We start from the raw sequence: 70,582 nt of genomic DNA, 5'->3' as shown, positions 1-70,582 counted from the left end.
GGACTTTTGAATTGATGCCTTTGTTCCATCTGGTTTCACAAGAGACTGGCATATATTCATTTCTGAACTGAAGCAGTCCGTGATTTTGTGTTCTCTCTTCACCAGAGTCTTTCTTTTCATTTGTCTGTTTTTGCCAAAGTTCGGTTTACTGTGGATCTTTTCATTGTCACCCCCTTTGATGCTTTCAAATGGTGTAGAAGGGGTTTTGAACCTTTTATTGACTCAATTGCAGGTGCATCATCAGAATCCAGTTTAAAAAGTTTCTGTTTACAAGCATACTTGTATACTAAGAACCGTTCTATTTCGTACGATTCTTTGTCAAGAATAGACTCACAAGATTGATTTGTTGGACTCGTATACATCTAGGATATGGATCTTCTTTCAAACTCAATGCACCTACCCTTTAGAACAATTCTGCTACTGGTAATGTGAATTTTAATTCTTTTTCTGTAATGTCAAACTTGGAGTGATCTTTAGAAGATGCATTAGACCACATTCCTTGTATGCTGAGAATAAATTTGTTATCTTAGATTTTTTCAAGTTCATGATATGAAATTCTGGAAGAAATGGACTACATAGACTATCTTTTTGAATAAGAGCAAATACATTTTTTTTAAATCTTATGGTCTGGTGCAAATAAAATTCTGTCTTTATATTTGTTTGTGCCGTTTCGACCAAGTTTGATGAGAATGTCATGTAAAATATCCTTCAAGTTGTTAATGTCATCATCCCTCCAACAAGCTGGTTTTGGTTTGTTTTATTTCATTTTGTTGTTTCTCACACGTTTCTGATGAAGACCGGACTTGTTCTCCAGAATTGAAATTTTGCCCAACAACTCTTCCTTCATCATGACCGTTGTTTCTTCCTTCCTTTTCAGTTGCTCAATTTTCTTGTCCATCTTACAGTTTGCCTTATCAAGTTGACAAATTTTATCATCTTGATCTATAGTACGATCTTTTAAAACGTCAATCACATTTTCAAGCTCCTGACGTTCTTTCTCTTGTTCCAGCAAAAGTTTATTCTTTTCTGCCTCGTGATATTTTCATCCAGATCAATTTTGGTTTTTCAGAACTTCTGACTCGCGGATCTCCGAAATAGTATTCATGTATTACTGAAAAATTATTACACCAGGGTTTTTGATATCACAACCTAGTCAAAACATTTACTAAAGTTTTATCATCGGTATAAGGACATCATTCGTAAATATAGCTCAACATGCAGACTTCTACGTTCAGGTATTTCACATCCAATTTTTTATGAAAATATTCTTTATAAAGCACAAAGGTGTCAGTATTCACCTCAAAAACTAACTTCAAGTTATGAAATACGACAAACAGTTGCAAGACAATGCCATTAATGGTCTTACAGCAGAAATTGAATTACAACAGGATGCGATGAACACACACTTAAACAGTATTACTAAACAATTGGAAAATCAATCCAAAGAGTTTGCGAAAATGGCTACCATGCTCGGGAATATGTCAATAGCAAACGATACAGAAAGACATGTTAATATTCAAACAGCGCAGCATGTCACTTTGTCACTCAATCAAAAAGGTTGTCGCACTGGGATGTATGCAGAGAGAAAAGCTGTCCAAGTAAAGATTTTTAATCCGCAAATACGAAGTACTAGAAACCTTTCCATTTTTCGGATAAAAAGTCGCTTTTGAATAGAAAGAATCAACAAAAAAGCTGAATGATTAAATGCAGGTGAAAACAATTAAACATTTAAAGAAGACTTAAGCAAGGCGTCTAATTGAAAAGTTGTGCCCGTTTTGTTTCCAAACAATCATCGAAAAATTAAACAATAGGACACTAAATAGGAATACTAAAATTTATGATAAAAGAGATGATTTTTCATTTCCTATCGTTAATTATCCATTTTTAGATGGTGACGTTCCCTTGTCACAATCTTACGGTGTTTATATATCTCAACTTGTACGATTCGCTCGTGTATGTAACAATGTTTTAGATTTTAACGAGAGAAATTTATGTATTACTGAAAAATTATTACACCAATGTTTTCGATATCACAAACTAGTCAAAACATTTACTAAATTTTATCATCGGTATAAGGACATCATTCGTAAATATAGCTCAACATGCAGACTTCTTATACGTTCAGGTATTTCACATCCAATTTTTTATGGAAATATTCTTTATAAAGCACAAAGGTGTCAGTATTCACCTAAAAAAATAACAAAACCTTTGAATAGACTTATTAAGAAGGGATATAGTTACGATACTGTTGTCAGGTCATTAAAGATTGCATATTTTGGCGTTAATATTGATTCACTCTTAGGGTCTATGCATCAAAACCAGTTGTTGGCATGACACGGGTTATTATCTTTTCATATATGTTATGATTTTATGATACTAAACCCCTAACGGGAAGGATGTTCATATGATGAAATCATAATCTTTCAGTCAGTTTAATTGAAGTCTGGAGCTGGCATGTCAGTTAACTGCTAGTAGTCTGTTGTTATTTATGTATTATTGTCATTTTGTTTATTTTCTTTGGCTACATCTTCTGACATCAGACTCGGACTTCTCTTGGACTGAATTTTAATGTGCGTATTGTTATACGTTTACTTTTCTACATTGGCTAGAGGCATAGGGGGAGGGTTGAGATCTCACAAACATGTGTAACTCCGCCGCATTTTTGCGCCTGTCCCAAGTAAGGAGCCTCTGGCCTTTGTTAGTCTTGTATTATTTTAATTTTAGTTTTTCGTGTACAATTTGGAAATTAGTATGGCGTTCATTATCACTGAACTAGTATATATTTGTTTAGGGGCCAGTTGAAGGACACCTCCGGGTGCGGGAATTTCTCGCTACATTGAAGACCTGTTGGTGACCTTCTGCTGTTGTTTTTTTTCTATGGTCGGGTTGTTGTCTCTTTGGCATATTCCCCCTTTCCATTCTCAATTTTATATTCCTTTTCGAGCAAATCTAAAGAAATTCAAAAGTAATATTAGAATTTTCGGCTATATGAATCGTGAGACCTACCAGAAACAAAACAATGCAAATTAAAAAAGAAAATCAATCAACACAAAATCCGAGTGACGAGGAGACAACTCTCCACAGGAGACCAAATGACACAAAAATTTACAACTATAGGTCAACGCAAGTCTGTATTCTCAAAACAAATAATTTCTCAAAATAAATAAAATAAACACAGTGTTAGCGACCTATTGATATGAAATTCAATTTCCGCGTACACGTTGTTCTAACAAGGGAAGAGGGAAAATATGGGTTTTGTATTAATTTAGATTGATGCAGGACATGTTAAACGTATACTCTGTCATTCTATGATGGGGAAACACTGACGAGTTCTATTTAGGAGGGGTAATATTTGTTTGCAACAGAACAATTCAAACTTTTAACATTCGAAAAAATGGAGAACACTAGTTCAACATTAAGACAATAATATTTATCAGTTGTTATGACATCAGGATACATTTATTGTTTAAATGCATATGAAATAGGATAGTAACTGAAAAAGATTGGTTAATCTGCATTTTGTCTATTCATTTAAAAAATTCACAAATCCAATGGAATATTATATTAGACTTCGTGTTTATTTAAACAAATTTGTAATCGACAAATGATGCATGCATTTAAAATTCAGTTATTAATAAGTTGATTCGTATTGTATCCAATCAATAGGCATTCGGTTATACATAAAAGATTTTAAAATATCAAAATGAAAAGTTTATTGAAGGTAAAAACAAATGACATCATCATATATATAAAGGAAATAGGAGGTATAGACGTAACAGCTAACCAAACAAAACATATATTCATACAAGATATTATTTTTTTTTGTGTACATTTTTCTATTCATTATAATTCTGATTTGCTATTATTTTACTTTTTTATATGTTATATGGAAGAAAGCTTTATTTCCTAGTTATAGTGTGTAGTCATTTTGTTGACTGTTGCACTGTTAATATTTTTTAATATATTTTTTACGATGTATGGTCTAAACAGAAATATGACAGTTGTTTTCTATCCGTTTCTTTGGCCGATATAGTTATACGTTTAATTTTGTAATTTTTTATGGGCTCGCATTTTGAATTTACCTTGGCAATCGGTATATATATGTTAATAAATCCACTAGTAGCCATTATAGTTTAAGGTCTTTTGATACTTCAACACCAATGAAAAAAGAAAATTCATAAAAATATTGAGCTCCAAAGAAAATTCAAAACGGAAAGTCACTATTCTATATATTCAAGTGTCAAAAAAAGCTCAAACACATCAAATGAATGCATTACATCTGTCATACCTGACATGGTAGATGCATTTTCTTATGTAGAAAATGGCAGATTAAACCTGGTTTTATAGCTAGCTAAAATTCTCACTTGTATGACAGTCGCGTCAAATACGTGAAATAAGTAAGAAAAATATTACCTTGCAGTACGTTGGACGCTCAATGATGTTGTTTCAATAGTTTGGCAATTTATCTGACTGCAAGTTAAATAATTCAAAACTGGTTTCGATTTTCTTGTGCAGTATTTAATGATATTGAAATGACGTATACCTATTTTAAATGTTCTATTGAACGTACAAATTACAAACTACATTTGTAGACACAAATTATAAAAATTCAAATAATATTTTTAAGATTAATAAAGTCGTTTGATATAATCAGATATATTGTAATTGAATTAGTTTATTAATTAACTTAATTAAATGCTACTAACAATTGCCACTTCTGATCTATTTTTACTTTTGTTCGTTCAAGGTAAAGAAACATACAAATTATTTTTTCTATATTTATCCAATACTTTAAATATTTTGTGGAAAATATGTTCTTATATCTACATTTGCATATAAAGTACTTTTAAAAATAGTCTTAACTGTTAACAAAATCTTCATTCCCGAAAAATGTAAAAAATAAAAAAAAAACAAAAAAAACAAAAAAAACCAAACAGTTTATCTGATTTATGAATAGTGTTTTCCGATTATCATTTCAATAAAAATGAATAACATGTTAGATTCCTATGAACAATCTTGAAACGAAAATTTTGTATAAAAGAATATCTTGTTATAATAAAAGGCAAATAGTTTTGTCCACTTTAGCAAGCTGAAAACATATCCTTAATAGTATTAAACATTTTACACAAGTATTCCACATTCCAAACTAAAAGACAAATTGAAAGAGTTGGTATTGCTTTGTTTCATAAAAAGAATAACCAATGTGGATACAAGTCTCTTCTCTTGGGGAGGGATAAACTCAACCTGATAAAGCATGTCTCTGATTCAAACAGAAAAATCTCTGAAACTGATATTGTCAAGATGCTTGATTTCTTGATATTTGTTCAGTTCGGAGGACGTGTTTTTCAACAGACTGTCAGCATTCAAAATGGGAACCAATTGTGCCCTTCTTCTTGCCGATTTGTTTCTTTATTATTATGAGGCTGACTTAATACAGGAACTTCTTAGGAAGAAAGATAACAAGTTAGCAATATCCTTTAACTTTACGTTCCGCTATATAGATGATGTTTTCTCACTAAATAATTCAACATTTGGTGACTATGTTGACATCAACTATTCCATCGAACTAGAGATGAGGGATACAACAGATACAGATAAGTCGGCCTCATATCTTGACTAACATCTAGAATTTGACAATGAGAGACGGTTGAAAACTAAACTTTAAGACAAAAGAGATGATTTCAGCTTTCCAATTGTGAACTTTCCATTTCTAAGTAGGAACATTCCAGCAGCACCTGCATATATCTCATAATTGATAAGATATTCACGTGCTTGTATTTCCTGTCATGACTTTCTTGATAGAGATTTGCTGCTAACAAGAAAACTATTAAACCAAGAGTTCCAAATGGAGAAGTTGAAATTATCCCTTCGTAAATTTTACGGACGCCATCACAAGTTGGTTGACCTTTATAGAATATCCGTTTCACAGATGATATCGGATATGTTCCTTACGTCGTAGCTACAATCCCTTTCCCTTTCATGAATGTGACCTACCGAATTAGATTATTTACCGGATTTGTTATATATAAGCAACACGACGGTTGCCACATGTGGAGCAGGATCTGCTTACCCTTCTGGAGCACCTGAGATCACCCCTATTTTTTGGTGGGGTTAGTGTTACTTATTCTTTAGTTTTCTATGGTGTTTCATGTGTGCTGTTGTTGGTTTGTTTTTTTTATCATTTTTAGCCATGACGTTGTCAGTAAATTTTCGATTTATGAGTTTGACTGTTCCTCTGGTATCTTTCGTCCCTCTTTGAGAAAGGTTCCAAACAAGATTTTTGTCTGCCAACGTTTTTCATATACCTTTTTTTTCAACAAATCCATATAGTTGTAGTTTTGTCAACATAACACTTCAGACCAGCACATTCTGTATACATTAATTTGAAGAACATTTTGTTCACCGTCCAGGAATAAGAACAAATAATCGGCATAGTGACTGAATAAAGATTTTGGTTAATTTATTGTTACATCAGCAACATCAGGGTGATTTATAATAGCTGCACTGATTAATTTCAAGCACTAAAATAAATAAATAATAATGTATATCGATATACATACACATTCAACTACTAAATGCTGCTTATCAATGTATGATCAAAGCCATCAAGCTGAAAATGCCACTAACATAAAAGACTATTTGACAGTGTCGCAAGCTTTTATAAAATCGACCAAAAGTACACGCGCGTCCAGTTCGAGTTCTGGGAAATATATTAATAGAATCCAATGAGAAACGTATGAATTGTTAATGGTAAGAACATCAACATACCTAAATGATCTGGCCACTTTGATCTCAAATGACTGAAGAAATGCCGACTCATATAAAAATGAAAAGAGGTAGGAAATTTTCCGTTTTGTATTTTCCTTAGAGCTCGGTAATTTTTTTAATTTACTAGTATACATTTTTTGATAGAATTGCTTTTGTTCATTTCTTATGTTACTTCTGTATATTATCTCAGACTCGTTCTCAAGAATTGGAATTGTTTTATGCGTTATTTTTCTTTTCAAAACCTTACTGTATTTCTTTGATTATTATTATTCTTTTCGCCAAACTTTAGCGAAATTTCCCCGAAAAAGTACGCGACATGTTGAAATATTTTGGGTATCTAGTATCAGTTGACCAAACGTTATCTTGTGGTGAGGGCACGATCGGTAACATTTCTTTTATAGCGGTTATCTCCCCTAACACCGAAAACCTTGTTATCATTCTAACTCCTTAACCATAATAGGTAGAAAAAAGGCAAATGGTGGAATTTGTTCAGAAACAGACCCTGGTTCTTCGTTGCATTTGGATCGAAAAGATTCAACGACTCATTGGTAGGGTTATGCCCTTTGAAAATTAATCAATGTCGGTTGGCCACTAAAACTCAGAAACCGTAAGTTGTAGTAACCTAAGATCATCACCAATGATCATTAATTCACGTGACCATGAAAATTGACCTAAGGTCAAAGGTCAAGGTCATGACCTAGATTTTGACCTTAGATTGTTATCGGATTTACGCAATAACCGCAAAAGATGGCTGATAAAATGTAACAGAGAAAATGTGTGTCTTGTCGAGATCTACATTTGTTATGTGGGTTTAAAATTCTTGGGTCAACTGTTATGAAACTAGGGCATCAAAACTGTTTTGGGATCCGAAATGATGATTGTTTGCTTATAACTCAAAAGTGGTTAGAGATATAAAGAAACTTTGAATTGCAAAAATGTTCAGCATAAAAAGATCTACAGTTAGGTCAAGGTCAGAGGTCAAGTGGCTAGCAACGACATGAAACACCTTAGAAACCATATATTTCTGAACTAAGAAGGCTATGAAAATATAAATATGAAATTGTTAATACTGGAAATGACATTTTTGTCCCTAGCAACGACATATAAGTCCTTAGCAATCACTCATTTTTTTAACTTTAAAAACTATGAATAGTACATATGACATTTTTGTCGAGCCTGCAACTTTTGTTGCAGAAAGCTCGACATAGGGATAGTGATCCGGTGGCGGCGGCGGCTACGGCGGCTACGGCGGCGGCGTTAGCTAACTTCTTAAAAGCTTTATATTTTAGAAGTTAGAAGACTTCATACTTTGTATATAGATGCCTCATGTTACGAACTTTCCGTCAGTCACATATCTAATGTCCTTGACCTCATTTTCATGGTTCAGTGACTACTTGAAAAAAAAGTTCAGATTTTTTGTAATGTTAATTTCTCTCTTATTATAAGTAATTGGATAACTATATTTGGTATATGCGTACCTTGCAAGGTCCTCATGCCCGTCAGACAGTTTTCACTTGACCTCGACCTCATTTCATGGATGATTAGTGAACAAGGTTAAGTTTTGGTGGTCAAGTCCATATCTCAGATACTATAAGCAATAGGGCTAGTATATTCGGTGTATGGAAAGACTGTAAGGTGTACATGTCCAAATGGCAGGTGTCATTTGACCTTGACCTCATTTTCATGGTTCATTGGTTATAGTTAAGTTTTTGTGTTTTGGTCTGTTTTTCTTATACTTTATGCAAAAGGTCTTCTATATTTGGTGTATGAAATGATTGTAAGGTGTACATTTCTTACTGACAGGTATCATCTGACCTTGACCTCATTTTCATGGTTCAGTGGTCAAAGTTAAGTTTTTGAGTTTTGGTCTATTTTTCAAATACTTTATGCATTAGGTCAACTATATTTGGTGTATGGAAATATTTTATGATCTATATTTCTGTTACGCAGGTTTTATTTGACCTTGATTTCATTTTCACGGTCCATTGCTAAGTGTTAAGTGTTTGTGTTTTGGTCTGTTTTTCTTAATTTATAAGCAATAAGTCAACTATATTTGTTGTATTGAAGAATTGTTAGCTGTACATGTCTGCCTGGCATGGTTCATCTGACCTTGACCTCATTTTCATGGTTCATTGATCAATGTTTTGTTTTCTTGGTTAATGTTGAGTTTATGTGACAGTTGTAATAAAGCTTTATATTTAGGTCTATCAACATACTATCAATGATTAGTAAAGAAGGCGAGACATTTCAGCGTGTGCACTCTTGTTAATACTGGTAGTAATATGTTTATCCTTAGGAATGATTTTTGTCCTTAGCAACCACTTGTTATGAACATAAAAGTCCTTAGAAACCATATATTTTAAACTAAGAAGACAATTAATAAAAGAAAAAAGGAAAGACCTTTCAATTGTTCATGAACAATTGAATTTTTAATTTCTCTTCTTTTTTTATGAATGACGCAAATTAGCTTGCAGCGGACTTTCATCTTTATTATCAAATTCCATAAATCTTACCTTACAGACTTTAGGGTGTTTATAGCACTCCGTTTAAAATGTCTAAAACTTACATCAGAAAATATTTGGATTTTCGCCTTAATATTTCTTTTAAAATTTTCTGAACCTGCACGTATATATTAATTTATTATAATTATTTTTAATTCTTTCTACATACAAAAACCTCGTTTAATTCTTCACGACTTGTACATTTTCTTATATGAATTAACAAATGAATTGACAACTTATCAACGCAATAGAAAACAGCTGTCATATTTCTGACTTGGTACATGTATTTTCTTATGTTTAAAAAATATTGCTATGATCATGGATCTAATCAATTTGGATAGAGGTCTGTCAACTCGCCCAATTTATGAAAAGAGTTAAAACTCGTTGAATATAGGACTTCCAAGTCAGCCCACACTGATGAAAAATGATGCAATCCCGTTGAATATAGGTCTGAGTAAACTTTCTCTAATTAATTGATTTCAAATCATAAACAAAACTTACTTATCAACTTTTCAAAAACAACAAACGTGACTTGCTTTTACTACTTTTACTGGAAAAAAACAAGACACACACTTAACCATGACGTTAACTGGTAATTATATTTTAAGTCCAATTTTTAACGGGATTGTTCTCGCATACTCCATTTTGTTTTGTAAACAAGCAGACGATGAAACGTGTTTTTCAGAGGGAGGGGTTTTCAAGTTGGAACAGCCAACATGGACGTTGCGGAATCTAGGTCAAATAGTTCAATTTCGAATTGTAACACATTGTTGTCATTGTGAAAGTATTAGTAACACAATGTGTATCATTTTAGAGTTTGATAAAATTCATTTTTCTGCCGTAGTCAATATACGCATGTGCAAACTAATATTATTGGATAATAAAGTATGGTTTCTTTACAAAGCTAAAGAAGCACGTCATATTAGAATTGATAATATTTATTTGAATTCAATAACAACTTCATATATATTAAATTTTCGACATTTAGGAATTCTGTATAGAGTATAAGTTTTCAATTTGAGTGGGGCGAAGTGTTAGACCTTTATAATAGTTGGACTATCTGTATTTTTACCTTTTTTTTTATAAGTGGGCGAGTTGATAAACCAGTGTTGAGCGGGGTGGGTCTTTTCACCACCGAACACCACCGAACACCCCAAAAAATGCTAACCACTATGAAAAACTGTGAAATTGTACAATAATACGATGAAATAGATTAAATAACGCATAATGTCATCATTTTTTTTTTTTTTTTTTTGAGGATCTATCAATGTGAAAGTCGATAATCTATATAAAGAAAAACGTTTCCGGATTCATCACTACTTTCCGGATTACATTCTATTGATTCTACATATTCTTTAAGAACCAAATAGTTCTTATTTATATTTAATCTTTTTTTTTTTGTCATTGTGTGTACTGTATTGTGAAAATAATTGATGTTGTAATGTTTATGCCCTTTAGAGTCCATAATTGGAAATAAAATTTATTCTTTTTCTACATTCTGTGTGTATATATTACTTTTATTTTGTGTATATCTTACTATCCTTTTTTGTTTGGTATCGATTTCTTTTTTCTGTTAAAATTCTTACTAACAAATACAAGTGACAAATATTTTCATATAATTATTTATTATATCAATGACTATATATACATGATTTACATAATTTACAACATAAAGCAGGGTGGTTATCGTTTTTGGGTTCGTTCGTTTACTGGCCGTTTTCTTTGGCAAGGTTTCTTGGCAATGTTTTTGGCCTTGTTTACAACAGAATATTTCCCATCGGAGGAACTGATCATGGTTATTTTTCTTTTTCTTTTCTTGTCTAGGAGAAAATTTTCAAAAATTGTCAATTTTTCTAGCTTTTACATCTCCAAATTTGGTCACTGATCTTGTAATGGGCTTCAGTGAATATTAATGCATAGTCTCCGTGGTCATGAAGACATCCTCTGAGGTGTACAAACTGTACCAGCACACAGTCATAAAGTTTTTTTTATTAACTCTGGAGTAGACTGGGGTTTCCACTTAATTGCAACCTTAAAAACATGGTTAATACTTTCGCATTATTGTTTGTCCACAGTTTCTCTGATTTGTCTTTATTCTTTCTCCTTGGTTCATTTACAAATGTTTTGATGCGTGGTTTCAAATTTTCTGTGAAGTATTTGGTTAGCTTTGGATATTGTTCTATTTGGTCCTTGAAGTCAGTTGATTTGTCTTCAAATTCTATTGTATTATTAGCATTAACTACGCCGTCTTTGCCAAAAATGCTGTCCATGATATGATTCCTTTCTTTTACCTCAACACCAATCTTATTTTGGAGATAATGCTTTAAATTGTCTTTCAAATGTTTTGTGCACAAAAGTCTAGTTGCTGCTGGAAATGCATCTCTGATTGCATTGGTCATTGCCTTTTCGTCATCAGAGCCGAAGACTAGTTCCTCGGGAATTCTTAGCTCCAGGCTGTTTATTTTGAACTCTGATGCCAGATGGGAGAAAAATGTAAAGTAGGTCTTGTAGGATGCATCTTTGTGAAGGAGCATTGGACCAATGAATATTGGGTGGTCTTTTGTATCTTTTTTTTATCACTCTATGGTGTTTGTACACTAGGGCTGTAACAAAAAAGTTTCCCAAATTAAAAGTTCTGTCAACACCAACAGCACCGTCAGACCTGGCGAGAAACATCTTGAAGTCGGTCATCTGTTGTTCTGTATAACACAGAATGGATGGCACTTGTCCTTTTTTATGGATTACCTGCTGTACAAAGGGATGGTCGTTCAACATACTGAGGACTTCAAGAATCTCGTCGGCTATGTTGTTTGAACTTGATGACTTGTTTGTTTTCTTTTGCCGGTATTTCGCATTTTTTATTTGTTTAGTATCGTGCGGAGCGGTCATAGAATTGTCTTGATTTAACTGAAGAAAGATCTCTTTTGGCTTTTTGTCTGTGAATTCTGTTTGCACTTGGCGAATAATATTAGGATGTGTACGGACCTTATTGTTAGAGTTAATAGTGTAGGTACCCTGATACTCGTAAAGAGCAATATCTGGCAATGTTGAGTCTGATGATGACGAAAACCAGGAAACATGTTTCTTGAATGCATCATTTGATTTTAAAACTGTCTCGTAACGATGCATAGTAGCTACATCGGATTGTGGAGGCTGGGGTTCTAGAGGGGTCCATACCACCTGACCTTTAATGCGTTGCTTTAAACAGTACTGATCGTTTTTTTTTTTAAATTGTCCGAAAATTGTCACTTATACAGTAGTCCTGAAGATGGGTGCGGCTTTTGTTGGTATTCCATGTTCCACAATCGTCAAAGTAATTTCTTTTCTTGTCGCTGGTAAGGGTGTTTCCGTTGTTATTTACTAGAAACCATGAATTGGATTTATTACCAGAGGGACAGTCATCAAAAACCTGTTCTTTTTTATTAATGTATGAGAAACATTCTCTTGCAGACATGAATTTTCCGAGTGGAAGACAATTAACGCCATCAGGAGCTGGATATTCGTCATCATCACTATCAACAACTGGTTCTTCAATGCTATCGTCTTCTTCAATGTTAACGTTAACGTCATCTACATCTTGGTTAATACTTATATTTGGAGAAAGGAGTATGGTTTTATCTGTCGAGTCTTCCACAGTATCGTTTAAAGGAATGGAGGTATTTACGCGTGGAGAGCTATGAGATTGTGGTACAAATGTTATGTTATTAGAATTGTCTTCTAAAATTGGGACGAAATGATTTGGTGTCCAGGTACCGCACGGGTTTGAGGCTAACGATGTATGTGTCCACATTATGGTGATTGTAGAGTTTGGCTGTAACGTTGTACTAGCTCCGAAAACAGTGTTTAACACCTGGACAGCAAGGTCCTGCTGACCATTAATTGCTGGGTAAATGGAAGAAATGGCAATACCAAGGGCATCAGATGCTGCAATCATTGTCCAAATTGAAGAGTACGCTGCTGGTCTAGAACAGTCTAATACGGATTCTTCATATGATGGAGACAGTATAAATATGTCGTTGACATCCGGACGGTTTTTGTAGAGTTCTGGATGTAAACACATTTGTAGACATGTACGTAGACGAAACTCCAATGAACGCTGCTCAGTTCCATATAACGCAACGGATATGGAATGAAAAAAACAATTTCCATCAGGTGTTGTAAAATGTACAAAATGTACTTCGGTCAACGCTTTTACACCCAAAAGAAGCATTCAATTCTTAAATAATTTTTTTTTTTAAACTTGAGCACTTCACCACACTGTAAATATCTGTGTAAATATTTTAAAACCATATATCCCCAAGTGGGAGTGCTCAGATATATATAACGGAGGAAATTACATGAACAGAACAGAACATAGTCCGACTTGTCTTTGGTCCGAGTTGTTATGTATTCCATTAAGTGATCACATGACCACAAAATGGTGGGTGGTTTTTAGACGGAAGTCGATAAAGTTTATGTTAATTTTGTTTTTAATTTTGGAGCACATCTGATAAATGAAAATGGTAATTTAACTACAGGAGAAACCACTACTTAAGATTGCATGCTTTTTTGCATTATTATACATTTTTTTACTTAAAATTTGACAATATTTCAAGTTTGATTTTCACTATTAGATCCAACATCACAGACACTTGTTTCTATCCATTGGAAGTTCAACTATACATTTATATATAGCTGCTATTGATATGAGTAGTCGACCTTCCAAAGAATAGAAACAAGTGCCTGTGTCCAACATCATTTCAGGGCTGTGCGCCATCTTCACCATGCCAAACTGTGTCTGCTGATAGCACTCACAGAAAAGACAAGATACAATGCAGATGTCTCGTTAGCCAAAATAGAAGGGCGCTGCGCCCTGAGTGCCCTAAGCTGCGCCCTGTGTGCCCTCAGCCGTGCCCTTTTGCCCTGATGCCGTTTTCTGAAAAACCCTTGTGCCGTTTTGGTAAAATTGCCTTTTGTTTCATCGATTTCTTATCAGAAGTTAAATTACATATATGACACCTGGTGTTCTAGCCAGGATTTGAAAAGGGCAGGGTGCTAGTTAGAAAAACGGCAGTTATTTAAGCATTATAATTAATTACCATATAACTAAGGCACTATGGTTTTATCAATATTCATTAAAAATTGAGTAATAAATTTCAATTAATGGCATCTTCTATGTTTAACTTAATAATCTCAGGGTATTATCATGATTATCTAAATACACTCTTTCACAACATATATTTGGTTACATGGACCTATCTTTGCTTTAAACAATATACAGTGTTTTAAAAGTGCAACTGTTGTAGGTATTTCCTATTTAAATTATTACTTGAATGCACTTGATAAATCAATCAATGGAAGTAAAGATGTGAAAACTGGATTTAAAAATATTTATTATTTTGATGTTTTTAGGTGAATTTAATTGAAAGTAATATTTTTAAATGCATTTGCATTCAATTTGTTATATATCAAATCTTAGCTTGAGAAAGAACATAATACAATACAATACAATATTTTTATGTCAATCAAGGACGCCCTAAGAGAACAGTATAATTACAAACAATTTATTACAATGATTATATAATTATTATTAATTCTTAATGATATACCATGGCAAAATATAGAATAAAGAAAATAAACACAAAAGCAAAATTAAAACCGCAGATATTCATATGCATATATATTTAACATGTAAAAATGTTATTCAACTGTTTATGGATACCATTAATATTACAAATGTAGTGCCATAAAATTTAAATTTGGTCTATGAATGATTCACTGGGTCAGCAAATTGGCATCATTTACATTTTTTATCAAATTTTCCCTCTCAGTCCAGAGACTGATTATTAAATTACATAGGTGTTTTAGAACTTCTAGATTCTCACAACCCAAATTAGCCATATAAACATATTTTCATCGTTACATTTCTTTAGATTACGATAAGAAATACAAAGGTCTTTAATTAATGTTATTCTGTATGTTTCTAATTTTTTGCATCGTAAGAGAAAGTGGATCTCATCTTCCACCTCCTCCTCACAAAGTCTACAGATACGCTCATGAGCTGGGATGTTTTTGTGCCTCCCTGTTTCAATTGAAAGTTGATGGTCCCCAATTCTTAGTTTTGTAAAAACCTGCCTTTGTTTAGAGTTTAGCAGGTTTAAATAGGGTTCAAAATTGAAATTTGTTTTGAATAAACGAAATGTACGAAGCTTATTTTTTTGGTAATTAATACTTCTTACATCAATAAAAATGTTAATTTTGTATTCTTTTGTATATAATCCTTCAAGCGCCCTGCTCAAACTTTCTAGCTAGAACACTGTTTAATTTGTAGAGCTTTTAACATTATTAACCAAGATGAGGATAAGATTGAAACATTCATTCATTTATACATACTGTACAGTCCGGTATATCAATTCACCTACATGTATGACTTTATTAAACAAGTTAAACCAATAATCAGATAGTATTGTGTGAACAAATTCATTATTCATACTTTTCATATATAATCTATTGTATGTCATGTATGTATGGTTAAAATTCACCCTTAAGATTTTGAGTGCGTCAAAAATTTTGGAAACCCCTGTTTTGAGAGTTCTTCAAATGTCGGTGATTTTTTGCATGCCTTCTAAAAACAAATTTCGTAGTACAAATATAGTAGAACATGTTGAATTTGAACCAAACATACATGACATATTGCCATGGTTGCAGAGCAAGGGTTCGAAACATTCATATATGCCAGTTATGTCCTAAACTGGAACATTATGAAAGTATTTGTCCTAAATGAGTAATTGGGATTTAGGACAAATTTTATTTCTTAACAAAAATAATTTCGGTCATTTCATTGACTCAATGTTTACAATCAAATTTCTTCCTCGCCATTTTGCAATTGACTGTGAACAATTGGTTTTTGTTTATAATCCTTTTCCTGTAACAAAACTGCCACTCCACTATAGTAAATCCTGAGGGCTCTCCTAATTACTATAACAATGCCTCCAAGAAACATTGGCTAAGAATCACTTACTTTTTACCTGTGTTTTAATTCACACCGAACATTGATCACAAGCTTAGAATAATATATTAAAGAAATCAAAATTGCCTGACAAGTGTATTCATTATTTAATTATTTTTCAGCAAGGACAATCATCAATTCTGATTTAAAAATTAAACATTAATTTAATCTATGTAGAAAAAAGTATTTTTTTCACGAGTAACACATGTGCTTTATTTACTATGTAATACAAATGTGTGAAGTTGTCTTCAGCAAATTAAATATTTAATTGTATAACATGTAAAATGCAAATTGATTTCATGCTTAAACATGTTAAATAAAAGTGCAACTATTATCTGTTATATTCAAACACTTTTAAATAAAATTAAAAAGCTGGTGATTTCCTTTCAACTTGATAAACAAAACGAATCCCCGAAATGAACCTTGGAATTTTCCGTACTTTAATATTATTTTTTAGAAAAATGATAGGAAATTTACTTGTATCAAATGCGATGAAACAGCAGTTCAAGCTCGTTGATGCTTTGAATCTAGTTTTACATCTACATGTACATTGATGACGACAATTTGGAAAGGGCACCAACTTTTGAATTATCTCAAAATTAAGGAAATTGTGCGAAAAAATTTCCAGATCCTTGATGCAGAGCAAATTTTTTCAACCTAAATCATGTAAATAGAATTTGACTTCAATAAAACAGATTTTATCTGATGGTGTAAATTTTTAACAGAAATTGGCTAAATATGGCTAATTATCGGATTGTAGTTTAAGAATTTACTCTTGAACTTATCAATTTTAATCTTTTCTCTCCTTTCGAAATACTAACATCATGAACATGACTAAAACAATAACAAAAACAATTCTATTTGTGTTACATTGATGATATGACAAAATTAGGTAATGCGCGATATCACTGGCGGCACTGACACCCAGTACTCCAATGTACATTATGTTTATAAAAAACACATACAGAGGTACTTTGAAACAAATCCTTGAAAAACCCTGTAGCAATCAAACATTCCAAACAGATTTGTTTAAGTGTAAAAGTCTTAAATTAATTCATACTGGTACTATTTTTTGTCCTACAACAATGTTTAATCGTTTTTGTCTTCGGTCAGCGTTGGGTGGTTAATAAGTTATTGGTTATATAATTAAGACAATATATTCTTTTGTAGCCAACTTTCATTTTGGTTTTTTGTGGATAGTTGTCTCATTGGCAATCATACCACATCTTCTTTTTTATACCAACTGTAATATAACTTAACATTAAGACAGTATATTCTTTTGGAGCCAACCCAACTGTTATATAAATTAACATTAAGACAGTATATTCTTTTGTAGCCAACCCAACTGTTATATAACTTAACATAAAAACAATATATTCTTTTGGAGCCAACCAAACAGTTATAATATAACTTAACATTAAGACAGTATATTCTTTTGTAGCCAACCCAACTGTTATATAACTTTACATTAAGACAGTATATTCTTTTGTAGCCAACCCAACTGTTATATAACTTAACATTAAGACAGTATATTCTTTTGTAGCCAACCCAACTGTTATATAACTTAACATTAAGACAGTATATTCTTTTGTAGCCAACCCAACTGTTATATAACTTAACATAAAAACAATATATTCTTTTGGAGCCAACCAAACAGTTATAATATAACTTAACATTAAGACAGTATATTCTTTTGTAGCCAACTCAACTGTTATATAACTTTACATTAAGACAGTATATTCTTTTGTAGCCAACCCAACTGTTATATAACTTAACATTAAGACATTATATTCTTTTGGAGCCAACCAAACAGTTATAATATAACTTAACATTAAGACAGTAACTGTTATATAACAGTTGGGTTGGCTACAAAAGAATATACTGTCTTTTGTAGCCAACCCAACTGTTATATAACTTAACATTAAGACAGTTTATTCTTTTGTAGCCAACCCAACTGTTATATAACTTAACATTAAGACAGTATATTCTTTTGTAGCCAACCCAACTGTTATATAACTTAACATAAAAACAATATATTCTTTTGGAGCCAACCAAACAGTTATAATATAACTTAACATTAAGACAGTATATTCTTTTGTAGCCAACCCAACTGTTACATGTATATAACTTTACATTAAGACAGTATATTCTTTTGTAGCCAACCCAACTGTTATATAACTTAACATAAAAACAATATATTCTTTTGGAGCCAACCAAACAGTTATAATATAACTTAACATTAAGACAGTATATTCTCTTGGAGCCAACCAAACAGTTATAATATAACTTAACATTAAGACAGTATATTCTTTTGTAGCCAACCCAACTGTTATATAACTTTACATTAAGACAGTATATTCTTTTGTAGCCAACCCAACTGTTATATAACTTAACATTAAGACAGTATATTCTTTTGGAGCCAACCAAACAGTAATAATATAACTTAACATTAAGACAGTATATTCTTTTGTAGCCAACCCAACTGTTATATAACTTAACATTAAGACAGTATATTCTTTTGGAGCCAACCAAACAGTTATAATATAACTTAACATTAAGACAGTATATTCTTTTGTAGCCAACCCAACAGTTATCACCCCAGGAGGAACAAGAGAAGTTGTTAGAAGAAGCTGTAAACATTGTTAAGAATCAGTCATTTCAGATGAAAAGATGTCTGGTGTGTATATGTGTTGTATATGTATTTTTTTTTATGCCAATTCAATATGATATTAAAGGATTTGTTATCAATTCCACTACAATGACTACAGCTGTGCGGAATCATAGCTCTAATGGTCCTAACTATATTTTTTGACAATTTGGGGAAATGTGGATCCCAGTCATATTATTATTCATTTCTGTATTCTTTAATAGTTTAGTCCATTTTTCTCCATTCTTTATACTTTTTGTCCATCTTCACTATTCTGTAAACCCCCCTACTCCTATAGATTCTACCACTGCATCGAATTGTGATAGGATATTTATCCTCTCGAGACAGTTAAATTTTCAAATTTAAAAGGCGAGGCTAAAATTCAACTGTCAAGAATGGATAAATATCGTATTACACCAGATTTGGTGGTGGAATCTGTTTCTCGTATGATTTCAAATAATCATGATAATAAGCAGGCAAAATTTGTCCTTCTGTTCCATTGGTCTGCCAAAAGATGTGTTCTTTCTACGTGACGTCATCAGGCATGGTTGCCTTTTTAGCTCACCTGGCCTAAAAGGCCAAGTGAGCTTTTCTCATCACTTGGCGTCCGTCGTCGTCGTTAACTTTTACAAAAATCTTCTCCTCTAAAACTACTAGGCCAAATTAAACCAAACTTGGCCACAATCAAAACATGACTGAAATGGTCAGTTGACCCCTTTAGGAGTTATTGCCCTTTATAGTCAATTTTTAACCATTTTTCGTAAATCTTAGTAATCTTTTACAAAAATCTTTTCCTCTGAAACTACTGGGCCAAATTAATCCAAACTTGGCCACAATCATCTTTTGGGTTAGTTGTTTGAAAAATGTGTCCGGTGACCCGGCCATCCAACCAAGATGGCCGCCATGGCTAAAAATAGAACATGGGGTAAAATGCAGTTTTTGGCTTATAACTCAAAACCCAAAGCATTTAGAGCAAATCTGACATGGGGTAAAATTGATTATCAGGTCAACAATTATCTGCTCAGAAATTTTTAGATGAATCGGACAACTCGTTGTTGGGTTGCTGACCCTGAATTGTTAGTTTTAAGGTAATTTTGCTGTTTTTGGTCATTATCTTGAATATTATTATTGATAGAGATAAACTGTAAACAACAATAATGTTCAGCAAAGTAAGATTTACAAATAAGTCAACATGACCGAAATGGTCAATTGACCCCCTTAGGAGTTATTGTTCTTTATAGTCAATTTTTTACAATTTTCATAAAATTTGTAAATTTTTACTAACATTTTCCACTGAAACTAATGGGCCAAGTTCATTATAGATAGAGATAATTTTAAGCAGCAAGAATGTTCAGTAAAGTAAGATGTACAAACACATCACCATCACCAAAACACAATTTTGTCATGAATCCATCTGCTTCCTTTAATATTCACATAGACCAAGGTGAGCGACACAGGCTCTTTAGAGCCTCTAGTTTCATGTTGTCACAATCTGACAATAGGTAAATTAAGAGGAAAGAAAGAAAATTTGAGGTCATAATCGGATTTTAACCAATGAAGAACTGAGATCAAACGAACCACACATTGATTAAAAAAAAATTATACAATTGATGCAGATAGGGATAAATTGATGAAGAATTAGAGAAAAGAATTTTACTTTATTAATTTACCATTTCAGTGCTATCTGCCAAACAGAACCTAAAATTGAGAAAAAAATTTACGTTAAATTCTTGAATTGTTTTTTAAATGAAAAGAAAAAGTGATGGTACATTTTCTAATTCAAGCTCCTCACCAATTATAACAAAAAAAATCAATGTACTATAGAAACTTGATATTTTACATTAAATTTAAAAATGGGCATTCTAACATGTCTAATGAGTTTGTAAGGGTTATTGCAGTATGCTATGGAATCATTTATTTTTTGTGGATTGAGAAAAAACTATGTTCAACAGATTTGCCAATTTATGTTTTACAAGCCTTTAGAAAATGTGTTTATTGAACGTTTTAATTCTTGGTTTACCTATCCATACTATTCCCACAAATTCCAACGAAATTCTTTTCCCTAAAAATTATGATGTCATGATGAAACCACAGTATATTAATAATGTTCCTTATTATCATGAATTACAGTTATGTGTTTTTATTGATTTAATTTACAATGTTGTTCTTGTTTCAGGACAAAGGAAAATTAATGGATGGTCTAAAACATGCATCAACTATGTTAGGAGAGCTCAGAACTTCTATGCTGACACCAAAAAACTATTATGAATTGTGTATCCTTTAGTTCTAACATACACTTTGAATAAATATGTGGGGTGATGGGTAAATGGCCAATGATCAATACTTTTGAAACAACAAAGTTCACATTTATTACTGTAAATTCAGAAAATTTTGGATGCATTTATTATTGCCATTTTGTCATTTCAGACTAAAATGTGATTTTAATTTTTGAAAAAAATCCTGTTAAATTCATATTAAAATTTTAAAATGTGAGTTTAGATAATTGGGATTATAAACCTATCCCATTTTTTGCAATGATAAAAACATCTCAATAATTTCTAAATTTACAGTAATAAATGTGAACTATGTTGTTTCAAAAGTGTTCTTCAAAAGCTGCAGAGTGAAAGTTAATTAAAAACTTACCCCTCTGGAGCATTAATAAGATTTAAAAATAATTCTTAAAGAATTTATGCATAGCATTTTATTTACATTGAAAGATATAATTATAATGGCTAGAATATCTGTAATTAAGAAATTGATAGAGAAAAAGAACTAAAGATTTCCAATATCAATTATTTTTCATGAATTATCCTTCCCTAACACACCATAGATATGGCCATTTCTGATGAACTGAGACACTTAGAACTATATCTAGTGGATGAATTTCAAAAGGGAAGAAAAGTGGCAGATTTATATGAATTGGTGCAGTATGCTGGAAATATTGTTCCTAGATTGTAAGTGAAATTCCTACATTTTTTGAATTGGCAATCTAGATTTTTTCATCCTTTTGTTACAAAACAAAGTACAAATGTACTACATATGTACTAATGAAATCAATCTTATTGCAATCTTTTTTAACTTCAGTATTTTTTTTTAATTAGCCTTTGCAGTTTTTGTCCTTACAAATTTTTTGAAGGATGTGGAATTGACTGAATGTGGTCATGAATTTTGAATGATGGGGGTAAATAAATCAATTGGGATATTACTGTGCTGTAATATAGGGTTATTGCATGAATATTGGGGAATATTGTCCCGAGTAGAATTTTATATTGCACGAGCTTGCGAGTGCAATATATGTTCTACGAGGGACAATATTCCGCAATATTCATGCAATAACCCTTTTATTGTATAGCAATATAATATTTGAAAGTAAAAATTGGTTTAAACTAAGATTTTGACATTGATGACGTCATTAATTTTGAAGATTTATTGCACTAGTGCAATATTGGAATTTATTGCACGCTAACTTTTGGTTACTTTCTGTGGGAAATATTATATTGCTATACAATAATATATATTCTAGGGAATCACTGCATGTAGAGATTGGAAATTATCTGTTTGTAATTTGGCATACAGAGTATGAAGGACTATGGGTATCTAAAACTCGAAATAACATTGATGATACATTTGTACAATATCCAGCTAACAAATCACAAAGTGTTAGCTGTACTCATTTGATTTGATACCCAGAAAGCTTCAAAATCTGACATGGTATTTTTTAAAGACCTCTAAATGCCTATAAAAATGAAAAGAAATAAACACTGATGGATTAGAAATATAGGTAGCAAAAAAACCTGTCTGATGACTTTTTTGTTTCATTTTCAGATATTTGTTAATAACTGTTGGAGTTGTATACATTAAATCCAATGAATTATCAAGAAAAGACATTTTAAAAGATCTGGTTGAAATGTGTCGAGGTGTGCAACACCCCCTTAGGGGCCTCTTTCTCAGAAATTATTTATTACAGTGCACAAAAAATGTCTTACCAGATGTTGAGGAAGAATCAGCAGGGTAAGTTAGAAGTATTCTTCTTGTTTCATTGGTTCTTTACATACTTTAAATTCAGAAATAATTGCAATGTTTTTATTATTGTGAAAAATGTGGTTATTAAATCCCAATAATTTAAACTTGTATTTTGAAATTTTGTATTTATATTACACAGGATTTTTCTCAATATCGCAAAAATCAAAATTGCATTTTAGTCTGAAATGACATAATTGCAATAATAAATGCACGCAATAATTTCTAAATTTACAGAACATTGTTATGGCTAAATATTGTAAATGATGTTGTATTGTCTTATACATTCAAAGGGTATGGTCAAACATTATCATATATATACATGTATAGACATGATAGAAATAAGAAGATGTGGTATGATTGTTAACTAGACAACACTCCACTAGAGAGCAAATGACATAGATCTAAGCAACTATAGGTCACTGTAGGGCCTTCAACAATTAGAAAACTATTATAGCATAATTTATATATATATGGTAAGCTAGTAAAGGCCCAGACAGAACAAAATGTTTTAAAAACACTTCAATTTACAAAACAACATTCTGATTTATGTGCAAAACAATGAACAAATAAATATATGATAGAGAGCAGCCAATGACAAATATTGAATAACAGGCTTTTGACTTATGTGTCGGAACAGACACAAACTATAATGGGGTTAAATATGTTATATGTCAGTTAATGGTAGAAAGTGTAGCAACTGTTAGACAGTAATTTATCTTTGCACTACCATCACATATTGAATAGTTTGTGATGAATATGACATGTTTGGCCCACTAGGTGTTCTTTTAAAATGCTAACTTCTTTGTTGTCTCTTTAGCAATAAAAAATGAATGTGCATTCAGCAAATGTTCAGTTAACATTATAATTTTGTATTTTTAATTTTTTCTTGTCACATTTTGTCTAATTTAAAAAAAAAATCTCCTTTTAACAGAAAAGATAATGAAACAGGAACAGTTATGGATTCTATAGACTTCATTTTGCTGAATTTCTCTGAAATGAACAAACTTTGGGTCCGTATGCAACATCAAGGTCATTCGAGGGACAAGGTCAAAAGAGAACAAGAAAGACGAGAGCTTAGAATCTTAGTAGGAACAAATTTGGTCAGACTGAGTCAACTTGAGTGTATTGATATGGATAAATACAAAAAGGTTGGTATATTTTATAACAGATAAGAATATTTACACTGTCTATTTTTATGCCCCACCTACGATAGTAGAGGGGCATTATGTTTTCTGGTCTGTGCCTCCGTGCATCCGTCTGTCCGTCCGTCCGTCCAAATTATAGTTTTGACCCCAATTTCATGGTCCACTGAACATAGAAAATGATAGTGCGAAGTTCAGGTTAAAGTTTTTGGTCAAGGTAGTTTTTGATGAAGTTAAAGTTACATCAACTTGAAACTTAGTACACATGTTCCCTATGATATGATCTTTCTAATCTTAATTCCAAATTAAAGTTTTGACCCCAATTTCACGGTCCACTGAACATAGAAAATGATAGTGTGAGTGGGTCATTCGTGAACTATGGACACATTCTTGTTTTACTTTACTTAAAATTTCACCTATTAGGTAAATTATACATACTGTAAACCAACTTATTTTCGCAGATACTTTATTTCACGTTCTACCCTTTCTTGACCACTTCGCGGGTATTTAATTTCGCGATTTTCTGATTTACTTGATGAAGTTTAATAAAGAATAATTGAAGTTTTAAATATTCGCGACGATTTAAATTCGCGTTTTTTTTCTACTTGCAAAAGTCGCGAAAATAAATCGCTCGCGAAAATAAGTTGGTTTACAGTAATTAAGTATTGTCATGCTAAAACTGAAGAAGAGACTGCATTATTGATATATATGAAACAGTGACAGAAAAAAATGTTTTATTATTGTACTTGTATTATGAAAAAATCAAAACGATTAGTTTTAATTATGATTAAAGAAACTTGCAGTCATATTATGATGTTGTTGTCTTGTCCATGTTTTAAATTGATTGCTTTTTATTTTAAGGTTGTATTACCTGGTGTATTAGAACAAGCTGTAAGTTGTAGAGATCCAATAGCCCAGGAATATCTCATGGAATGTATTATACAGGTAATCTTAACCACTTACAATTCTAATGATTGGTATTTCTAGGTTTATGGTAATGTCGCAATGAAATGGCATACAGTACTAAAGATCAGCTTTTATAAGTTCATCAGTTTATCAAAAATGAATTCATAGAAGATGAAATGACTTAAATGACAGTGAAAGAAAAAACATGTTCTTTAGTTAATTCAACAATAGGTTTCTGTTTTTAATAAGGCAGGGAAGTTGTTAGTATCTTTTGTTTAATTTAACAACCAACTTTTGATTCACATTATTCTTAATAATACTGGACAGTTGGAATAAAATTTTCTTTTATATTTCTTTATTAGGTATTTCCCGATGACTTCCACCTACAGACTTTAAATTCATTCTTACGAGCATGTGCAGAATTACATGAAAGTGTCAACGTGAAAAATATCATTATTTCTCTTATTGACAGGTAATTATAATACATTATAAGTGTGAAGTAGACTGAAATAAAAAGATGCATTATCTTTGTCTTTCTGTAATCATATTTTCTGGTTTATTATAATATGTCAATAATCATTATTCATCTGAAGGTTGTTATTACTTGACTCAGAACAAATAAAGAAAATACTGGAGGGACAAATAAAAGATCATCAGTAGATTAAGAAGGATAGACATTCACCTTGACTAAAAGAGAAAAAAGCACTAAGTAAAGGTGTAGAAATTAAGACAGAAAATTAAGAATGAACATCACAAACACCATCCAGAGCTGATGCTTAATCAAGTGTGGTGTAAAGGCTCAATCTTAATAGAACCTCTTAAATGAATACTAAGTTGCTAATTGACAGACTTTTATTTTGTTAAATCAATGATATGTTATTTCTATGAAGCAGTTTTGAGTGAATGTTTATAATGATATTTATATTTTATTAAGTTTTCATATATATGTATTTTATATTTATTTATACCAGTAGTAATATTTTCATATCTTGAAATGTCATGACAACAATGATAGTTTTGTGTGTATTACAGATTAGCACAGTTTGCACAGAATGAAGAAGGAACTGGTATTCCCCCAGAAATACAATTGTTTGATATATTTTCTCAACAGATTGCACAAGTTATACAGGTTAGTTTGGTCATTTAATACAGTAGTAAGTTGAAAAATCTACCACATGGCTGGTCATTTCTTATATTCATTTTGACACATATTTTAAAAAGAACGGTGAAAGATACCAGAAGGACATTCAAACTCACATATCGAAACAAACTGACCACATCATGGCAAAAAAAGAAAAAGACAAACAGACAAACAATAGTACACAACACACATCATACCAATTACAAAGTCTTGTGCATATTAACACTTTAAATTAACAAAAAAGTATGAGTAAAAGGAAATAGGGGAGTTTACTTCATTTAGGCAGCAAGTCACCAACACAAAATCATCACAACATAACTGCTGTCTTCTATAATAAACAAATGTCTGTATAATATATCACGATGTCAATTGCTAAAACTATAAACAAACTTAATGGGATAGCAAATAGTAAACACCAAAACATGTATCCTTGAACAGAAATATCAATGAAAATAAGTAGGTTAACACTAGATTTAAAATAATCCAAATCTTAGGTTGACTTATATTCAATTGCATTTAGTATTAAAGAAATACATACAAGAGCAAAAGTAAATGAAATGAATAAATTGACCTTGACAACAACAACTGGAAAGAGGTTCTGCAACTGTGATCATAAATGTGAGTAGTGGTCAGAAAATAGTGATAATAAATACAGGTACATGATGTATGAAATTGTTTTACTCATTATTTACTATACATAAAGTTATCTGACCTAATCTACATTTTGTTTACAAAAAATGAAGAATTTCTTTTTTATCTCTTTTTAAGAATAGACCAGATATGCCACCAGAAGATATTGTATCTTTACAAGTAGCTCTGATCAACTTAGCTCTGAAGTGTTACCCTGATAAAGTGGAATATGTAGATAAAGTCTTAGAAACTACAGAGGAAATATTTAACAGACTAAATCTTGATCAGTATGTGTATTATTGATAACCAGGCAGAAATGTCTTTTGTTAACCTAAGAACAAAAAAAATTATATCCATTGAAAATTAGAGATGAATATGAATATACATGTAGGCAGGGTTTCTGCTGGCGGTCGCCATTTTCGCAATTTGCGAAAAAATAATAATTGTGACGATAAAAATTCGTCATTTGCAAAAGAATTTGGCGAAAGAAATATATAACGATTTATCTTGTTTATTTACTTTTTTCGAGTTTCTCGAATTTTACCCGATCAGACAATACTCGGAATTCACCTTGACTTCATTAAGATTTGGACAGAAAATCAATAATCAGCTGATTGTATTTATAGCTATAGACAACAAAGGACTAATTAATAAAGGTGTTGATTGAATTTTTTGAGAAAAAATGATATGGTTAAATGGCTTCCGCTAAATGTCACATACAGAATTTTTTTACCACTTTGCGATGCACGTGTTTTGAGCAAACTTTTGACGTCTCCTCTCCCTTTAAAGATAGTTTAAAAAAGAAAGCTGTTGCTGTGACGAAAAATGTTCAAAATCAGAAATAATCTCCGATTTAACACTATAATTATCCTTTGACTTTAATATAGGTAATTGAGTAGGGAGACTACTTTAAAGTCGTTTTAGTGACACACGTGTTTCAAGCATAGTTTTACGTCTCTGGTCTCAACCTTTTCTTCAACAACAGTCGTTCAACCCCTCGAATGAGAGTAACCTTTCAATGTAATGACTACACATAAAATGAGGGATCAGTGTCATGTGATAAAAGCTTTTGTCTTGTTGTACAAACCACTTCTAAGTACAAAAGGGCACATCAGTATTTTGCTTTTAAAGAAACTTTCCCTACAAACTATACTGGTATTATATAATCAAAACATATCCATTAATTTTGTTATATTCCAGGACTTATATCTTCTTTATTATTAAAAATATAGTGGCCTCCTCATTTAGAAAAGTTTTAAGTTAAAAAAAAAATCTGTTGTTTTAAAGTAAATGTTTAGTGTTTATTCATTAAAATGTTCACTCTAAAATAAGTTTGAGAGAATAATCATAGACACAATGGGACATAATTATCTTATTTAAGGGAGGTGAGGGGGGGGGGGGGGGTGAAAAAAGTTAAATTTTAAACGAAAAATATAGTTTTGTTACTTAGTGAAAAAAATAATAAAGTGGCGAAAAATATATTATTTTGGTGAAAGAGGTGGGGAAAAAATTAATTGACCTAGGGGAAACCCATGTAGGTATCATTATGATTGCTCCAGTAACAATAATTTAAAACTAGATTTAGTCACCTTTTTTTGTATTTACACAAGCACATTTTTAATCCTTCTTTTGATAGACACATAATGAATATTGATGAACATTGAATGTGTGACATATTTAATTCATGGACACAATATTTCATTGATGTGATTACTTAGTGTAAAATTCAATATAAAAATGATTTCTGAACTTCGAAAAATGGCCAAAGGTTTTTGAACTTTGATTTGCAAACATACAAAGCGAATATAAGTTGTCATTTTGATATTATTTTTGCATAAAATAACTTTTTTGAAGTTGTTTACAGTTACATTAACAAACAGTAAAATATGATGCAATTATGTACCAAGGGAAACAAAGCTATGCTTTTCTGTTTGATTACTAAGAATTTATCTTCTAAGAGGAAGACCATCATACATCAATAATGGAAGTTACAATCAAGTTTTCTAGAAAGGAACAAACTTAGATATTTATTTTTATAGATTTTATACTTTAACGAAAGAATCCTTAGTAATCAGAAAAAAATGTGAAAAAGTGAAATAAGGAAATTTAATAAGTTTATTTACAAATTACCAAAATGGCAAAGTTAATGATAAGGTGACTGCAATTTTTTTATTGAATCTACTAGGTGAATTTTTCTTCTATTATGGTGTTCAGTATTTAGTCTCCTGAATCCCACTTTTCAGATCTAAGGGATTGATATACTGTAATTTCAGAAATTACTGCTATGTTTTTATTATTGCGAAAAATGCTTCAGTGTTATAATATGATAATTGCAATAATTTAAATTTGCATTTTGAATTTTTGATGAGTTGAACAGGGTTTTTCCCAATATCACGAAAATTAAATCACATTTTAGTCTTAATATGACAAGATTCAATAATAAATGACTTGTTGTCAGATTCCTGTCAGTTTTAACTAATTGTTTATTGTTTTTATTTAGTTTAGAGCATGGTAGTCCAGTATCTAAGGAGTTAATCAGACTAATGAAGATTCCTGTGGATACCTATAACAATATACTAACAGTTTTACAGTTACAACACTTTGGACCAATGTTTGAGTACTTTGACTACCAGAGCAGAAAGATAATGAGTTGTTATATTATAAATAATGCTTTGGAAAATGAAACTCTCATACCAAGCCAAGAACAGGTATATATTTTAATATATTTTAACACCCTATATTGTATATGTTTTTCTGTTTTTATCCCTACTCTTGCAAACTTTGTTGAAATAGCTTATTTTTTTTGGAATTGTTCAATAAAAGTGTAATCATACAATTATGACTTGGAGATGTAATCTGAAAAAGATGCAGAGATAGTTAGAAAACATTGTTGAAGAAAGCTATATATAAGAAATTTAAAAGTTTGATCAGTATTTTGTACAATAAAGGTAAAATATATTATTACATCTTTATATATGCGTATTTTGTTAATGCAACTTTGACATTGAAATTGTGTTTCCAAGTATTAATTTGAAAACCAAGAAGAAAATTGGGTTTGAATTGGCCTGAACAGCATACAGTTTTTCTCTTTTAGATAGGTTAAACAGCCATGACATAAGAGTAACTTCAGCAAAATGGTAAAATTACCTCAAATCTCAACTGTCATGACTGTTTTGTTTTGTGTGCATGTTCTCTTGCAAAAAAATGCAGGACCAAAAAACTCCAAAATGTACTGACTCCCTTCATTGAAAAAATCTGTAGTCAGATTTATGTGTCCAGAAAGAATGTGGACAGCTACCTTGTGAACTAGCATTTTAAAAATCGGGCTCATCATGTCCGCTTAGTTTAAAGCATTTTCTTGTCAGGAATATGCACTGGTCATTATACTGCCATCTATTATGAAAAAAAATATATACAAAAGGGATTATCACTTTTCAATTAGCATCTTATATTTGTTATATTTGATAGGTTGATTCCATCTTAGGAATTGTAAGTGTTCTCGTGCAGGACCAATCAGATCAACCAGAGGAAGCAGATGACCCAGAAGATTTTGCAGAAGAACAGGGAATTATGGGAAGATTTATTCACTTGTTAGAAGCAGAAGATCTGAATCAGCAATATCTAGTAAGAAATGTTTGTAGTTGAAATTTCAGAGTGGAGAAACGTTTCAGCTCAGTATATATATAGACTATATTTAAAAACTCATTTTATTTCTATCTGAAAAAAAGCTGTTGAGAGTTATCTGCCCTTCACATAGAATTAACATTAATTTTCTTCCATAAGTCCTAAAATTCTAATGTGTTTTGTGATTACTTTTTGTTATCAATTGAAAAAAATACATGAATTCCAAAAGAAACTTTGCCAAGACAAACTATTTTACAATTGGGACGCATCACTTTGATGACAGAATTTACCTGATATAGCTTCCTTTATTTATTTCTTTGCAGATTTTAAATACAGCACGAAAACATTTTGGTAATGGTGGAGACAAGAGAATAAAGTTTACATTACCTCCCATAGTATTTTCTGCATACAGACTTTCTACAAAGTACAGAGAGATTCAAGAAGAGGTATTTTATTACAGTCAACATTCACTACTTACAAATTGAGCATGATAAAGTTAATTGCTAACCAAAAATTCAAATACTTGAACCAAACGACAATATTTATGTTATTTTTAATAAAGTAAAATAAAAACCATGTTTCAAACAAACTGTTCAGATAAAATGTTTAAAAATGTTTCATGTTTTTTAATTATATTTAAAGCTGACGATGAAAGTACATTTTGCACTATATTCTAACACAAGAAATTTTAATATATAACTTTATTTAGTAAATTAATTTGTCTTTTCCATATGATTTATAGTAGAAACTTTGAATTTTTCTCTTTAATATGATTTCAGGATGAAAACTGGGAAAAGAAATGTCAGAAAATATTTTCCTTTTGTCACCAAACAATAGGAGCTCTGATAAAAGCAGAAATGGCAGAGATTCCATTACGACTTTATTTACAAGGTGCCATGGCAGCCGGACAAGTAGCTTTTGAAAACCATGAAACTGTCGCTTATGAATTTATGTCACAGGTAAATAAATTATTCATAGAAAAATATGTAGTTGTTCGTTTGTTGTTGATTTTGAATTAAGGTCAAAGCTGGTTATCAACGAAGCCACAAACAACATTATGAGTGTTGCTTATTTATCTTTTGTTATGAGACGATAAACGGGTAATAATGTTTTTAAAGGTTTAGTTCAGGACTATGATTGATTGATTGATTATTGATTACTGCTTAATGTCACAAAAGTGTAAAATTAGTCAAAACTCCAGCATGTTCAGATCAATCTTCTTGAATCATTATTAAGAACTAGTATGATAATACAAATTATATTGTTTACAATTACAACTGGGCTGGTTAAGTTAAAGTTTTAATTATAAAGTATTAACAAATATATTTGCTGTTTACAAAATAAACTGTTTCTCAACATGCTCAAGTAAAATTCATAACCTTAACGAAATCATGTAGGTCATCTTTATCTGCTTATGAGTTTCACATGAAATTTAATTTAACATTTCTGATTGTTTCAGGCTTTCTCCTTATATGAAGATGAAATAAGTGACAGTAAAGCACAGTTAGCAGCTATTTCATTAATAATAGGAACTTTAGAACAAATGTCATGTTTTGGTGAGGAGAACCATGAACCACTGCGGACCCAGTGTGCTCTAGCTGCCTCAAAACTTCTAAAGAAACCAGACCAATGTAGGGGTGTGTCAACATGTTCACATTTGTTCTGGTCAGGAGAATCTGCAGCATCAGAAGGGGAGGTAAGCATTATCAAGTTAAGGTGGCAGAAACCAGTTATTTTACAATAAATCTTTAGAATTTCATGGATTTATGATTTTATTTTCTTGAAAATTCATTCAAGCTTGTATACAAATAAAATGTATGGTTTCAAGGAACTAAGATGTGTGCGTGCTTATGCAAATATATAGAAAACCTTCAAATGTGGGTGTCTGGCCAGCATGGAAATTTAAAAATTTATAAATGCATTGCAAATATGGCAAAAAATGTGATGCTCTGATACCAATCTAACGCTCACCTGCAGAATCCTGCTAAAAGCCGACAAGAATTTTAGGCAAAATTCAAGAGATAAAGGATATTTAGTGAATTAGAGCCTTGTCCGAACCTATCCTTACCATCAAAATCTCAAGATATTTTTGTTTACAAAAAAATGAATATTTTCCCCACTTTGATTGGATGCCGTCAAGTGAGGAGACCACAATTTTGACATCTGATTGGACCCATATGTGAAGGAAATCCCCAACCTGTGTATGCAACTACTTACTTGTGTAGTACACTAGCCTAGAATTTACATTCATTTATTTTTTTAGTCCACATGATGCAATTATATACCTCAATGCTTAACTATAACAAAATTTCTGCGTGGGACACATGTTCTGGTAAACCAAAACTGGTACCTGCCACCTAAATACAGAGAGTCCAATTAGAAAAAAAAAAGGTGTAGTTTCAGTCAAATTCAAAATTGCATTCAAAATGGTATCTTGTTTGTACTGAATTATTGAAACAAGCAGGACAATGCATATTTTTAATGATTTAATCTGGGTAAACTGAACATTTGTAAATTTTGAACTAAATATTTTAAAGTTCAAAAGTGGATTTATTCATACATGTTTTACTATGCTTAACATTTGCTTAATTTCAAAGATACTCTTTTTTGTGAATCTAGGATATAATCTATTTTAAAAAACTGGTCTTACAGAGATTTTTTTTAGAAAGATTGCAAAACAAAGAAAACAATTAAGACATTTTAGAATACAATGAATGTCAGATGATATGATAATGTTTGGATGCTACTTAATCAGCATCAGAGTCATATTTAGAGAATCAAAACTCCTAATTCAAAAGGAGAATCCGAAAGCTTTTTTAGAATGAGAAATCTTACCCTTTGTTTCATTTGGATAAAAAAGAATGAGATATTGTGGAAGTGCGGCTTCTTATTTGTCAGAACTAGATTTGGTGTTTGATAAAAAATAAACAGAAGATAAAAGATATGAATGTCTCTGACCTGAAATGGGATGACATGTGATTACTGAAAAAAAAATAGGTTATTTCACCAATAATTTATATTCATAGCCTGAAATATAGTTATTGTGGTAAAGATAATTTAACATTATTATGTAATAAATTATTCACATAACATTTTCTATGTTTAAGATGAAGGATGGCAAACGTGTAACAGATTGTTTAAAGAAAGGTGTTAAGATAGCTAACCAGTGTATGGATAGCTCTGTACAAGTTCAACTCTTTGTGGAATTACTCAATCATTATATTTACTACTACGAGAAAGGCTGTGATCAGGTAAGGGTACAGCAATTAAAACTTTAGAAAAATGTTTTATTGTTTGGTCCTTCATCCTTGCATGCAATGGTAGTTAACACACATTCATAGATTATGTATTACAGAATTATATCATCTTACATTCTGTGAAATTAAACAGTTAAGAAGGATATAGAAATAAAAAAATGAGATATGATTGCCAATAAGACAACTATTTACCAGAGTCCATGACGTTTGCATCTATAGGTCATGGTACGCCCATCAACAATGAGCAAAATCCATATACCTTTAAGTTGGCTAAAGTAGGCGTGACATGGAAAATGTGAATTAAGATAAAAGATAAAACTAACAGCCTAATTTACAAGACAGTTTAAAATATTTATATTCTACTTTGTACCTGCATATTTGTAAGAAATAAACTAAAAGCTAGTTAACTTGGGAATGTACAAACTTTAAATAGAAACTCTTTCTTGAAACCAATTGGCAACTTTGGAATAGAATTTGACCAAATTCATTCTTAGATAGAGCATGTAAATTTGGTGTTTTTTTTTTTTTTATAAAAACACCTGCTGTTCCAGTTAACCTTCCTACACTCCTACAATTTGCAGTCAGAGTCATTACTCAAACAAGTTTATGTTTTTATTATCTATTTAAGATTTTTGAAGTTTTTTTGTCTCCCCTTGACAGAGTCAAAAAGTGAGACAAAGGTATGCTGTTTCCGGCGTCGACGGCGTCAACAATGTATTAGTTTGTGATTAGATCTAGTTTATGGTGAACCACAAGTGGTCAGTCAATCATATTTGGTATGCAGTTGTATAAGCATTGGTACATCTCATTTCCACGGAGATTATTTTGCCCTGCCCCCTCAGTCATGGTCTATTGACTTCAAATCTTTTGCTTATTTAACATGTATTAGTTTGTGACTAGGTCAGTTTATAGGGAACCACAAGTGGTAGATCAATGATATTAGGTATGCAGTTGTATAAGCATTGGCATATCTCATTTCCATGGAGATAATTTGACTCCGCCCCCTTAGTCATGGTCTATTGACTTTGAAATTTTTTCTAAGTTATCATGTATTAGTTTGTGATTAGGTCAGTTCAAGGGGAACTTTTAGTGGTAGGCCAATGTTAATTGGTATTCAGTTGTATAAGCATTGGCACATCTCATTTCCACGGAGATTATTTTGCCCTGCCCCCTCAGTCATGGTCTATTGACTTCAAAACTTTTGCTTATTTAACATGTATTAGTTTGTGACTAGGTCAGTTTATAGGGAACCACAAGTGGTAGATCAATGATATTAGGTATGCAGTTGTATAAACATTGGCATATCTCATTTCCATGGAGATAATTTGACTCCGCCCCCTTAGTCATGGTCTATTGACTTTGAAATTTTTTCTAAGTTATCATGTATTAGTTTGTGATTAGGTCAGTTCAAGGGGAACTTTTAGTGGTAGGCCAATGTTAATTGGTATTCAGTTGTATAAGCATTGGCACGTCTCATTTCCATGGAGATTATTTGGCCCTGCCCCCTCAGTCATGGTCTAATGACTTCAAAACTTTTGCTATTTTACATGTATTAGTTTGTGATTAGGTCAGTTTATAGGGAACCACAAGTGTTAGGTCAATGATATGCAGTTGTATAAGCATTGGCATGTCTCATTTCCATGGAGATAATTTGACTCAGCCCCCTTAGTCATGGTCTTTTGACTTTGAATTTTTTTGTCATGTTATTAGTTTGTGATTAGGTCAGTTCAAGGGAAACTTTTAATGGTAGGCCAATGTTAATTGGTATTCAGTTGTATAAGCATTGGCACATCTCATTTCCATGGAGAGTATTTGGCCTTGCCCTTCAGTCACACTTTAATGACTTTCAAACTTATCTAAGTTTACATGTATTAGTTTGTGATTAGATCAGTTTAAGAAGAACATGCTATTTTTAAGTCAATGATATTTGGTATGCAAATTTATTGGCATTTGCAAGTATTGTTTCCATAGAGATTTTTTTTGATATAGCCCAACCCCTCTTCATGGTACATTGAATTTGAAACTTTTACATAGTTTACAAGTTAATGTTTGTATTTAGGTTTGGGAACGACTTATAAAAAGTTAATGGTATTTGGTATGCAGTTGTATTAGCATTGGCACATCTCATTTACATGGAGATTGTTTAGCCATGTAACTCATTTACATGGAGATTGTTTAGCCATGTAACTCATTTACAGGGATATTGTTTAGCCATGTAACTCAGTCATGGTTCATTGACTTTGAATATTTGCATAACTTGTGTAAGATGTGAAAGTATTGCTATTTTGATTTCAACATTTGCATAATCAAAACTACAAAAAGGTGAGACATATCTCTGTGATAACAGTTTATATGAATTTTTACATTATACATAAAATTAAGAACCTAAACAATTGAGGGTAATCTAGATAAACAATTCACTTGATTCAAAGCAAATATTACTTCTGTAAGCTTTTTCATACAACTGGAGATATTGGGCTGATTTCTGGAATGTGAGTTACTCATGATAAGTTACAGATCAAGTTTAAGTTTTGTTCCGCTCCGTTAATTTTTGCCAAAATTAAGGCTTTACAACTTTGAAAATCACAGTTATACAGACTTTTTCTATACGCCTCCCTATTTTGAGCTGATTTTTGATTTGTCAGACTGCTATCAGATTTGTGTCCACATGTGTTATTGAAATTGCAGATTTTTCAACTTTTTGAGACAGGCCATTCGTGTCGCTTTGACACATCTAGTTTATAGTTATATTTATATACCCAAATAAAATGAGAGTTTATAAAATTTTCTTTGTAAAATGAGACAAAATATAATACTAGGCATAAAGATGAAGAAATGTTACAGCTGCAAATGAGAAACTCACCTATCAATGTAAAAACTAATCTATTCTGAATAGAAGGTGACACATGCTAAACTCCAAAACTATAAAATCCACATGTTTCTTTTTTGTTTTTTTCAGGTGACAGTTCAAGTATTAAACCAGTTGATAACTAAGATAAAAGAGACACTTCCTAGTTTAGAAGCCAACGAAGAAACGGAACAAATAAATAAACATTTTCAAAATACTTGCGACCATTTACGTCTCAAAAAAGATAATCCAGAAAGTGAAGGAGTGTCATATGAATCATTATCAGTTTAACAGACATTTTTTTTTATGGGAAATCATACTCAGCTGTTTATCTGGCTAAGGTTTATTAATGGAACATGCATACACACTTTGACATGCATACACACTTTGACACAAGGAAAAACGGAAGAACTTTAATGAAGTCATCATGATTGTACCTCTCAAGAAGGCATATATCATGCTTTATGAGGGGCTTAATAAACTTTAGTTTTTAACAGAAAATAACCAGTGAACCAGCACATCGTGTCAGGACTTTGATTCCTCGGTTACAAAAATCTTACCAATTCTTTCTGTTAGACATCACTTTCTGTAAAAGTCATATAAACACTCACTTTTAATTTTTTTTGCACAATATGAATTATCTTTTTAATATTAACTATAGAGCATGTTACAATAAGCAATCAGGAAACTTTTTGAATCATGAAAAACAAACATGAGGAAAATGTTCATTTTTTTTTTAAGTGATGGTTCTATTTATTCCTAAGTTATATTTAACTTTACATTTGTGGAAACCTGTCTTTATGTTTTTGATAAACTGCGTTGAATTAATTTAACATTAGCTGTCAACAACTTTCAATTGTGTTATTATGTGACATATTTTGCACTGTTTATGCTGCAGTGAATTTATTTATCATTGTGAGTACCAATTTATGTATTGCTGAACACTTGCAAAATTGTTCGTTTCTGATTTAGTGGTTTGCAAAAGCCTTCACACATTAATAGAATATTTATAATTCATTAAACATTTAGATTTGTGGCTCTTTATCAATGAAATCAATAAAAGTTGGTATCCTATGAATAAATAGACAATAAATGTTTAGTGTCTTTGAATATCACCTGTATTTGTACGAGGCTAGGAAACTAGGTGTATGCGAGCTTTTAGCGAGCTACTACACCTGTTTCGAGCCGAGTACAAATACAGCTGATATTTAAAGACACTAAACAGTTATTGTCTTTATCCTGCAATTATTTCTGTATATTCTTTGTATTTTGAAAGGCACAAAAACGCATGTTTTGTATTTATTTTCGATTTGAAATCCCTTGAGACCCGTGTAGTAATACAATACAGTAATCACACATTTAGCTGAAGACAGGTTTGCAAAAAACGAATCTCAAATGGTCAACAATAATACATCGCTCAAGGTGAATAATTATCTATTTCAACATAACTAATTTCAACAGTAAAAACAAATAACAAAACATTGTCCAATTTGAAACAGGAGTGTATGAGTTCTCCTACGCTTCAGACTCGACATTCTCTAAACATGCATGCTGAAATTGACATGGTTGTTTTTGTTACTCAATCATACACATTCAAGTTTTGAAATCGGTAGTTGTCATCGTAGAATAGACTGTTGTTAATGTGTGTATGCTATCATAAAATTGTGTGATTATTATTGCTCTAAAGAAATGTTTCAAACAAACAGAACATATAAAAGATGTAATCGTTCATTCGCAACTAATAGGTCATTGGAATGCGAGTACACATTCTGAGGTCACGCAGGTTCATACAATACTCAGTCCGGCAGTGGGCGGATCTTTAAAACGATATCTGTATAGTATACAGATACAGCATAGCGATATCTGTAGGGCTGTATCTGCATAGTAGAGCACCCAATTGCAGGATAAATATGAATCCACAGTATTTATACTTTGATGAAGGTGAAGAATTACAGCAAATATTTGTGTATATTGCATTGTTAATTGTATTTCTTGACATTGATGAAAACTAAATTAATGTGTTTCAGTTTCCTACAATACATATTCATAAAAATATAGACACTTATTATATACATGTTTAACATACATAACTTTCTTTAGTTACAAAACTCGAGTATGTTTTCCTTTATCTGTTTTAGCTGTTATTGTTGTCTGTGTATACAGAATAAAACATTTAGAAATATTTCTTATATTATTTATTACTATTCATTATTTGCCATTGCTTAATTTGAGTTCTTTTGAGTTCTTTTGACCTTTTTTATTTGATAGTTCACATATAAAGGCAGTGATACAAATGGTAAAAATTTCAAAAAGACTAAAGTTGGAACTACATGAAGCTCGGTTAAGATGTTTTTGTTTTTAGATTCTTCAGGAATTTTTGTCTTGTTTTGTTTGTTAAGATATGATTTAGATTTTCAGATAAGAAAGTAAATGGGGTTAAAAGGGAAATTTAGAATAAAGGTTGATTTTGAGATACATTTTTGATATGGAATTCTACAAAAAAGAAATGGTGATATGTTAATGAAAGAAAAAAATTAGCCATTTATATTGTACAATTATTTCTCTATCTTACTGTGCATTAATTCTTGTAGAAGCTAATCCAAGACATTATATTCGGTCAACAGACAAAATATTTCTGTAAGTAAACAAGGAAAACAAAATTGATCACTTAAATGCCTAGCTACAAAATTTTAATGTTCTAAAGGTATTACCCATATTTTAAAGATGGTGTAGAATTCTAAATTGAAATCATGTTTGTCCAAACCTTTAGGAATTTTTAGATCTCCTTGCTCTTTAACTTAGTTTTAACTTTTTTTTAAGTTTAGGGAACCATTCTAATCATCTACTACCACCAATTTTTGACAAAGTTTGATTTTCAAAAAAGAACAGCTACTAAAATTAAATAAACACTTTCATATAGTAGTTCCTCTGAAAATGAAAATTTATAAAATATTGCTATCTATGGCATTATTTTGAAAGGTAACATGTCAATAAATTATCTTGGCTGTATTTGGAATAACTTATAGGAATTTTTGGTCCTGGATGCACTCCAACTTTGTACTTAGTTTGGCCTGTTTAACATTTTTTTTTTATTTAAGCTTCACTGTTGAGTCTTTTGTAAGCGAAACGCTCTTGTGGAACAAAATGCAAAATTTTAATCCTGGTATCTATGATTAGTTTATAATCAATATAAAGCAGTAAATAAGAATTATGAAAGTATCATATTAGTATCAGATGCTTGAGTTAGTAATTGAATACAATTTAATAAAAGATATTTAGTGATGTTGAAAGAGATTTCTTACACTTTTTAGCTCACTTTGCTTTAAGACCATGTGAGCTATTTTAGCATGACTTGATGTCCGTTGTTGTACAAGTTTAGAAAATCTGAAATTACTAGGAAATTAGGTAGACATATTTATAAAAAAAACTAGTATTTTACTTTGTACTTAGTACACTTACATGTTAATTGTAGAGGATTTTGGTCAAGTATGAACAATGAATGTCATTAGTTTTGTGTGTTTGCTAGCTAGTCATTTTACTTGTTAACAGTACCTATACATTACCAGTTCCATTGACAACTGTCATTATTTTTTTCAACAATTGCATTCAAAGGTGGAAATCTGAAATGGAGTGACATGACCATTTGATACCACATGTACTTTATTGAACAACTAGTTTTACTTTTCAATACATATTTCCTGACCTCATTGGTTTGTTAGATGGCTGATATATAGATGCTTAATATGATGGATGTCTGCTCAACGCTCAGCTTTAAATTAAATGCTTTTTTGAGAACTTGTTAATGGCATATGATTTTTACCTTGTTTTATACTATTCTGACAAGCTTAGCTTGCATTTTAATATGTTATGTCTCATGGGAGACCAGCCACTTTACCATACAAGACTTCCACTCTTCAGTTGAGACTATATCACTGAGGTTGTGTAATTTGTTAAAAATGATGTTTTTTTTTTTTCACTCGTTTAGTTGATTTTGTCAACTTTTTTATATGAACTTCCACTCTATAAATTACTTTTCGGTTTGTTTTTTTTTTTTTTTGTTTTACTTTTTCAAAACCTCTTTCTGGAAATTATTTTAAAGTAAATAAAACCCAACAATGTTACTTCAATCGTTTATTAAAGATCCTTGAACTGAAAGAAAAAGTTTATAAAAAATATGTGCAAAATTACCATCTAAAATTAAGATATAATGTATCTATAATAATAAAAAATTATCGACGAAAATTACCCTATGTTACTCTACAATCATTCATCAGTGTAATACAACTTTTATCAAAAATTAATAAACAATTCTGAGAGGAGATAAAAACAAAGTATATTAATGTCTAAACATAGAAATAGAAACACCCCCTAAAGTAACCCATTTACAAGGAATCTTTTTATTTCAAAATTTAATTTTGATTAGACTTGCTTAGGGGACGACCATTTGATATTCTGAAGGGGGGATTTTGAAAATAACTCAGCCTTGATAATCACAAAAATAAATGGTTTGTTCTGTGGTAGTTTGAAAATAGATTACCTGACTTGCAATGTATAGAAAATAAATAACTCAGCAGGTCTAATCGAAAGTATGAGATGGCACCAGATTCTTCTTTTTTCCCCAAAAAAATCGGGAAACACTTCCCAAATTTTTTGATAACTAAAGTCTCAATATTATTTAAATATACTTAAAATGTCTGAAAATTGGTTTCATTTAACTTGAGGTATATTGTCTCAGGAAACCTTACCTCACTTTTATTTTAACAGGGCCGTTACTACATGTAGGAAATTTCAAAACCAAACGCTTGTCTCCATATCAAATTGTGTTAACGGCCTTGCAAGAAGAAAGTTCTGTTTTCCCTCAGACTTATAGCCCTGCTTTTTCGGGATCAATGTTTCTTATGTATTTGTCTTTTGTTCATTGATTGCCCTTCTATATTCTGTTAGTGTTGCATTCCTTTTGTAATCTAGTAATTTTGTTATGAACTTGATCATGAGTTTAAAAAAAAACCAGCAGCCACAGGCTTAACTATGTGAATGCCATTTTTGCTTTATCATGCACATTGGTCTTTTGATGTTATCCCTAGAAACTTCAGTCTTACAGTGAATTTATACATTTTACTTTGAGACCAAAATATTGTCAAAAAATTATTAAAACAAAACTTCATTTTCAGATTATGAAAGGGTCTTCGGAACAACCAGAAAGCATGATTTTGCATCATTTGTTCTATAGCTTCTTGGGCCTTCAGTGGCTCCAAAACCCTTCAAAAAACATTTTGCCTCGCTCCGCTCGGCGTAGTATCTTTGCCAATACATTTAAAAGTGCCTAGTTATAACTAAACTTTAATACTATGTATGTATGTAATACATGTATATGCAGTTGGGAATTTAAAAGATTCATTTCTGCAGAGAGGATGGTTAATCTAATTAAATGGTACATAATGACTTGACTATACTATTTGCATTATTTATAATAAACAAATCGTTTAAAAAATTGTATGTTTTCGAATATCAAAAATATAGTTGTGAATATGAATAATCAGTCCCTTGCTTTAATGAAAATGAAAAATCTTGCTTCAATAGTGCAGAAAATGAATAATCTGTCCTCTTAGTTTACAAAAATAAATAACCAATCTAAAACAAATCCTCCTGCCCCCCCCCCCCCCCCCCCAGAATATCAAATGGTCGTCCCCTTATGTGCTCCTTACACATAAACTGCTTTAATGGAGAATGAGAAAGAACGACTGAATCAATATGACATAAATTTTATGGTCACATAACGAATTTTGTTGGTTTCGCAACTCATTAGTGACATGTTTTCGCGGTCTTATATCTTTAGATGTTATTAAAGACGTCTGGTTTGTAATATCATCAATTGTTTCCTTTCTCCACTTATGTCACTTTGTCTGATTGTGAATTTACATGGCTGTTGATACATGCATGGAAGGAGACACGCTCTCTTCAAATGTCAAGCATAGTCGCATTTCTGACACGACAAATGCAAAATTAAAGGAACACATGACATGTGGAATACACAATTGAATTTTGACCATGCTTGACAACTGATGATCATTGAAATACAGATAAACTTTGTCAAAATATTAGAAAAATTATTTGATAAACATATTTCACCAGCTATGATAATGTCATGCAATACGATATATCCTAATTCTCGACAGCTTAGTTATAAAGATTTTCAATGTTTGGGAATTCTCTCGTTTTCAATTTGAAAATAAAAGTTAAGAGAAACACATATGTAATAAAAAAAAAAAAAACCATAGAGCATCTTGATAATGTTTTTCAGTTTTTATAGAATGTTTTGTTTGAAACAGTGTGCCTACTTATAAAGTACGATATACCCCCTCCCTAAGGCAATATAATTTCATTTACTTTATAAAACAAAACAGAAACAACTCTGGGATGGGGAAATCCATGTGTAAAAAGAAGAAAAGGCATATTTTAAAATACTATTGTAAGATTAAAGAGTCTTAGATTGTATGTACTTTAACAGATCTTTGGACTTTTTCTTAATATCCACATCTGAATTTGTAGTTTCAAAATAAAATTTAAAGACAGCTTTGATTTCTGATTAAAATTTATGTTAATAATATAGAAAAAGGTTTTGTGAAAACAGCATTATAACTTTGTTTGTTAAGACGCTAACGTAATTTAGGTATACAATATAGTGAAGGGAGATCCAGTTCTTCATCTTGTTGAAATTTCAAAGGAACACCTCTATGATTATCCAGGATTTGCCATTCGGGAAGTGTAGTTGGAATATATGTTGCGTTTCAAATAATTGTCAATACCTAATTGCATTTTCAGTCATGGGATTTACACAACAGAATAACAATGTTTTGGCTTTTACCTGCGGAGACAACATAATATTTGTCATGGTGGTAGTGCGGATGCATTGTGCGAATTTCATACAAGTGAGAGGTTTAGCTAGCTTTAAAACCAGGTTTAATCCACCATTTTCTACATAAAATAATGCCTGTACCTAGTCAAAAAATGACAGTTGTTATCCATTCGTTTGATGTGTTTGTGCTTTTGATTTTGCCATTTGATTAGTAGAAGTCAATATTTTTGTGGTTTTACTTTTTGTATAGGAAATTATAAGTAAATACTGATTTTAAGATAGGTAGGTATTTTTGAGTGTACTGATTTATGATGAACAATATTTCCAAAGTTGTGTGCATCGAGACAGAAAGTTTAAGAAAGGATCTTTCACCTTTTCATCTCTTCAATGCGAGTTGGTTTGAAAAGTCTAAATTGCAATACCAAAAATAATAGCTGTCAGTTTTTATTGGTTCGAATAGGGACTAATAGCGTAGTTCTTTTCAAACAAAAGCTGAAATAGGATTACGTTTTGAAACGGTTAGTGAAAAACTTCGTGCGAATGTGATGAATACATTAAGGTTTGTATATGAATGGCAGAATGTCATTAAAAGAGACATCATGTAGGTGATGTATTAGAACGATGACCAGAATTGCCAAATCCAGCAGTATAGCTGCAAATGTTCATCATATTCACCGAGTTTCGAGAAGGACATGATCGAATACCTATATCAATACATTTGTCGTTGCAACCATATGAAGCCGCAGTTCCGAAGTATTTTTTCAACTGTTGAACAAAATTTCCTTTTAAATTATTAAAACAATAACATGATTAATGAATATATATCTCCCTGAAGCACATATCTGATTCTTTGTCCAGATTTTGATGAAAATTTAGGTCCGATTTGGTTTGATCCGGTCCACAACATTAGTAGTAGATTTTGCATATTCGACATTTTGTGTTTGGCCTCAAGTATCACTTAAGATAAATGTGCATCTGGTACAAAACAAGTGGTAACGTTTATGTTATACTGAACTAGCTTTTGATTATCAGCATTTAATAAATATATGTGTGTTTGTAAACCAGGTGAATGAACTACTTGTGAATGTTAATTATATCAGTAAACTTAAAGTGAACGAATATTTGATATCCAAATAGCAATGCTGTGTTCATTGATTTACAAACTAATGAGCAGTTACTAGTATTTGTGGGACTGGAACTATAATGTTTTCATTCTAATATGAAACTAAGCACTATAATTGTACGAAACAGTAGTTCCAACAATTTTGTGACCGGTATAATTAAGATTAACTTTTGATGTTTATCCTCAAACATAACGCTTGGACTTGAATTATAATCAACTGTCATTCAAGTGGGATAATTAACTAGATGCTGGGAAAATAGTTTCATTCCATCATGTAAAGCAAAACTCTAAAGATACATTAAAGTAGTCAGGAATACAACAGTTGTTTTCCAGTCGTTTCGTTGCTTGATATAGCCGAGCTTTCGGTTTCGAAAGATTTTTAGGCTTCAATTTGCTTTAGATTGCTGTATCTACGTATTCTGTGGATCCAATTATTTTCCTGGGTTACAATTTACAAGGCATGAGGAGATATGGTATTTCATTGTACTGCCAATTTCTGCATACAATCTTATAGAATACTTGGAATTGATGGAAATTAAACAGTACCCGTATCCGAACCCGTGAAATCCTTAACAAGAGGCTGTCACAACGACAGCAAACCGGATTTATTAACATTTATTTTTGTCTTGGTAATATCACAAAAACCAAAACTGATGAACGGTGAAAGTGAAAATCGTCAATATCAAATTTGACCTCCACTTTGTCATCAGTACCAACATATTAAAATTTGAAAAGCTTAGGTTGACTGGTTCATGAGTAAATGCAACAACATGAATGGAAACACCATTTTTCGATCTTTCAAGAACCATAACTCCTGAACGGTGGGTGTCAAAATCAATATTATTGAACTTGACCTCCATTTTGTCATCAGGAACAACATATTAAAATTTGAAAAGCTATGGTGGAACAGGTCACGAGTAAATGCACGGACACTAATGGAAACACCATTTTTCGATCTTTCAAGAACCATAACTCCTGAACGGTAATAGTCAAAATCGTCATTATTGAACTTGACCTCTATTTTGTCATCAGTAACAACATATTAAAATTTGAAAAGCTTTGATTCATGAGTAAATGCACGGACACGACTGGAAACACCATTTTTCAATCTTTCAAGAACCATAACTTCTGAACGGTAAAAGTCAAAATTATTATTGAACTTGACCTTCATTTTGTTGTCAGTAACAACATATTAAAATTTAAAAGCTTTGGTTGAGGTGTAATACCACCAAATCATGGTACGTCACATCCGGTAGTATACGAAAGTAGGTCGAAAAAAATATTCCCTTGAATTTGACAGTTGTAGATAATTAATCCTACATTTTATTGCAGTTAAACCATTTCTGTGTCATAACCATATGTCTTGGGTATTTCAAAACACACTTATTTTTTATTTGGGATTTCTATAGAAAATTTTGTAATCTTGAGGTTACATGGTGACTAAACCTTGTACACAGATAAAATAAGGGGAGAAATGTGATTGGTTAACTTCCAATGATGGTTATTTTCTTATATGCAATGAAATGTTATATGAATTTTTTTCTATAGAACTGGACAGGATAAAACTTTACTCATGCCAAGTATTTCTTTATTTGAAACAAAGATAAATTCTGCACATTTTTTTGAAAAGTGCAAATTTAACAAAGACTAATAGGGGAAAATCAATGGTGATATTACACCTTGAACGGTTCATGAGTATATGCACGGACAACATTTGGTTGCCGCCCGCCCGACCGCCCGACCGCCGTACATCCCCAAATCAATAACTGACATTTTTGTCACAAAAATCAGGTTAAAAATGACATACAAAGAATTATAATAAATCCACAGTGTTACATTTCGTATTATACAATTATGAGATTCAATATCAATTATTGAAGGTCATCACTGCTTTATCAATTTTCTAGATTAAGACGACAATTACATGTTGTGTTTTGTATACTATTTTTTTTCGATATTTCTCAATTTTGTGTTCGACTGATGAGTTCGAATATCATTTAATCATATTTTGCCTCTCATTTGAGATACATATGAGATATGCGATCTGAATGTTAATGCAACATGGGTGTATTAAAAATGTAATGAGCTTAGTATTTCAACTTAAGTAGTGCTAGACAATTTATATTTGTTCTAACATTTCTTAATCTTTTTTATTCTAACGTCACTGATTAGTCCACTTTTAAATATGTTATATTTTTTTAAGATTATTTCCATCTGACATAGGCAGTTGTTCAACCTAAGCTGTATTTGGCACCACTTTTAGGAAATTTTGGTCCTCAATGCTCTTCAACTTCGTTCATTATTTAGCCTTTTTAACAATTTTTGATTGAAGCGTCACTGATGAGTCTTTTGTAGTTTGATGATGAGTTTATATATTTACAACCACTTCGTCGATGCAACTGCTGGTGGAGTTTTAATTCCCCGAGGGTTTCATTAGCCCAGTAGTCAGCACTTCTGTGTTGACTTGAGTGATCATTGATATGTTCATAATCGTAAATTAACTGTTAACAAAACATTCAATTTTTGAAATACTAAGGCTTTTCAGCCTCAGGAATAGATTACTTTAGCTGTAATTGGAAAAACGTTTAGGAATTTTTGGACCTCAATGCTCTTTAACTTCGTACATTATTTTGCCCTTTTAACATTTTTTGATTCGAGCGTCACTGATTATTCGTTTGTAGACGAAACAGGCGTCTGGCGTAAATATAAAATTTTAATCGTAGTATCTATGAGGATTTTATTTTCATAGTTCAATAGTATACTGGTACTTGAATTTGAGATAAGAGCAGTTTTGTAGTTACTTTAATTAATGAGTATGTTAAATGATATTTTTAAAAAGTGTTCATGTCCATCGGATTGTAGCCATCTGACCTCCTTTCATATCTCCTTAAATAATACATTTGTTTTGCTCTGTCTTGGTGTTCCGTTTAAATATGACTAAATATCGTTTCATCGTATTGTACTTTTTCTCGCGGCGTAGAACTTTGGTCCGTTATATCTATATTGGACATGCCTTTGTCATGCTTTGTAGTTTTATGTTGTGCTTTTTTATTTCGGCAACATTTTGTAAGCGATCCGTTCTGAACACAACGACAGAATGTCTTTTTAAAAACATCACGAAACTGTGTATTCAGAAAACAGAGAATTGTGAAATTAATCGGACAAGTAATTTGCAGGATTATGTAACAAATCCCGACATGTTCTAAATGAGTCGTTGAAAATCTTATCTGGTAAAGTCTGCTAATTATAACACTTGTCTGCACAATAATCTCTGTAAATACTATGGATATCATCATTAAAATAACAGCTTGGTCCATTCGTTGCAGTCTTCTAGCCTGCGATTTCAAACAGTGTGCCAATCGCCATTTCTGAATTTTCTTTGAACTTCGGAGAAGTAGCACGGTGAAAATTATAAGTAGTAAACATGGAATAAATACTAAAAATGCAATTCGCAATGTATATTCCAAATGTGATCTAACTTTCTGCGATCTTAAACAGCCATTTATTGTTTTGTTGTTCCGTTTCAGATGTAAAGAAATCTGATCGAATTTAACTAGGGTAAAAAGGTCAAGTTGACAACAAATGCTAACCACAAAAATAATCATGCTGAATATTAATCCATATTTGAATTTACATTTCCTATGGGCTTTGAGTGGAAAAGCAACAACAATAAAACGTTCAATTGCAAGACCCACCGTCAAGTGTAGAGACGAAACGTGTAGGATTTCCGGTAAAAACTTTTGCATGTATTCGTAGATATAACACCATGAACTGGTTAAATAATCTGTTTTCTCTTCCAGACCAAAGATGTACATATTGAATGGCCATGATACAAATCCAGTCATACTATCTGCTGTTGCTATGGCTATCATAATGGCATGAGTAGATTTTCGGAACTTTCCTTTGATTAATGTTATAATAAGCAGAACGTTTATCAATATTACGAATGTGCTTATTACAGGTAAAATTTTCCCGTAGTAGATGGACAGGTTGCTGGCGAGATATTTCTCTAAAGTTAGTACAGCTTTTAATGTTTTCTCACGTTTTCTTGAAGAACCGTTGATATAGGGTGGGTCACGTGTTGGCATTATGAAATTTTGTCTATGTTTGACTTCTTTCTGTCACTTTTTCTAATTCACTGAAATAAAACAAACATTGATTTTAATTACATTGACTTCACAGCTTTTGTTTATGTTCCGGACAAAAATGAGTATTTCGACCATACGTGTCATGACCATATAGGTACACACTCATATGGTCCGGCAATTGATACGATGAAAAGTAACATTTACTATAAACTGCTTAAGTATGATTATTCAAGGTTTGATAAAGTAAGAGTTTTAACACTGTAATGTTGACACCTTTATTCATATGTTGATTTAGTTTTACGTATATCTGACTAATGAAATAATTTAAAAATTGTATTCACACAAGTAAAAATATGGCAAAAGCAGTTTTACCAGATCAACATCAATTATCTCTTGGAAAATAATTATCATATATCGACTTTTAAATAATCATAACTTTAAGAAACATCTAAATGCTGCGTTGGTCAATAGGTAAACTGTATAACCCAAAGACACTACAGACATTGAATCTTCTATTTTAATTATCATAAACTTAAAGTGTTTTAATTTGTTTTTAGTGAATTCAAATTTTAATATTTCAAACATTTAACATGTTTAATGTGTTTTTGATCCTATTCATACTATTTTACAATAACCGAAGACGAACATGTTGTCCCTCTATTCTTTTTAGGAAAATACTATTAGAAGCGCAGCACGTCTTTTTAACTGTAATTTACTGTTTGTTCCTCCAAAGGAAGTTCGAAAAGTACCAATATAGGTTCTAAATACTCATAATTTGAAAAATGCCGGTAATAATCTTATTATCTGCCTCTTAACAATTATTATACGTGAATGATAGGGTAATATTTTCCACCATTGAAAAAACCCATTTTATCTCAAACGATGAAACGTCATCTTGATTTATTTTATCAATAATATTTACCTTTGATAGCTAATTACTATATATTAAGTCGAATATACCTTTTGCTAATGTAGCTACACATTTTTTTTTTGTATTTATGCATGTTTTAGAATGAGTGTTCTTCAGTCAAAACAATATTATGTAGCAAAAAAAAAAGTTACATTAGATAAATATTAGCTAAAACAATTTGAAAATGAATTAAAAGGAAAAGCAATAGTCTTCAGCTCTTTGCGGATTGTTGTACGAGACTGAATCTTTACAAATTGAGGAGACTTTCGATCCTTTGAAAATTGTTTATTGAAGAGACCTCCGCGTTTGCCGAATGGTCTGAGTTATTCGCCCACAGCAATCATAAACCTGTCATCACTTAGGATGTGGGTTTGAACCCCGAATTAAGCAGGTAAGCGATCTTAATTTACTAAGATTGCTTGTTTTGTTCGATGGTCACTCACCTGGTTCTCCTCAGTCACTTCGGATTTCTCCACCAATAATGCTAAAAGTTGAGTTAAAGCGCAAACAATCAATCATATTGGTAAATTATTAAAATGAAATAAACAGTCAATAAAAATGGCACTGTAACATACACATCATGAATAATAAATTAAAAACATGAAAAAGAGGATATTCAAAAAACATTTTTACAATGAGCATATAAATGTTAGTTACACAAGAAACCTTCTTTGGTTTCTTATAACGAATAAAACTTACATAAAAATGAATTTAGAGATCCTGACCTGTTTCTGTTTGATTGCTTTTCATGATATTATGTTTTTTCAGTTTGTCCTAGTATTATAAACAAGTAGTTTACGTCAAAACATTATGTTAGAATAAATAATTAAAAAACATTCAACTGATACATAAAGGCATAAGGGAAAAAAATCAAAACTGTAATCAATTCTCGAAATGTTAATGATTTCTAGTCAAATATTTGTATTTTCCTTCAATAATGAACGTGTAAACAGAATCTTTTCATCCAGGGAAAACGTATATTTAGATTGAGAGGTGTAGGGTGTTTAATATTTATATTTGTATAATTGAAAAGTTCAAACGAACAAGAAAAACAAACGGTGTGTTCGATCCATCTCTGAGTTAACTCAAAAACGTTAAAACTTGTATGTGCTACGTCTCCACTAAGCCAAAAGACTAATTGAAAAGACAGAACAAATCGGAGTACGAATTGTGGGACCGGCTTTATAAAGAATAACAACTTTTTCCTTGATCCAACATGGGAATTTTTGTTTATGTTCCGGACAAAAATGAGTATTTCGACCATACGTGTCATGACCATATAGGTACACACTCATATGGTCCGGCAATTGATACGATGAAAAGTAACATTTACTATAAACTGCTTAAGTATGATTATTCAAGGTTTGATAAAGTAAGAGTTTTAACACTGTAATGTTGACACCTTTATTCATATGTTGATTTAGTTTTACGTATATCTGACTAATGAAATAATTTAAAAATTGTATTCACACAAGTAAAAATATGGCAAAAGCAGTTTTACCAGATCAACATCAATTATCTCTTGGAAAATAATTATCATATATCGACTTTTAAATAATCATAACTTTAAGAAACATCTAAATGCTGCGTTGGTCAATAGGTAAACTGTATAACCCAAAGACACTACAGACATTGAATCTTCTATTTTAATTATCATAAACTTAAAGTGTTTTAATTTGTTTTTAGTGAATTCAAATTTTAATATTTCAAACATTTAACATGTTTAATGTGTTTTTGATCCTATTCATACTATTTTACAATAACCGAAGACGAACATGTTGTCCCTCTATTCTTTTTAGGAAAATACTATTAGAAGCGCAGCACGTCTTTTTAACTGTAATTTACTGTTTGTTCCTCCAAAGGAAGTTCGAAAAGTACCAATATAGGTTCTAAATACTCATAATTTGAAAAATGCCGGTAATAATCTTATTATCTGCCTCTTAACAATTATTATACGTGAATGATAGGGTAATATTTTCCACCATTGAAAAAACCCATTTTATCTCAAACGATGAAACGTCATCTTGATTTATTTTATCAATAATATTTACCTTTGATAGCTAATTACTATATATTAAGTCGAATATACCTTTTGCTAATGTAGCTACACATTTTTTTTTGTATTTATGCATGTTTTAGAATGAGTGTTCTTCAGTCAAAACAATATTATGTAGCAAAAAAAAAAGTTACATTAGATAAATATTAGCTAAAACAATTTGAAAATGAATTAAAAGGAAAAGCAATAGTCTTCAGCTCTTTGCGGATTGTTGTACGAGACTGAATCTTTACAAATTGAGGAGACTTTCGATCCTTTGAAAATTGTTTATTGAAGAGACCTCCGCGTTTGCCGAATGGTCTGAGTTATTCGCCCACAGCAATCATAAACCTGTCATCACTTAGGATGTGGGTTTGAACCCCGAATTAAGCAGGTAAGCGATCTTAATTTACTAAGATTGCTTGTTTTGTTCGATGGTCACTCACCTGGTTCTCCTCAGTCACTTCGGATTTCTCCACCAATAATGCTAAAAGTTGAGTTAAAGCGCAAACAATCAATCATATTGGTAAATTATTAAAATGAAATAAACAGTCAATAAAAATGGCACTGTAACATACACATCATGAATAATAAATTAAAAACATGAAAAAGAGGATATTCAAAAAACATTTTTACAATGAGCATATAAATGTTAGTTACACAAGAAACCTTCTTTGGTTTCTTATAACGAATAAAACTTACATAAAAATGAATTTAGAGATCCTGACCTGTTTCTGTTTGATTGCTTTTCATGATATTATGTTTTTTCAGTTTGTCCTAGTATTATAAACAAGTAGTTTACGTCAAAACATTATGTTAGAATAAATAATTAAAAAACATTCAACTGATACATAAAGGCATAAGGGAAAAAAATCAAAACTGTAATCAATTCTCGAAATGTTAATGATTTCTAGTCAAATATTTGTATTTTCCTTCAATAATGAACGTGTAAACAGAATCTTTTCATCCAGGGAAAACGTATATTTAGATTGAGAGGTGTAGGGTGTTTAATATTTATATTTGTATAATTGAAAAGTTCAAACGAACAAGAAAAACAAACGGTGGGTTCGATCCATCTCTGAGTTAACTCAAAAACGTTAAAACTTGTATGTGCTACGTCTCCAATAAGCCAAAAGACTAATTGAAAAGACAGAACAAATCGGAGTACGAATTGTGGGACCGGCTTTATAAAGAATAACAACTTTTTCCTTGATCCAACATGGGAATTTTTATTACAAGAAAAATATATTGTTGTTAAATCAAAGATAACAAGCTAGATTGCTTTACAATTTTGTTTAGAAAATATAGGAATTTATGAATATTTGTATAAAACATATTTTTTCAAGTTCAAATTATAAACATCAACATTGATCCAGATAATTTAGCTACCTATAGATTTTTGTATAACTTTATATTTCTTTGATTTGTTAGCTTGTATATATATCACTCTATACATGTCTTATCGATATCAATGTATATATGGTATTTCTTATTTAGTGTTTGGTTTGTGCTCATGCCACTTTGAAAGATTATAGGGGAATATGATAAATCAAAGTTGTTTATAATTATTTCGCATATATTTTCAACAGAGCATCAGACGTATTCTCTGTCACACTATAATTATTTTGTTTTCAAAATATCAACCTTCATAATTATTGAGTGTTTTTGTGTTAGGTTTCAACTTAGACATACGAATTATGAATCTTTTAAGTAAAAATATCAGAATTTAGTCGATGACGATGTTTTGTGTTTCACTAAGATTATACATTTGCCAACCCATGGATGCTCTAAATATGCTCATATGTTATTTTTGGTTCATATTTAATGTTTCTCCAAAATAGAAAGAAATATTGGTTTTCAAGAAATGTTTTCTTGTCTTATTATTAAATCGTGATATATACTGACAGAATAGATTATGTCCTTGGTTGTTTACCTCCCCAATAACTGTGTATGAGTTAGTTTTATTAATCATTTAACTATTTTGGGTTATTTTCCTTTTCACAATAATACAATTGGTTTTTAAATTGAAGGTGATAAAATGTTACTATCGAAATCAAATAAAGCAAATATGACCTGTAGTGATTGATCTACAGCACTCTTAGAGAACTTTTCGGAATTATTCAATACAACTGATTTAAGAAAACGAAATATGTAGAGAGTTAATATTGGAGATGTGTAATAGTTGGCAATTATTTCTAAAAACATTTGCTCTCTAGCTAGGTTATATTTAGATGGACGATCTTTGTTTTCTTAACCTTGAAAAAAATGAAAGGAAGTGTAATATGTATACTAATCTGGTTTTAAAAGCAAATCAAACATCGGGTTTACTAATTGTACATGTATATTGTTTTAAAATCAACAGTTACTTACTTTTCAATGCTAGTCTGTACTTTTTACAAGATATTTTAATGCATAACCTATTATATCCTCATTGTCTATATATCATTCCATCCTGTATCACGATTCTAAATAAAAACAAATAAAGATTTAGTCATCTGAATGAATAGGGAATAATTAATGCTGAAATGTTATCATCAAATCTAAAAATTTAATCAAAACTAGTCAAATATTTATATCATTTTGTATTCACGAACATTTCACAGTTTCAAGGGACACATTTTAATTTTATTTGTATGTTATATTATTGCATACGTTAACAATATAGCACTAAACTTAAACCATTGTGGTGACGTCAGCCTATTCATTTACCGTCGATTCTTTTTCTAGAATCAACGCTTCCTAAATTTGTCACTGAAATGGGCTCACCATATTAGATTCTTGTGTTTTCTTTGTATGCCTAATTTCATTAAGTTTGAATTGACTAATTAACTGATTTCTGTTCACTAATGGAATTGTTTTAAAAACTTACCTTTAATTTTTGTGATTTCTATATGCCTTCACTGGAATTCGAGCACGTCCATGAATTCTGATACGTGTTACTGACATCAACATATCGACGAAACCTCTGGGCTAACAATCGGTTACGATTTAAGTGTCTATTTTATATATATAAATGAATATATGATATATATACATCGGTACAACAGACACACAGGCCTTCTACCTTTATATATACATACATAAGAGGCAAACGAATAGTATGAATTGGTAGCCACGAGGTTTCATGATTTAGATAAATGAGTTTAAGGTACGGACTTGTATTTTTAGGTTCGAATCCCTGAATTCTCTTTGTTGTCCCTATTCTCTACTTTTCCAGTTTTGTTCTTGTTATGTATGTTATTGTGGATAATTTGTGTAATAAAAGCGAGTTTGGTCGTTTATTTTTGGATTATTGTTGGCTATTCCACATGTTTGAAGCAAAAATAATTACATTTTCATGATTTGTCCATTTTTGTTTTATAAATCAATATAATAGGATTTCATCTGTTTTACTACATAATTTTACAATTGTTAATTCGTAAATTCCTATGCTAGAAAATCGTAATGTGCCTAGAATTAGTCTATTTGTTAGAAATTTCGGAAACATATTTATCATATGCAATATATATAATATGTTCTTTGTTTGGTTGTATTCCCTTTGACACATTCTCCATTTCCATTTTCAATTTTAATATATTTGTATTTTTGTTTTAATCATTTAATTGTGATACTCAATTTATTGTAATGAATCGTTTGACACGATTACATGGTTATTTAAACTCATTTACAATACCTTCTAATTAAGAATAGGCGTTAATTGTTTAAAGACATTAATACAATAGTTTAAGTTATAGATACAATGGATAAGCGTTGATTCACGAAAAACAAACCATTCGCCCTCCAGGCTCATGTTTCCTTTTTTCAAGAATCAACGGTTATCCATTGTATCTATATCACTTAATCATTTTAAACGGTTCAAAATCACACTTCGTATGTGATAATAACATTAAAAAAACACTGTGTCAGCAAAACAAAATCATAAGAGGTAAAACTGTTAAACATTGGCAATAGTGTCATAGCCTGTCCAAAACGACCTGATTTTAGCTATTTTTATTAAACGAGAGAAAAAAAAACAGTGTGTCCAGTAGCTATTAACTACAACCACTAGACAACAGGTTTCTGTCTTGGGGCAGACTTTTAATTAAAAAAAAGGGTTGAATAAACTCATCATAGATACCAGGAATAAAATTTATATCTACGCCAGACTTTTATTCCTAAACCCATTCCAAAAACATGTGATGATTCCAGGTACGCTGAATTGGTAGTTAATCGTGATGTTGTCCATGGCAAGAACATGAGGATCATAACTGGATAGAATATATATGCTTCGAAATGTATTAAAATATTAATTGTAAAATTGACAATAGTAATAAATATTCAAAGTTCTTGCGTGTGTTAAATTTGTGACTTAATATATTCAGTTATCAGGATTATATTTTAATACGCCAAATACGCGTTTCGTCTACATAAGACTTATTAGTGACGCTCAGATCAAAATAGTCATAAAGACAAAAAAGTACAAAGTTGAAGAGCATTGAGGACTAAAAAATTCCCAAATATTGTGCCAAATATGGCTAAGGTAATCTATGCTTGGGATAAGGAAATCCTTAGTTTTAAAAAAATCAAACTTTTGCAAATAGTAAATTTATACAAATGACCATATAACTTATATTCATGTCAACACCGAAGTGCCGACTACTGGGGTGGTGATACCCCCGAGAACGAAACGTCCACTAGCAGTGGCATCGACACAGTCGTGTAAATAGTTATCAAAGGTACCAGGATTTTTATTTAATACGCCAGTTGAGCGTTTCTTCTACATAAGACTCATCAGTAACGCTCAGATCAAAATAGTTATAAAGCCAAAAAAGTACAAAGTTGAAGAGCATTGAGGACCCAAAATTCGAAACAATTGTGCCGAATACGGCTAAGGTAATATATGCCTGGAATCAGTTTTTCAAAGTTCAAAGTTTTGTCATCAGGAAATTTATGAAGATGACCATATAATTGATAAGACTATATTTATCCAAACTGACAAACTACTGTATACCTGTATTGTATTTTAAGTTCCGACGGTATCATTTAGTAATTTATGGATGTACTCAGGTGAGGTTTTGGAACTTGTGTCAAATGTTCGGACTCTTTGGTGTTTTCCATACAATACAATGTAAAACATTTTGCCCCATAACACCCATTTATTTTTTCATATAAGACTTAATAGCTCATGAAAGGTCATTTACCAAAATTTTAGAAGAGTCTTGATTTTCCTTCTTTTCGTTTGTGACCGAAATAATACCAATGCAAATATAAGGTAAAAATCAGAGTCAGTCTTTTCCCGCCACATTTTAAATCCCAAATATCTCGAAAAGGACGTCCATGACCTATCAATATGTTAGCTTATTTTTATCCTTAATGGATGATCTACCAGTTTATAGTATCAATTTTGAATTCTTAATTTATTAATTTTTATCTAACCTCACCCAAGTACATCCTTAATGGTCGCAAATTAGGTTTACTGTCGACGCGTAAAAGGAGCCAGTTAAGGGGTAAATACAACCATCAAATCGTCAATTAGTGCCGATGGAGCTTAAAAATACAATATTGTTATCTCTCTTCTAATGAAACTGACAGAAACAAGGTCTTATCATGTATTTGAAATTTATCGTACCTTGTCTGGGCTTGCGCGTAAGTTTTTATAGCATCAACGGTGAATTGATGCCATTTGAATTGGTGACGTTCTGCAACCAAAATGGACGTAACATACGATGTTGCAATAGAATATAAGCTCTACTAGAATTGTATCTGAACTTACAAGCTCCATTATAAAAATTATAGAAGTTTCCCTGGACTTAAACAAAAACATCAAAATACTAAAGGGTCTAGCAGCATTGACCTGCAGAAAACTAGGTATTTTAGTCGCCCCGATTTCATTGATCTGCTAAAAATCCATTGCCGAAAATGTCCAATGAAGAATGTACCAGCTGTTAATAATAAAATACAAATTGAATTAGTAAAAACTTAAATTATTGAATTTGAAACGGACGACGTAAACATGCCGCGCACGTGTATTCATTTATAACGTCATGAAATAACTATGCGAAAATTCACTTTCAACTTCATAAACAAGGCAATACACGGCCAGTGACTGTACATAACAACTTGATATATGGTCAATGCAATTATACTGCGCAAATAGCACAATTGAAGGATACATAAAGATAGAATGTTCTGGGTTTGCTTTTATATTTTAGTTTGAAAACAATACTGTTGAAGTCTTCTTTAGCATGATATAACGTTACTGTTTTACCAACCCCTTTAATCTATTTATTTTTTAAATTCTTCTTTGCATTTTATGTTTTATTGTCGCATGTACAAAGTATATTTCTTCAGTAGATAATCGGGTTACCTAAATGTAACAGTTTCGTTTTGTGTTTTGTTCCTCTATTTCCCGTGGCGTATCCTATTCTGACTTTTGTTAAGTTATACTTTGAGATGGAGCGTGTATCTAATAATAACTATAATAGCTTCAAATCGTGATGCGAAACAAGATTCATTTTAATTTTCCCCTCAAATATAATATATAATTGTCCAAACGTTGAATCGATCTCAGAAAGCAGGTCGTCAAGTTTCATGTAAATCACGCGTCAGCCAACCCACGAAATCTTCAATAATGCTTATAAACAGGATGATTTGTTTCATTTTCATACAAAATTGGAATGATGTCAAATCTTTTACTTCGTATTATCCTATTGGCAGCAATTATATTTGTAGCATCTTCAATGTCAACCATGGAAAAGAAAGATTGGAAAAACGCTCCTCTGGAAATGTTTGCTTGCCAAGTTAATGGAAAGTGGTATCGACTTCCGGAAAGGTTTGTGTCCATGGTTCTCCAAATTCCAAACTGTCGGCGAGTGTACGCACCAATTGATTACGAATTCTAAAATGCATCTAGAACTGTATCGTATTGTTAACAGCAAATCAAGAATTAAAATACATGAACTGTTTTGTGACTTTTTTATAAAGTGACTGTCATGAGTTGAATCAAAGTGTACTACTGACAATACATTTTTTAAATCATTAACTCTAACAAGCCATGTATGCTTTTCTGAGGGGCTGCGTAGTTGTTTCATTCGCAGAAAATAAAATAAATGCGAAAAATTGTTGTTTTATTGTAAAATGGACTCATTACATGTCATTTAATTAAAGGTAAGAAAGGAAACCAGTTTACATATTCATCTAATTAAACTCTATACATAGTCATCTTTTAACTATAGATCAACTATCCTACCAAAAATAGACTAGAATTTGTAAACGTGATTTACTCTTAGTATATCCGTTCCAAAAGCATTCGAGCATCAATAAAATTTGTTCCAACCTTTTGACAATTAATATTATTAAATTAATTCATTTTTTTTTGTTCACCGAATAAACGATTTTCTATAATTCTCTTACTGCTGAAACCCAAAAATAGAGGACAATATTATCACGCAAAAAATAGTGTAATTAAATATTGTGGTAAATAGCCTAGGCAAACAATTTGACAAGAAGAGATTCAAGTTAACGATACACTATGTGCTCACCGTATTATGGGTTTCTTGTATGCGTAACTAGCATTGATTCAGTTTTTGTTGTTGAGGGGACTTCAGAAATGTAAAGGTTATGTCATAAAAATAAATTTACCATCTGGACTCTAAGCATATACTCACTCGTCCCACTAACCTAATGTAAAAATTATTGAGGTTACGTTTATCATATCTTACAATTCATAACTGATATAGCAGACATATTTACTTTTATTTAGTTTTCAAAATAATGTCTTTAAAAAGTATGGGGTGTTCTATGGATATTGTTAAATTGGAATTTGTTATTATACATTACTGAAAGTAATTTTTTAACTAACGAATATATATCTCCCTGATTCTTTGAAAAGAATTGGTTATTCTTTATCATGTTTATGTCTTTTGATTTGATCAGCTTCTCAAAACAATTGTATTATGTTTTATATTGTCACAAATTTTGGCTGCGAACATCTATGTAGACATTAGTTGTGTGAATGTGCTCTGATGCAGAAATTAAATAGTACTTTGAATATTAATACCATTATACATTTACTACCCCATGAATCTTATAATTGAGTTATAAAAACTTTGCACTATTCCAATAGTGTCGATTATATTAGTAGCTTGTTCATATAAGTTTACAATGAAAAGGCTACGTTTGATGTATATATAAAAAAGAAGATGCATGATTACCAATGAGACAACTCTCCACAAGAGACCAACATGATAGAGAAATTAACAACTATAGGTCACAGTACGGTCTTCAGCAATGAAAGCTCACACCGCATAGTCAGCTATAAAAGGCCCCGAAATGACAATGTAAAACAATTCAAACCAGAAAACTAACGGCCTTATTTAGGCTCAGTTTTGTGATCAGAGGTGTACATGTGATTCTGATGCTCTAACCTAAGTCGGTGATTATATATGTTTCTCTAATACTTCGTCAATTTATCCCTTTCGGCACCCATTGTATAAAACAGATTAATCAACGTGTGATTCGTTTGATCTCAGTTCTTCATTGGTTAAAATCCGAATATGACCTTAAATTTTCTTGTTTTTTTCTGAATTTCCTATTGTGACGGCATGACAAAAGGCGACCATGCCTGATGACGTCACATAGAAAGAACACATCTTTTTGCAGATCATTCGAAAAGAAGGAATACGTTTGCCTGCATATTATTTCAAAATCATTAGAGAAACAGATTATACCACCAAATCTCGTGTAATACGATAATTATCCACTCTCGACAGTTAAATTTTAAATATTTAAAACGCTCGGCGACGCTCGTATCACACTCGATGCAGTGGTAGAAATATATTATATATATATATATATATGTCGTGTACATGTACAAAGTAAAATAACAAAAAATACCGAACTCCCCGGAAAATCCGATAACAATGGTGGATTAACCGTGATTTTACAGCTAGCTAAATCTTTCACTTGTATGACGAATGTAAGACAAAAGGTCACAGGATTTGAAGCCTCGGACGAAAAGTCACAGAACAAAAAGCAAAATAACAAAAATACCAAAGTTCAAAACGGAAATTTGCGATGAAACGGCAAAACCAAAAGTTCAATCACTTCAAAAAAAAAATTGCCACATTTTTGACCCGGCAAGGCATCTTCTTATGTAGAAAATGTGGGACCAAGAATTATTTGTACAATTTCATACAGAAAAAGAAAATAACCGATACAACTTATTATTGTGCATGCCTATTTGATGTTCACAACAAATCTTTTCCGTTTAAACTAATAATCTTTTAATTTGTAGATGAAACGCGCGTCAGGCACCAATACAAAATTGCAATCTGGTATCTATGATAAGTTTATTGCCTAATCCTAAAGGTGTCGACTTTTAGAACTATTTTCCGTATGGTTGTAGTTTAAAGATTTGGTTGGCTTCCTTGCTTTGCTCATAAAAACAAGCAAAAACAAACATGTCAACCAAACTGTTATACATTTTTTTATTAGGGGCCAGCTGAAGTACGCCTCCGGGTGCGGGATTTTCTCGCTGCATTGAAGACTAATTGGTGGCCTTCGGTTGTTATCTTCTTTTTGGTCGGGTTGTTGTCTCTTTGACACGTTCCGCATTTTAATTCTATAATCAGTAGCAACTGTAGCGGTTGGGGTGGCTGAAAGACAGCCAATGGTAAATACAAAAGATTGAATTTATTGTGTAATTTCAGATGTCACGCTTCCTTGTCTTGTGCAAACAAATAGTCTATTTGATCTATCATACTTGAGTTTGCAATATATGATGTTGTCTAATGCTTAGTCCGTTGCTGTGTGTGTTACATTTTAATGTTGTGTCGTTGTTCTCCTCTAATATTTAATGCGTTTCCCTCAGTTTTAGTTTGTTACCCCGATTTTGTTTTTTGTCCATAGATTTATGAGTTTTGAATAGCGGTATACTACTGTTGCCTTTATTTATATACAACTTTTTGTCAGGGTTCATATTTGAAAATAAATTGTAGAAGGGTTTGGTTTTTGTTTTTCCTTATAACGACTTTTGTAACTTTGTACCAGATGACTATAAGCTCATTTTGCTCAATATGTCATATTAGCTTTACTCATTACTTTGCGTCCGTTAATCGTCTGTAATCTTCAAAAATGACAAAATCATTGCAAAGGAACACTTGATAAAAAGAAAGAACAAAAAAAAAAAATACATACGCTGAATGATGTCAATTAGGCAAACATAAACAAACAAATAAATCAGAAAATATTATAAAGGGAAATATAACCTGCCAATTGAAAAAAAAAGAAGTTTTTGCATAAAATATTTAAAAAAAAAGAAAAAAAAGGAAGAAACAAAACAATTAAAGTTATACTTCTAGTGATTATCTCTTTCTCTACAAAAAGCATACCATTTTTTACTTGTACAATTATATGTGTGCAAGTAATATCTTGTATGATAAAATCGTACAAATAACTACTTGCACAATTTTTTCCAACTGGTAAACATGTCCATCAAATTCAACAATAAAGTTTATTTAATGTCAACCATGTACAACAACTTTCTTTTTCATTCTCTTTTGGCAACAATCTTCAAAATTTTGTTACAAATAATCCCGCTTTTACTTCGTACTGCAATCTGCAGTTTTATTTTATTTTGTTTCGAGTTTCTCTGATGAGTCTTTTAAGATTCTTAGATTTATTGACAATTTGTACATGTTTCCTAATTGCCTAATAATTGTTAATATTATAGACAGGACTTGATACTAAAAAAAATATGTCTTCACTTATCATTGCAACAACTACGCCTTCGTGTATTCCGTGTCAATTTATCAATGAAATGCACGAGACATTACAAATCTTTTATTGCATATTACCGACCAAAAAATATTTTGTTAAGACAAATTGCCGATAAAAAGACTACATTTTATTTGTTAAAACTAACTCTAATAGATCCCACTTTAGTCTAGCACGAATATCAGCTTGTCCTAGTTTGTGCGTTTGATATTCTAGCTGATAAAGTCAGTATCAAAACGAAATGTAATTTTTTTTTATTCTATACATGTTATTCGTCACAAATTCCTCAATCTAATTTAACAGAATTAAACCAGTTGGTATGTCATTATCCCGAGCTTATAGTATTATACTAGACAGTTCAAATGATACATTTCTAAAATGTCACATGTCAAATGAAGATATATTTAATATAGCAAATTCTCTCATTACTATCATTACAAATAACTGGGTTGCGTAATACTTATCTATATTACTAATCTAGCCTATCAAATTTACGTCATTAATAATAACATATTTCATGCCTGTTATATTATTTAGCTAGCACAAATAATTTCGTCTAAGTGTCTAGATCTATTAGTGGATTTACTGACTAAAGGTTCAGTTGTCAAAACCTATGTAGTTGTACGTAGCGGCTTCTCTATTTAATAAAGGTGTTGTGCGGTTAATGCTGAAAGAAATGGATATTCAAAGACATCTAGTTATCAAGGCTCTGTAACACAGAGTCATCACAAATCTACAGGATATCAAGCTCTAAATATTCCTTAATTTGTACTTATTGAATAGAAATGAAACATCAAATATCTACCATCAACACCCAATTATCTAAATAAATAAGATATGATAAAAGACAACCAATGACGACGTTCTTCTATTTGAACCAATTCATGTACATGTGGCGGAGATAAATAAGTTTATAAGACTGTAAATAAAAAATGATTCTAGTTAATGATATTGACTTGTAATGCAAAGAAAAGCGGTTTTTTTTGTCCCTGAAATTTTGAAGGCTTCTTAGTATTATTATTACTAGTAATTAAATGAATTTGCTACCATGATCTGGACATATCACTGTGATATCGCAAATATGCCATAATCTTACCTAATTTTTTGTACCAATATATATTTGCCTTTTTTAAAATAAAACGATTTTATGCGAATGCTTTGCTATAAATCCAGGTTCAGTTCACCATTTCTAGATAAGGTAATGCCTTCGAAGTTCGAAGTATGCCAGTTGTTTTCTGCTCGTTTGACGTGTTTGAGTTTTTGATTTTGCCATTTGATAATGTACTTTCCGTTTTGAATTTTTGTCATTTGATGTTTTACACCATGAAGCCAAACATCTATTATGTCATTTCTGCTGTTCACCAAAAAAATGCAGAACGTTAGAAACCATACTACAATATGCAAAACCTTTTTAATTACTGTAGCAGGAGTAGATACACGTCTAACAAGAACATATCAGCAACCATTTCCATTTCAAGTTTTGTTAATATACATTATAACGGGCGAAGATAATAACGCACTTTCAGTTAACGCATCAATCGCAAAAGTATACGTGAATCTGTATTCAGTACGAACAAGGACATGCCATTCAAATTAATTATAGGAATGTTCAAACTAAAAACAAGTAAAGTAACAAAACAAACAGAACTTCGAGGCAAATTCAAAACGAAAATTCCTTTTTAAAATGGCAAAATATAATCTAAAGCCCAAACAGATACAACGAACGAAAAACTCCTGTCATATTTCTGATTTCCTTATTTAGAAAATGGTCCATTTAACATGGTAACCTCTTTATTGTAGATAGAGTGATTCTTTAAAGATCAAATATAATAAAATTATTAGTTTAAATAACGTAAACATCAACAATTCCAGAAAAATTAACATGAATAAAAAACAACCGAAGTCGTTGTGTTAAATGTAAAATTTAAGGTGCAAACCCATGAAGAATATAAGTTGTACCATACTAAGTTGATCTAACGATTATGCGTGATTTTCACTTTCTATGAACGGCAAGGACATATTTCTTTGATAGAACTTAATGCAAAATGTTATAAATATCAATTACCAGCCTATTCCACATACTGCAGAAACACTCAATCATTTAAAAAAAAAAAAAACAATCGGAAGCAAATAAAGTATATTGGTATAACAAAATAACTATATTTTAAATGTTTTAAATAAACTCATCATAGGTACCAGGATTAAAAATTAGTATTTACGTCAGACGCGCGTTTCGTCTACAGACGACTCATTTGTAACGCTTGAATCAAAAACGGTTTAACAGGCCAAATATATCTGAGGTAATCTTTTCTTGAGGTATAAAAGCCTTAGTATTTCAAAAAATTCAAAATATTTTAAACAGTTAACTTATATGTATGACCATATCATATCAATGACAATAATTCAAGTCAACACAGAAGTGCTGACTACTGGGTTGTTGATACCCTCGGGGAATTAAAACTCCACCAGCAGTGGCATCGACACAATGGTTGTAAATAAACTCATCATATATACCAGGATTGAAATTTAGTATAAATTTACGGCAGACGCCCGTTTCGTGTCCAAAAGCATTCTGCAAAAAAATAAGTACTTATAAGCAGATACCATCTTTTGATCATAAAAACCTAATAAAAAAAATATATAAAAACAAAACCTAATCCAAGTTTTGTTTATCTCCATGAAGTTCGATTAAGTTGTTAATGTCTGAATTTTTTAGCTGGATCTTTATGTTTATTGCCAAAAAGCAATTTATCAGTAAAAACAATTTGATATAAATTTAAAAGTTTGCCTTGTGTCTTTTGATCTAAAAAAATTGCACCTATCCTAGTTTTTGATAAATTAGAAATAAGAAATTTGGGCAAAGTAAATGATGTCTAGAAAAAATTTAATCATAGACTGAACCTAAATGTTTAGGACCAGTCTAACACCCGTAAGCGTTAATATTTAAATCCAAACGACATTTTGCTACAGAAGACATTTCAGTTTTAACTGTGAGATCTTGTGCTTGCAAAACTTACATACGTCAAGGTTATATGAAATATCAGTCAGACATGACCTTATAACCTCACAACTCAAAACATGAGGCCAACTTAAAAGCATAAATGTCAGACAGACATACGTGTATTATCCTCATAACAAATGCACATAACAAAGTTATACCTCTACTGAGGACATGACATAATCTTAACTACTTGAACGATGTCAAAGCAATGAGTAATATCAATCATACATGCGTGTATGACGAAACAACTTTTTTTTTTGGGGGGAGGGGGGAGAGGGGGGCTATGATTTTGGTTTCTCATGAACAAGCAACCTAAAATCTTGATACCGGTCAAGGACACATGCCAAATGCATACAAAATGCTGCCTACTTATCGTGTAAATGTTTTGCAATATAGACCCAACCTCAATAATAACTTCAAAGGGTATGTACATGGCAAGTGGTGCATGTAATTGTCAAATAGACAAGATTGTTCACTCATAACAACAAATTCACAGAGTAAATACCTTTGATCTTTAATGTTGTATAACTAGGAACAAACTTAAACCTAAAGCCTTAAATGGGATCAAGGCCATCGCTGCTCGTTAGGCGAGTTGTTGTCTCTTTGACATATTCCCCATTTCCATTCTCAATTTTATCATATGTAATAAGACAGACACGTGCATGTAACAACGAATCAAATTATCAAATATTGTTCATCCGTCATTTAATACATGTATAATCCGATATTAACTATATCAATATAAGGAATGAAAATCGTGTTTTATTTGTGAGTATAGTGTTCATGATCCAAACTTATCGCTAAGGGTAAAATCTGTGATAAATCCAAGTATTACATATCAAATTACACTGATATCTGATCCAATGGTCCAGTTACGTTTAAGCCAAACTGTTTTAATAACGTATCATTTTCTGATTAATTTTTCAAATCTGAATATCATTTCTGTACACCTACATGAAATCAATAAACTTGTTGGGAGGGGTTCGTCTTTCTGATATATCAATCATTCTTAATCCTACTTATTTAGGTTAATTAACAAGGAGAGGACCATTTATCGATACAAAATATAGATATATTTGTTATCAGTGGCGGATTCAGAAATTTTCGTAAGTGGGGGCCCACTGACTGACCTAAGAGGGGACCCACTCCAGTCACACTTCAAAGATTCCCTATATAAGCAACCAATTTTTTTCCCAAAAAGGGGGGCCGGGTCCCCTGCCCCCCCCCCCCCCCCTAATTCCGCCTCTGGTTATAGTTTTACTGATATTTCATTTATTCCAAAGATTATTTGTTTGTCGGACCTATATTGACCTCATTGTCATGCTCTTGTGTTTGAGATTATGTTTCTTTATCAGTCACGATATATAACAATGTTATTTGATATTTTCATTTTGTTGCAAGGGTTATGTGCCCTTTTTTAATTTGTCACATTGCTTTAAACTCATTTACATGCTCCAGTGTTCAGATCAAGTCCTCATGCCTCTTTTTAGTGTATAAGGCTTTTTAAACTGTTGTATTGCACTTATTCGCCAAAAATATTCACAGGTGATTGTTTACAAACGGATTAAGAAGAAAATCTGAAATAAACACCTTATAAAATCAAAACCTAAAAGGCTGTTAAAGCAATTGATTCCTAGTAAATGGTTTTATTACTTTCATGTTTTAACCACATGTAAAAGAAATAAACCTTACAGAAGTCTTGTGAGAAGTAGGGATGTTTTAAACTTTATCATTAAAATACTAATCCAGTAGAAAGTCACTCTTAAAATGTTTTACGTTTTCCAGGGGTGAGACGCGTTTACCCGACTTATAATGGAGGCAAACATCGATGTGCGGAAACTTATAAACTTCTGAAGAATTCATAATAGATTATCCACTTGTAGAGTTTTTACTGGTCAATAATTTACAAGACAATCCATGCACCTGGTTTCAATATCATTATTGCTTTACAGCAGATTCCATTGAGTGTGTAGCCAAAGTAATATCTTTGGTTAGCTTGCTTCAAGTGTTAGCTGAACCGTGAAGTCAGGTGTTAGTGTTAGGTAAGATAAACTTTAAGAATAGACTAGTCCGACAGAAAACCAATCGATTTGCGGATTTGTCACAAATAAAAGTCCGGTCGCTAGGTCTGGGGACCAAAGAAAATAAATTATGCTCAGTAGTTAGCACTTCTGTGTTCACAGGATTTATCACTGATATGGTCATAACTATAAATTAACTGTTTACAAACTTTTAACTTTTGAAATACTTCTCTACCTTACCTGTATTTGGCAAAACGTTCTAAGGAATTTTGATCATCAATGATCATCAATGCTCGAACTCTATTTTGCCTTTATAACATTTATTTATTCTAGCGTCACTGATGGGTTTTTTTGAAGAAGAAACGCGAGTCTGGTGCAAGTACAAATTTCAATCCTGGTTTCTATGATGAGTTTATTTATATCTTACAAGGCGTTAATTTATATGACTAATGATTCCACATACTATCAATATTTGTGGTGTGTTCTACTTTGTTACAATTTCTTAAATCTTAGTCCCAAACATTATTGCTCAGGTGTAATAGCCATACAGTATGTGCCATCGTCATATAGTAATTTTGAAACAAGAGTGCACACGCTGAAATGTCTCGCCTTCTGTTGATAGTCCTAAATATAAAGCTGTACTACAAGTAACACATAAACCATTAATTATAGTTTCTAAGAAAGATTAATAACCAAGAAGACTTAACATTGACCAATGAACCATTAACATGGGGTCAAGGTCAGATCAATCATGTCAGACAGACATGTACACCTTTAATCAGTCTATGCATTAAATATAGTTGACCTATAATTGCTTTATATCTATCTAGAAACAAACTTAACCATGAAAGCTTTACACTGACCAATGAACCATGAAAATGAGATCAAGGTTAGATGATACCTGCCAGACAGACATATACACCTTACAATTTAGGGGGGACAGGGGGTCCGGCCCCCCCCCTTTTTGGGAAAAAATTTGGTTGCTTATATAGGGAATCACTGGAGTGACTGGAGCGGGCCCCCTCGTAGGTCAGTCAGTGGGCCCCCACTTATGAAAATTTCTGGATCCGCCACTGGTTCATCAATTGCTTATAGTTAAAGAAAAAGAGACCAACACACGAAAACTGAACACTGAGAAACGAATCGTGAAAATGAGGTCAAGGTCAAATAAAACCTGAGAGACTGACAAGTACATCCTAAAATGTATCTATACACCAAATATAGATGACTTATTACATATAACCTTAGAAAAAAAGACCAAAACTAAAAAAATTCCATACACCAAATATAGATTACCTATTACATATAGCATTAGAATAAAAGACCAAAACTCTAAAACGTAACTTTGACACACAGACACTTGTCTCAGAAAATTTTTTCCTATGGGAATTTTTTTTTCTGAGACAAGTGCCTGTGCTTTGACAACCTCACCACGAAAATGAGGTCAAGATCAGATGACACCTACCAGTTGGACATGTACACCTTACAATCATTCCATATACCAAATATAGTAGACATATTGCTTAAAGTATCTGATATATGAACTTGACCACGAAAACTTATCCTTGTTCACTGATCCATGAAATGAGGTCGAGGTCAAGTGAAAACTGCCCCCACAGGCATGAGGACCTTGCAAGGTATGAACATACTAAATACACAGTTATCAGATTACTTATAATAAGAAAGAAATTAACATTACTAAAAATCTTAACTTTTTTTTCAAGTAGTCACTGACCATGAAAATTAAGCCAAGGACAGAAATTTCATAACATAAGGCATCTATATACAAAGTATGAAGCATCCAGGGCTTCTAGCTTCTTAAATCAAGCTTATAAGAAGTAAGCTTACGCCGCTGATGCTGGATCACTATCCCTATGTTGAGCTCTCTGCCACAAAAGTTGCAGGCTCAACAAAAAGTCAGTTGCCTAACTTGGTACCACGAACAAACATAAAAATAAATTGTTGTTTAACAAACAAGAAAAAACATAAAAACAACTGCACGTTGCTTTTTAACAACTTTCGGGAAACATGGTGAATAGACATCACCAAGAACGAAAAACATGGGAAATAAAATTGCAAAAAAAATAATATGAAAACAAGACTTTACCCTCTGTGTCAAAAACCAAGTAGACTCATCCACTGGAAAGACGGGTATATTGGTTTCATCATTTGTCATGCATTTTCGTTTTTGATATCCAAATAGCCGAACCTATTTTTTCAATCTATGAAACAAGGAAATTCAAAATGGTTTGTGAATATCTCTTACTTTTAACTTGGCTTCGTCCAGTTTTGGGTGGGTCCATATCATATATATCTAAAAGAATTATTACAAAAAAGGAAAACCAACTGTTTTTTAAAAAGAGGCGAAAGATACCAGAGGGACATTTAATCTCATAGATCGAAAACAAACTGACAACACCATAGCTAAAAAAGAAAAAGAGAACAGACATATAACAATATACAAGACACAACATAGAAAAGTAAAGACTAAATAACACAGACCCTACCAAAAGCTGGTTTTCTTTTTGCACAAACAATTCAAGGTCAGTTATGACTGTCTTTCTTTTTTTTGTGACCAAAACCAAGTAAGGAAACCCTTAAAAAATAACAAAAACATATGTTGAAACTTCACAAACCCACTTATGTTTTTTTTCAATTGTTTGAATTAACATTTTTCATTAGAAAACATACTTAGTTTCAGAATAAGAACAGGAATCTGCTCGAAGACTTTTGCTTGATATGGGTCACAAGGATAGCTGAACCCCATAGCATGAAAGCAGTTTCTTTATAAATTAACACAATCATCATTCAGTGGAATACTTTCTAAAAGGAATTGGTGGACAATTTCTGTCATGATTGAATTTAGATATTTTAGTGCTGATAATTTTTGCGTTTTTTTCTGTTTCCTCCATTTACATTATTTTGTAAAAAAAAAACTTCAAAAAGGATGAGAAAAATAATCCTTCAATGGTGATAACTCCTCTCAGGGGTCATTTGACAATTTCTACAATGTAGATATTATTTTGCCGAACACTGATATTTTTGCTACACATTGTTCTTCTCGATCTATCTTTGTTTTGCAAACATTCAAAGAATGGGTAAACAAATGGTCATTAAGGAGCAATAATTCCTAAAAGGAGTTGGTTTAAAATTTCATTTGTGTTGTCTTATAACAAGATATGTGTTCTTTAAAGCATCTTTTGCATGTAAAACCTCTGTTTCTATATAATGATTTATGAAAAACACGCTTGATAATTAAACCCATCTATTAAGGGCATTGAAATATCTGACAATTTCAGCCAGTTTGACTTAATTATC

At 31.5% G+C, this 70,582-nt stretch overlaps 1 protein-coding gene across 1 annotated transcript; it reads left to right on the top strand.

Moving 5' to 3' along the window:
* The first annotated feature begins 13,662 nt into the window (after nt 1-13,662).
* Nucleotides 13,663-37,172, top strand: LOC143080480 (vacuolar protein sorting-associated protein 35-like). The gene is made up of 17 exons (XM_076256332.1): nt 13,663-13,771; nt 18,836-18,934; nt 21,081-21,177; nt 21,735-21,858; nt 22,730-22,915; nt 23,859-24,075; nt 24,931-25,014; nt 25,338-25,447; nt 26,008-26,104; nt 26,885-27,033; nt 29,247-29,454; nt 30,215-30,370; nt 30,694-30,816; nt 31,150-31,329; nt 31,830-32,066; nt 33,478-33,621; nt 36,587-37,172. The coding sequence occupies exons 1-17, from the start codon at nt 13,763-13,765 to the stop codon at nt 36,764-36,766; spliced, it is 2,400 nt and encodes a 799-aa protein (XP_076112447.1). The 5' UTR covers nt 13,663-13,762; the 3' UTR covers nt 36,767-37,172.
* Nucleotides 37,173-70,582: the final 33,410 nt, after the last annotated feature.

This window comes from Mytilus galloprovincialis, chromosome 6, assembly GCF_965363235.1.
Source record: "Mytilus galloprovincialis chromosome 6, xbMytGall1.hap1.1, whole genome shotgun sequence".
Lineage (NCBI taxonomy): Eukaryota > Metazoa > Mollusca > Bivalvia > Mytilida > Mytilidae > Mytilus > Mytilus galloprovincialis.
Note: the sequence above shows the minus strand (reverse complement) of the source record. Positions and strands in the feature narration are given on the sequence as shown.

Excerpts from the sequence above, each read along its gene's own strand:
- LOC143080480 (XM_076256332.1), top strand. Across the intron at positions 18,935-21,080 it reads TTCAGATGAAAAGATGTCTG|GACAAAGGAAAATTAATGGA; the intron begins GTGTGTATATGT and ends TTCTTGTTTCAG. Across the intron at positions 21,859-22,729 it reads GGAAATATTGTTCCTAGATT|ATATTTGTTAATAACTGTTG; the intron begins GTAAGTGAAATT and ends TTTCATTTTCAG.